At 40.4% G+C, this 72,089-nt stretch overlaps 4 protein-coding genes and 1 non-coding gene across 5 annotated transcripts; 1 reads left to right on the top strand and 4 right to left on the bottom strand.

The window, feature by feature from the left end:
• Positions 1–6,753: 6,753 nt before the first annotated feature.
• LOC104435501 lies at positions 6,754–7,221 on the bottom strand. The gene has a single exon (XM_010048236.2). The coding sequence runs from the start codon at positions 7,219–7,221 to the stop codon at positions 6,754–6,756; it is 468 nt and encodes a 155-aa protein (XP_010046538.2).
• Positions 7,222–20,926: 13,705 nt separating this feature from the next.
• Positions 20,927–21,471, bottom strand: LOC104433188. Its single transcript, XR_005548540.1, has one exon. It is a non-coding gene; the product is annotated as an uncharacterized LOC104433188 (transcript).
• Positions 21,472–37,633: 16,162 nt separating this feature from the next.
• LOC104433189 lies at positions 37,634–38,314 on the bottom strand. The gene has a single exon (XM_010045864.3). It carries the CDS (start codon positions 38,255–38,257, stop codon positions 37,790–37,792), a length of 468 nt encoding a protein of 155 aa, XP_010044166.2. The 5' UTR covers positions 38,258–38,314; the 3' UTR covers positions 37,634–37,789.
• Positions 38,315–42,767: 4,453 nt separating this feature from the next.
• LOC104433190 (ABC transporter G family member 7) lies at positions 42,768–51,050 on the bottom strand. The gene is made up of 12 exons (XM_010045865.3): positions 50,670–51,050; positions 50,009–50,199; positions 49,764–49,914; positions 49,448–49,580; positions 48,449–48,650; positions 47,422–47,698; positions 46,828–46,959; positions 45,641–45,861; positions 44,134–44,346; positions 43,961–44,045; positions 43,037–43,331; positions 42,768–42,966 (listed from the first exon to the last, which is right to left on the bottom strand). The coding sequence occupies exons 1-12, from the start codon at positions 50,970–50,972 to the stop codon at positions 42,956–42,958; spliced, it is 2,214 nt and encodes a 737-aa protein (XP_010044167.2). The 5' UTR covers positions 50,973–51,050; the 3' UTR covers positions 42,768–42,955.
• An 11,486-nt stretch (positions 51,051–62,536) lies between these two features.
• LOC104433191 (heavy metal-associated isoprenylated plant protein 21) lies at positions 62,537–64,835 on the top strand. The gene is made up of 3 exons (XM_010045867.3): positions 62,537–62,677; positions 62,815–62,890; positions 64,312–64,835. The coding sequence occupies exons 1-3, from the start codon at positions 62,606–62,608 to the stop codon at positions 64,602–64,604; spliced, it is 441 nt and encodes a 146-aa protein (XP_010044169.2). The 5' UTR covers positions 62,537–62,605; the 3' UTR covers positions 64,605–64,835.
• The last annotated feature ends 7,254 nt before the right edge of the window (positions 64,836–72,089 follow it).

The raw sequence follows: 72,089 nt of genomic DNA, 5'->3' as shown, positions 1-72,089 counted from the left end.
AAACGATCATACATTTCTTTGATATTCTCCCAAAAAATTTGTGCGTCTTCAATCGGCGAGAGCTTGGCTGTAACATTGGAGGCAAAGTAGTTGTTGATCTAGGTGCGAACTAGTTGGTTGCATTTTCGCCACTACCGTTGGAGTCGGTCTTTGGTCGAGAATGGGACAACTCCATTGAGGAAGCCATCCTTGTCCTTGGTGACAAAAGCCCACTAGAGATCCCAAGACCACGCACTATAATTCTCCGGTCTGATAAGTCGTGTCCCTATTAATTTCAATTCAAGTCTGTCGGTCGATGACACGTAGAGGGGGTTGCCGAGCTCAAGATTGTCATCATCACCGAATGGGAAAGGGAACAACATGAAACCAATTGGATAAGTTAGGTAGGGATTCATCCTTTGCCTCGACCCAGATCTGGTCATTTGACCTGGAATTGTCTAGCCCAATTTGTCATTCGAGTTGTATCCGTGCAATGGATGGGCCTGCCCAAATCTAGAGGTATTCCCATCTCTAGAAATTCCATATGAGTATTAGGCCCATGCCCTTGGCCCAGTGGCCCATTGGCCTTGGATTGGATACTATTGGACTTGAGGCCACTAACTTGAGGTAGGAATATGAGTTGGGCCTCAAGTAATACCAATTGAGCTCTGGTTATTACCATAAGGCAGAACAGGAACTTGTTCTCATTCCTACAAGGCAAATGGATTGACATGCACTGAAGAGGAGATAGGTGTTTCCTCTACTAGTGAATTCTCGGCCATGGTATCAAATTTTTTTGAATTGCTATTCAGTTTGTTGAATCATTTTGCAAGATGCAACAACGTTCAAATACGGAATTGACAAAAATTAAGAGAGAAGTGAGAAAAATTGTATTCAATAATTACTATGTATTTATGCACAACGTTCCTTTATAATGTAAAGGAAAAGAAGAGAAAAAAAGCAAAAAAAATACAAGAAATACAATTTCCAATTCTTTGGACTAATCACTGATTAACCAAATCATTTGTCTGTAATTGATATCAGAATCTTCAAATATAATCAATATGGGAATCTCCAGATATATTTCCAACACCTTCGACCTTCCGCATTTTCTTCTAAGTCGGTTTGAACAATTAATTGTTATTTATATGCATTATAGTAATTTATTAAAAGAGAATATTGCAATTGCGTTCACATGAGTACTTACATTTATCTTTTATTTAAGTTTGGAAGGTAATACGAAGTAATTAACAATTAAATTTCCTCGACCATCCATATGCACTCACTTGCATCGTTTGAAAGATAACTATTTTCACCCATTTCATCCACGAAAAAGATAACTACTTTGATTCAATGTTTATTGACTTTAGGGCTCGAGAGAGATTGATATTATATATATATGCGACCGGCACCCAATAGTGCTTGTGATGGCCAGAGGTGGCTATGTGATGCTGCGGTAGCCAGAGGGGGGGGGGGGGGAGCGGACTGTGTAGGTCTTGTTAGCTTAAATTTCGATGAAACAATGAGAACAGGAAAAAAAAAAAACAGTACAAAAATATAAATGTTTCTGATCCCTGCAAAATTAGGTAGAGGGGACAGATATATTTAGAGTTTACACTTATGACCTTTGAATCTAGAGAATTCGTGTCCCATTTTTTAAAAATGATTTTCTTACGACACTGCATTCATTTAGGTTCTGGTTTTTGTATAGATCTTGAGTTTTGTTTCTTATAATATGACAAAATGATTATTTTGAGTTGATGTTGTTAACAATTTTCTGTGACCATTCATTATGGATAGTGAGTTTTTTGGTTTATACTAGTGAAAGAGCACAAAAAAAAAAAAAAAAAAAAAACTTATATCTAAGTTTGATATGTGAGAGATTCATGAAATTGCTTGAAAATTTTCCTAGAAATCCTAGATTAAAATTCTTTTTATTATATACAAATACATTGGTATCACATATGCATGAGCTTTCATTTAGCAAGGGAGAAGTACTTGATGTGACCGTCACATTACTTGACAATGATGCGTGGAGAAACATACAAACAAGAATGAATTTGAAATTCAAATGTAAAAGTTCATTGAGATGCATATCATGCGGATAATATGACTGATCGGTTATACTACATCAATAATATTATTGATATATAAAACACTTTCATCCTAATAGATGGAGAGAGTTAATGCTTTGAAACCCAATAAAACCCTAGTTAACCATCAATGCAACTAGGGTCCTAAAATGGTCTGAATGATTGAGTAAAGAGATCATCTTGCTTAGCCTCTTTGATTGAAATAAAGTGCACCAAGTAGAAGAAGCAGTCTCATGTGTGGTTTACAAGGCGGATTCGTTCGTATGGAAATAATGAAGCGATCGATAGAAAGCATCGCCGCATGATGGAAATTGAGGAAAAATTGAGGCATTCAGCTGTATGATTCGATGTAGAAGAGAGTCGAGACTGGGCCCAACGTGCACGTACTCTTGTGCGACAGTAACATTCAAACGACATACGATTAGACAATAGATTTGCATTTGCACGTGCCTCTTGTCTTTCCCTCTTCTACTTTTATTATTATTATTTGAAGCCTCGCTCATCCACCTTCTTCCTCGGATCAAACCCTTTTACAAGCTTATCAGTTGCTACTGTTCTCTCATTCCTCCATGTGTGCTCTCATAGATGATGTTGCTAGACACGTTTCTTTTCTGTTCTTTCTTCAATTCTCTGTGGGACGGTGTTAAAACCCTACGCATGATGTTCTATCATGAAGATTTGTGGAGTGACAAAGTAGGGTTTGGTTGTTTTGACTGTTGGAAAATATGGCTTCGAATTGAATAGAATAATTAAGTCGAATTTTGAAGTTTGATATTAATTTTTTTAAGGATTTATTTGTCCCAAATATTGCTAATGGTCACCGATAAATATCCTTCAGGATAGGGAAAATTACAAAAAAAGTCATAAACCTATTGCAATTGTGACAATTCAGTCATAAACTTATTTTTTTGATTAATTGAGTCCTAAACCTTTTACTATTATGCCCGATCAGTCCATCGGCCAAAAATGGCTGGCCGACGCTAATGTGGCAGCCGGCCGGCGTCGGCGACATTTTTTTAATAATATTTTATATTTTGAAATGTTTTATTAATTTTTAATCTTTTTTCCTGTTTTTTTTTCCCTCTCCCTCCTTCCTCCTCCTCTCCACCTTCTTCCCTTGGCTCCGGCGACCGGCCAAAGGGGAGGGCTGGCCGGTCGCCGAACCGAGGCGATCGGCGGGGCAAGCCCTCGCCATCACCGGTCCGGCGAGGGCTCGCCTCGCCCGACGACCGAGAGGTGAGCCCTTGCCGATTCGGCGAGGAGGGCCTTGCCAAATGCGATCGCGACTACCGCGCCAAGATCGAGGCCGAGCTCTCCAAGATCCGTGACGGCATCCTCGACCTCCTCGACTCCCGCCTCATCCCCGCCGCCTCCATCGGCGACTCCAAGGTCTTCTTCCTCTAGATCGGTTCTGGACCGTTGGCGAGCCCCCCTCACAGGATTTGGCGAGGGCTCGCCTCGCCCGGCGACCGCGAGGCGAGCCCTCGCCGGATCAGGCGGGGCTCGCCTTGCCAAACCCGACGACGGCGAGGCCCCCTCGCCGGATCTCGGTGAGGGCTCACCCCGCCGGCCACCTCGGTCCGGCGACCAGCTAGCCCTCCCCTATGGCCGATCGCCGAGCCCAAGGAAGAAGGAGGAGAGGAGGAGGAAGGAGGGAGAGGAAAAAAAAAAGGAAAAAAGATAAAAATAATTAATAAAATATTTCAAAAAATAAAATGTTATTAAAAAATATCGCCGGTGCCGGTGATTGCCATGTCAGCGCCGGCCGGCTATTTTTGCCCGGATGGACTGATCGAGAATAATAGTAAAAAGGTTTAGGACTCAATTGGTCAAAAAAAATAAGTCTATGACTGAATTGGCACAATTGCAATAAGTTTAGGACTTTTTTTGGTAATTTTCCCATTCAGGATACAACAAAGTCTTAAATGAGAATACTAAATAATAATTTTAATATTTCTCCCGATCTCTCTAGAAAACAATTGAAATGATGCCTATAATTTTTAGAAAGAAGACTTGAAATGACTTCATTCTCATTCATGCCAAAAATTAACATATATATAAAGATCGGTCTTAAAGAACATAGGCAACTCCTCACAAAAAGTTGCAAATTGAATAAATGTATCTCTTTGGGAGAAGTTGCAAAATAAACAAAGGCAACAATTTGGGAAAGATTGTGAAATGAACAAATGCAACCCTTCGGGAAAAGTTATAAACTAGACAAGCATAATTTCAAAGGTTATCTTGAAAAGGCATATACAATTTAGAATAATAAAATAAATAATTTTTTTTTTATAAAATAAGATTCCGAATTCATAATTTCCAAAAATACTTAATGAACAACATTGTGGAGAACACTGCATTTTATTTTGTACGTGCATATATTTCAATTTCATCGTCATTGAGTATCTCACAGTTTATATGAAATAGAAATGTTTTGCAAATATGATGTATGTAGAGATTTAGCTATCTCCTAATTCAGCATTTCGCCGGAGGCACATCGGAGGTGGGCGGGGGTTTCGATTGTGTAGCCCAACATACGGTTGCGAAACGTTAGCCATCTTTGCTTAAGTTAGTACTACCTGTTAACAAGTCTATTGTAAACGAACTCCACGATGGTGTTGTCTGCTCGTTTACTCCCCTTTGGGTGCGGTCTACACCATCGTGAGAAGATTGATTTGATATTTGTTCGTTGTGAACGCATGAGATGCTTGAGGACTGTTTGTCTGTTTTCATGTTTGGTTTGGCAAGAAAGTCCAAGTCCGTTGTCCACGCTAACGTAGGAATTGGCCAATGAAGCTTCCGCCTAATTATTAGTTGGTGCGCATGATCTCGGTTTACAAGGTGAAAATGGAGAGAAATCTCATATAGGCTCGTTTTATGGGTGATGTGTAATTGACAGAATCAATCATAATAATTAAAAAAAAAATGTATTGAAACTTATGCCATTTAGTGGAATTTAATATGGATTCGACAGATTCTTGAAATTTAATTGGTTTGATCTAGTGTAATGAGTTTAAATGTTATGTTTGTTTATGAAAATGACATCATGTGTTGCATTACATGCGATACCCTACATGGAAGGGAAGAAGAAGGAAGATAAGAAATCTGAAGAGGCTAGAGCTACTTTGTGTTTACAGTAAGACATTAAATATTTGTCTAACATGCTAAATGAACGACATAAAAAACATGCCAAATCTTATCAATGGTACTTAAGCATTTTACCATGTCATATTCGAGTTACATATGTCCTGTTTGTGTCATGCTTACTTTATTTATGAGTCATATCTATCTTTATAATTATATATTAAACATGATGTAAAAGAGCCGTGATCTCATTGTTTGAAAAGTTTTCAGCTGGGATTTAAGACAATTTCACAAATACTGTTTTGCTAAGTGAAGAATTTCTTTCATTTATATACAGGTCAAAATGTCTCTAATCATTGAACCCATGTATCTTGCACGTGAAATGATCAGTTGATTAATGACCCTAGGAATATGAATAAATTAATATCCTCTGTTCATGGGTCATATCCTATCTTTATAATTTTATATTAAACGCCATATAAAAAAGTCACAACATGATCCCATTGTTTGTTTTCTTCTAATCTAAATTGGAAAATTTTCAACTGGATTTTAAGACAATCTTTCAAATACCGCTTTGCTTAGTGAAGAGTTTATTTCATTTATATATAGGTCCAAATGTCTATAAACATTGAACCCTTATATATTGCACACGTGAATCGATCAATTGACTAATGGCACTAGAAATATGAAGAAATTAATATCCTCTATTCACGGGTCATATCCTATCTTTATAAGTTTATATTAAACATAATGTAAAAGAGTTACGGCATGATCCCAGTGTCTGTTTTCTTTTACTTCAAATTGGAAAGTTTTCAGCTAGAATTTAAGACAATCTCGTAAATACTGTTTTGCTATGTAAAGAGTTTCTTTAATATACACATATATAGGTCCAAATATATCTCTAAACATTGAATCCGTGTATCTGCCACGTGTGAATTGATCAATTGACTAAATGTACTAGGCAGATGAAGAAAATTATATCCTTGGCTACAACTTTGCAAATTCAGTTGAATGAATGTTCCCTTCCATGTTTATTAATAGAGGGCCTGCGTTTGGAGCTTGCAACCGCGTGCCCTCTCTGCTACGCACGAACATCATCATCATCATCATCATCATCATCATCATCATCAATTTCTACTCTCGTCTTCCTTTGCCGTCGACGTACATAGGTCTACGGCCGACCAAAATCGTGTAAAACTCTTCTGTCATTCCATTATCCGATCATCATTCCCGGACGCTCGATTGCACATCTGATGAGGCGCGAGAGTCGGAGTTCGAATTCAATTGGCATGGCCTTTCAATGGTCTTACCAAAGCAACGCTAGCTACAAGTTAAACTCGTGCTTCTGCAACAAATCAAGGAACTACAATGCAAGCCATCTTGTCGCCCCATATACCCATTAGGCTTGGGATTTTAACACCATTAAAAACCTTTAAGAATGTAAGTTTGTGAATGTTAAGCATATCTGCTGGTGTAAACGCTTTGCATCACGAGATATTATTCATGGAAGTGAAGGATTTATTAAAAAGCACAACTATAACATTCGGTCGGAAACATCTCAAGTTGAACACTGCTTAGTGACAACTACTGACTAGGGTTACTGGCCGCCGAGATGATATCTTGCCAAGATCTCTCCGACCATCTCAGCCAGACGGAACAAGACCAACGCCGAGGACGTCGGCACACTGAGCGCCACCAAAGCCGCCACTCCAAGAACAACCCTGGGCCTAGTGGTCATCATCTGAAACTGCAGGAACCCCACGGTTTCACAGATGATGGAGTTGTAGCTTGCGTAGCAGCGCTTCTCCCAGCCCATCCACTCGGGGGGCGGCTCATGGCCCTGCTCCGCCATGCTCATCTCGTGGATCCGTTTCCGGAGCACGATCATGTCCCGGTCCACCAGATGGCCGCCCGAGTACCTGTCCTGATGGTAGTCCTCTTCTCTCCTCGACGCGAAAACCCTCACATTGGGTTTCCTGGCTGTCGCTTTCTTCATCGGATTCATGGAGCGAGAGAAGGTGGGGTGGCAAGGAAGCGTTAAGGGCAAGAAGGAAGTCGACTGCATGGCTGCTTAGGGTTTAAGGAAAAGGGAGATGTTGAGAGTATAGGATGGGTTTGGGGGTTATGGCTTTCTAAGAAGATGTGGGAATGAAGTGCCGGAATGCTGATCGTGCGTTTATATATACTTTGGATAGGCAGGAGCTTAACGTGTAATCTACGGTGAGAAAGAAAAAAAAGAAGAGTACAAGATTCGGGGCGGAGGCGGGGGGCGGCTGGAAAACGTGTTATCAGGAGCTGTATTTGAAGCGCGTTTCTTTTCCTTTTGGCTCTGTCCTGAAACCGTCCGAGGAAGGCCCACTTTTCCGGCTGGGAAACTGACACGTGCCTCCTATCTTTCCTTCCGCCGCAATCTTCTACGACTTGGGAACAAAGTCTTTATTGTGCCAGACGCATATGAATATAAGCCCTACTCTGTCTCATCTCGGTCATTGGACCATGTGAAGCTCACATAAGTCTTATAATATCGACCGATTAAGATGAAATAAACTCGGACGAATTGAACACATACAAGAGTTCTTTTTTTTTTTTTACCAGTGATTTTGTTGAGCATTTTCTTTGAGCTGACCTCTTTTAACCTTATAGGGTCCAACCGGGGAAACCCGTCCAATCTCTTTTGGTCCCTTTTAAGATTTTCTGGACAGCAATGGGGCTCTGCCGCGATCCGCTTTGTATCCGCAAAAGCATAGTTTCCAGCACAAAAAAGCACCTCATAAACTCAAAACTTCCAGCTGAAATTGAAGGTGGCCTCGTGCCCTAACCTAGCAAAAGATTATGTGTAAGCTGCAGAGATTCTTGTGCTTGAACCGATTGTACATTTGAGCCCCAGCCAAGATGATTCCACAGAATCCGTGTCGCCAAGCAGTTTTTAAGGAAAGGGATGGGTTATTTCTTCTTCGCCTTAGCAAGGAGCATAGGATAAGTACACTAGAAGTACCAAAAGTCGTGTATGACGTTTATTTTAGTGCAAAAAGTTTTTTTTTCAGATCATTTAAGTACCATTTAAAAAAAATGTCACTTAATTGCCAATTCCGATCTGGATTGCCAGAAACTTGATGTTGTTATATTTTATTAATTTCTTAATCCTACGTGTCTTATCAGTATGCTTATATATAACCCTTAAACAACGTTGTCTAAAAATTGTAAATAGTAATCATTTAAGTGCTAAATTTTATTTAAAATGATCATTTGAGTATCAAATTTTGTTTAAAGTGATCACTTTGGTATCAATCGTTATAAAGAAGCAATCACTTTAGTGCCAAGTATGTCACTTGGAAATGTCATGTGAACTGGAGTTTTTAAATAATTTGCCAAGTCATATTATAAATTTAATTATAAATAACACGTAATCAATTTGGACAATATTTCTCACTGTTGACAGTTAAGTAATCATTTTTTCTTTGAGTTAGCACTTAAATGAGTTGGCGAAAACTTTTGTCACTAAAGTGAGCATTTGTATACAACTTTGGGCACTTCTAGTATACATATCCCCAAAGAGCGCCTAGCATCTCAAGTAGATTATTTTTTCAAGTGGATGCCGCACACTGCTCTTTCTCCATTTCAAAGTCGAAGTCGCACACTGTAATGGGTGCATCGATCCAAGATACGCAATCTTTTATTCGATTTTCTAGGACCTTGGAGTCGAGACACGTTCGTCCTCATGAGCTCCTCGACATTTTTTAACAAACCAAAGTCCAAGATGTTGACGCTCTGGCCGCAGAATATACATAAATCGCGCTTGTATTCACTCATAGCCTTCATGTCCGTTTGTCTAACTCGAGTAAATATAATCATATCACCAACATAAACAAAATCACATCATCCGCATAAAGTAGATGAGTAACTGGAGGGCCATCTCTAGGTGATCCTAGTCTAGGAAATTGTTTTTACTTTTACATGGCTAACGTGATGCAATTAACTAATCGCATTATCTATGTGAAATGTATCTTATCGTCTTGGACACGTCCCTTGAATTCTAGAACAACTTCTTCTCAATCGGCTTATCAACATCATCTACTGAGATTACCACATTGTATCCATTGCGTAAATAGAATATATTGACATACGATCATAAGTTTCGCATTGAACAAAATAAGCTGCGCACACTTTATATTGATTCCCAAGAAGAATGATTAACCCATCTCCATTTTCAACAAACAACAAAACAAAAGGCATCATAAAGATTAAAATCCAGCCGAGGGTTTACTATTTGAACGACGGCCCTTAGCCAAGGTTTATGAAAGGTGCTATGAATCTTAACTGTACCAGACGGTGCATCTGGCAGAAGTGAATAATGGAGCAGACCCAGTACACGTACAATTTCATATTGCTGACGGCGAAACAGAGAAAAGAAAAACCCAAGATGATGCTTCTCTCTCTCTCTCTCTCTCTCTCCACGCTTTCAATCTGTGGAACAGTAATCTTCCGCATCTTGTCTACCAACAAGAACATAAGTAAAACCATGCACGTCAAGCTTAGAGAAAAAAAAGAAAAAAAGAGCCTACCAGGAAACAAAGCTAGCCCACTCAGAAAAATGACCATCCGTGCGCATTCTGGGAGGGAGAGAGGGAAAAACAGAGAGAGTGGATAGCACAAAGAAAGTATCCACGGACGGTCCGAAAGTTTCACCGTCCAACAGAAGCCAAAGATCTCCACATTCAAATGACATGTACCGTCCCACACGTGAAATGTCAAGAAGGTGACAAGGAAAAATTCCAATCCTTTTGATTTTGCAGCTCAGTGCGCGGGCATCAGTCAGCCAGTTATTCTAATGAGCCTTTTGTCTGTAAAGCGCCACAAGATCTAACCTAAATGCCCCAAGTTAAAAAAAATTGTGTATATTTCCATCACTTGGACAACATCAAGTGTTTCTTTGGGAATAATTACAACTGAAGATACGGAATCATGAGATTCCAAAATTCATTCCCCCCCAAAAAAAGACGGATATCAGTGAACAAGATTGAGGCCCTCCAATATTGCAATCTCATATCCCCTAATTAGAACCTGTATGAGATAAGTAAATAAATAATTGGATGTGGTATGAGATATCATGAATACCCAATTAGCTACAAACCTTCCAGGATAAAGGAATGACTTGAGCAGGTCTTTAAAAGACTTACGGAGGAAACAAGCGGGAGAACCACCCTGGGGTGAGAGACCCTACGCTGTCCTTCTATCCCCTCTCTGTCGGGAAGAAAAAGATACACAAAGAATTAGGAGGTCTCATGGTAATGAAGATAGATATCACGTCAAATTTCAATTCCAGTTTCTACCGCGTAGGCAGGTATAGTAACCTTCCGCGCCTGGAGTGAGTGAAGATGAGTTAAATTCCCACAGCTGGGTTGACACGCCTTACGGTACTATCCTCAATCATAGGTTGACCCGGTCCCCATAGTTGAGGACAGTGCCATAATTTGGTGAACAGCTGGTAATTCAAACTGCCGATATCGTTCGACTTCATTGGATAGAGATGGCTTCGGTTGCAGATTTTCCTTGGTTTTTTTCAGGCCAAAGTCTTTAGGCTGCGGAAAAGATTGGTGAAGAGGTTGGTACTCGAGCTGCTGGTACTTGGGTTTGTTCTTCTTAAGGAGTACACAAGTGGTGTAATGCCAAAACAGCAGTACTCTGCTTTGAGCTATGACTGTATCCCGAATGCAACTCCCTCCAAATGACAGCCTTTCAAGTGCCTGCAAAATATAGAAACACAGGTTCACGCAACTGAAGCATAACGGTACATGGCACTCTCCTCAACGCTTGGCTATTTAAAGCAGCTATCCAAATCCTCCAAGTAATAACACATCAAACAGATAAGTAAGGTTGTGAGCAAAGCATTTATCAGCAACTTCAAGATGTGAAACCCCTCGTCTACTCAGAATAAAGTGAAGGCTCTGCGCTGCGTGTGTGAGAAAGGAAGCAATACTCAAAAAGGAACTTATTTTGCGTTTTCTAGCCTCTTAGATTCTGCACATCTCCTTAAATATTTATACACTTGACAAATAATTGCAGAGAAATATATAAATCTACTCTTGGCTCAACATACGCTTATTCAATACATAGTCAAACTAGCAATTCCCGTAAAAAAGTTCAAATTTCTAGAGTTTCAGAAGATTGAACAAGTTTAATATCCAACATAAAGTACCTTGCCAAACGTCCTAGGACGAATGCAGATTTTCACAACACATTAGGCTCCAAAAAATTGCCACATTCTTGTGTCACGGTCCGTGAATCCTCCCGTACTCGTGACACTTGTGAGTGGCGCTTGGGGTTATCTGATGAAGGGTGTGAAGCAGAAGGGTAGAACACAACTGGTCGGCGTCGGGACGGTTGGTGCTAGGAGTTCTGGGATAGAAGGATTACAACACTTAGGAGCTCTGAAGACGGGGTAGGCCTCCCGTGCACAAATTGGTCGGGAGCTGATGCCGCTCTCCTGACGAGGCCATGGCAGGCCGAAACCAGTTGTCGTCCCTAAAGAGAACTGCTGCCTTACTCGATGGACTAGACGCCCGAGCGAAGCTGGGCGTGGTAGGATCTCGTACGAAGAATCATTCACCGTATTGTTCGTGGAACAGCTAAAGAAAAAAGGGCTGGCCTGGCGAATTCTGCTCGCTAGGCACCCACGGGTCGTTCCGAGGCCAAGGAAACTCTCGGCCCGTGACACTTGACTATAAGTCGTGAATCATAGACGAAGCCTCAACAAATGACTTTAATGACTGTTTGTAACACACAACAGATCATGAGATGTTCTAAAACAACTTCAACTGCTCTGTTTACCTGTTCTCCATTCTGTATGTCAAAGGAATGCTCATGATCAAACTTAAGGCCACTGAATTCATTGACACTAAGCCCCTGAAATGCCCTGAAAGCAGAGAGCCAAACTTGGGGTGAATCAATGCAACAAGATTATTTGTTAATGAACCATAATTTAGAAATATAACGTGCTTACCATCTGATTAGCGAAACACGAGGAATCCAGCAGAAAATTATTGGTGTATTATCCGCATTTATGTAGAATACTGTCATTAGGGATGGCCCCAGTGCCTTTGCTGCTTCAGTGGTTGGACCATTGCCCCAACTGTCAGTCCCATTGCAGACGCAGCAAAGGATTCCACTGTTACAACTCCACAAAACTTTCCAAATCTGAAAAGTCAGAATCTTCCAATATGAGAGGTGAAGCAATGACATGGTTTAACATGTACGCAGTTTTCTAGGCATATGATTTTTAGAGATCTGAAAACGCAATTAACATTTCAGCAGGAAAATCCTGCGTGACATAAAAAATGGGTTCATCTTTATTTGGTCCTCCTTCCCCTTTCCCTTTCCCTTTCCCTATCTACATGATTTATTGTCTTAACGAGTAACATTTAGTGCATCGAAAGGTACAACTTCTCCCGCTGGTTTATCTAGCGCCATAGTCGGTAACCGACACATATTTAGCAGCATCTAGATATGGATTTCAGCAGTTAGCAGTGTTACCTGTATTGGCATAATGTTTGGGCAGAATTCTGTAACAAGTGGTGACGGCACAAAAGAAGAATGATATTGGGTGTGTTAAGACTAATAAAGGAAGTAGATTTGTAAAACGATAATATCATATTATGACGGGGCTTTAATAGAATCTACTTGCAAGTAGGTCGAGTTACTTTCTATGTAATAATGTAATAATTCAGCATAAGTAATATTCATCATGAAAAAACATAATTTAACGTAGTGTTTTATGTTTATTAGTGAAGTGCTAACGCCATGTATATATGGCCTTGATATTGCAATGGAAAGCATTGACTAAATTCTTAGATAAAAGTCTATTTATGCATTTTTTCAATCAAGTTCTTACATCTGCACAATTTTTCTAATCAAATCTTCAACGGAGCACACATATTGAAGTGCTGTTTTTCTCTGAGTGCTAAGGTTGCTCTGTTTGTGAGAGACATCTAAAATTGTTGGGTGCCTGGCAACGAGTCTTTGTGACGTTGGTGCAGCACATCTTATTCATGAATTACATCCGAGAAATTTTTAGTGTTGAAGTTGATTAAATTCTTATGAAAAGAATTTGTTTATAATTCTTATGTGAGATTAAAAGATTATTTTACGAGAAATTGTGAGGTTAAGCACTTTGTGAGTTATTGGATATAATTGGGGCTTAAGAAACATTGAGAGTGTTTAAGTGACTCGAGCGTGTAATTTTCATTATATTGCTTGATTTATAGCGGAATTCGTCATTACTCTCACCGTGAATGTAGGTCACTATGACCAAACCACGTAAATCTAGTGTTTGATTTATATTCTTGTTCTATCTATTTTATTATTCGATTGCTCACTTTCCACAACACTATTTAAATTAGTCATTGCTCTAATTTTTTGCTGATATGAAAGGTGCAATGTTAGAGAAAATAATGTAAGCTTGCTAATACTGAATGGACTAAGCTCAAGAAAGGTGCGATGCCTCTAGTGATAATGACAATCGCATGGCTAAATATTGTCAGAATGTCCGATTTAGGAATGTGAAATGTAAATTTGCACACCTTGAGTGTACAAACTATTCCCGACATGAAATTAGCGAATTTGAATACAACTTGATCAACCTCCATGATTTATGTTGAGTGTAGCTTTTATATCAGTGGATTTGATTGTCACAAGAGAAAAATTTACATTCTATTTATGCCAAGTTATTCTTGTTCGAGCTATCATCCATCCTCAATTCATTTGCGACATCAATCTTGGCGTATGTTGGTTAATCGATATCTTGTGCTGTATTTATCGAGGAGAACTCAGGGCAACAATTTATTCAGAACTAGCCAATCCAAGATCAACAATTTCACCCTCAAAACTAAATCAACTGGAGTCGACTTAACACTAACAATAACCAGCCAATACAATCTCGCAATAAGTAAATATACCGTCGAAATGCTAAGAAGACGAAGCCAACAACATCACTAAGATTTTACCTGAAAATTCAATTCGGAATAAATTACGGATAGCCTAAAAAACTTCCAATAATCACAAAAGAAAATATAACACACAAAGCATTATGCTCTAATCACACACTAAAGGCTCAATGTGAACAAATACAATCATATTTCCTCATTAGCATAAATGGAGCAAGAAGAACATATTCGAATTTGCACCAACTCTATGTTCGACCCTTGAATCGGACCGCAAAGTCGTAGCTTTTTTAATCTTTTTAACTTTTTGACTTTTATGTCTTCTTTTTTATTATTTTATTTTAATGTTAGTGGGGCCCACAGGTGGCGGGACCCAGCCAACAGTACCCCATTGGAATCGTTCGTCGGTTTGTGCGCACGGCGGCCGAGGATTGTTTCCTTTCTGAGGAAATGGAACTTCACGGACTCAGCAAGAAGGCAAGTCGTGCGATCAAAGAGGGCTGTAGAGCTTGAGTTTTGCGCTGGTTGGGAACCGAAATGACAGGGCACGGTCGTGGTAGAGACGATGGCTTCTCTGCGAAACATCAAATATTCGCAGCAGGCTTCTCTGCAAAAGTTCAAAAGTATATTCCTCCGGTTGCATGTCCATATAGGACCATGGCTTCTTCCTCGAGCATGCATGATCATATCAGTTCGCTTTGATTGATCTTGGGAGGAAATAACTCCTCGTCCAGTTACCTTCTTTCCTGTCCGGGTGACTTCCAGTTTCATATCCAGACGAGGGAGGAGATGAGGAGGAACGAAATTGTTGGAAAAAGAAAATAATTCTAAATATATATATAATGGAGAATTAGTGAAGGGGGTGGCGATGAGGGTTCAAAATCGATTGTCCATCGGACTTGTCAATCAACCTCCTTTATTAAGCCGATCGGAATCCTCCAAGATTACAAGTGGCACTTTCATATTTAATTCAATATAATTGAAGAATCGGAGTTACAGTCATTTTCTCTGTACAAAATCAAAGCTCACTTCATTAGACCAAGAAATGACAAGAACGTGCATTCTCCTTTTTCTTTGTGTGGCTCCACTTGTGCGGCTCCAGCAAGCAAGCAGGAGATACAAAAGCAAAGACCCTTGACTTTTATTTCATTCTCTTACAATTAACTGTTAATCCATGACATAAACAAATATGTAACCCCTTATTTTGTCTTGTAGTGCAAAGCTTTTTCAAGTCAAACTTAGAATCATGCATGCAACAGTGCACTCTTGGACAATTACAAAGAACCACTGACCAAGAACAAGAAGACAAATCTAATTATATCAGATATTGAACAATCAAAATCTTCCGACAAATTGGATTATATAACAGGATCAAATTCAAGATATTCAATTAATTCATGGGACAGTAAGGGGATCGGATATGCAAAAGATCTTCAATGTTTGAGGATGAAAGCGCTATGGTTGCGAAAACAATTTTCCAATGAAACCAAGGCAATCGTAAACTAAACTTAGGAACTAAAAATACTTTGTTTTGGTTGTTTGCATAGCCTTCATTTAAGTGACAATAAGGGGGCTAGGAAAATCTAAAAGAAGAGATCTTTCCCTTTGTTTCGGTGAAATACAAACACATTTTAATTATTTTTTGTTACTAAAGAGATATTTCATCTTCACTTGCCAAATATTTTTCACAAGGAAATAGAAAACGAGCTAATTGACATTTATTTAGAACCAAATTTGTGATTATCATCATATGACCCTGCCAGTCATCACGTGCCCAATCATCTTACATGCAATAGAGATTTCCGAGGTGCCTTCGACCTTCCACGTTTTCTTTCTAAGTCACTTTGAACAATTAATTGTTATCTATATGCATTATAGTAATATATTTATAAAATTTACAATTGCGTTCACATGAGTAATTGTATTTATCTATTTATTTAAGTTGAAACAGAATTACGTCTCATTCTTTTTTATCCTTTCTTAAATTACCTTCCAGGAGGTGATATGAAGTAATTAACAATTAAATTTCCTTGTCCATCCATATGCACTCACTTGCATCATTTGAAAAATAACTATTTTAACCCACCGTTTCCTCCACTATAAAAATACATATTTTGATCCAATGTTTGTTAGCTTTAGCATTAGAGAGAAATCATTATATATTCTTCCACAAAGAGCTCCTTTAACAGCTTTTTCTACTCGATCGCAGAAGCTTCTATATCCACTAAGAGCGATATCCGTTCGAGTAGAGCAGGGCCTTAATAAGGGTGACTGATAGATAGGTAGAAGAGAGAAGGGGCACAGCGAGGTAGAGGATAGGGAAGTAGGGGAAAGGGAAGGCAAAGACTAGCGTAGCGTCTTTGGGAAAGATCGGACCAATGATCACACTTTCTTCTAACTGGAAGACTTTTGAAGTCCAAGATGAGAAAGTCTTCCCCTTAAACCAAGTTAGCACCCTACTAAAGAGGAGGAGTCCGTTATGGATTCGCCCCGTACCCTAGAAAAAGTCTTTCATCAAATGGCGCGATCATGACAAATGCCTTTGCCAGCTTTATTGATGGCTCTAAAACAGCCAACGATGGAAAAACTATATATGTATATGTGTGTGTGTGACCGGCACCCAATACTGCTTGTGATGGCCAGAGGTGGCTATGTTATGTTGCGGTGGCTGAAGGGGGGATTGCACGGGTCTTGGTAGCTTGGGCTGCCTTTGATAACTTTCTATTTTTCAGAATAGTTTCTTTTTAGAAACACTCTTTTTCTATTTATGTTCCTATGAACAGACCAAATGTCCTGTTTACTCACAGAGTACCAAAGTTCTGCATTTTAAAGTATTGATTTTCCTTTCCTAATAAAGGTTAGAAATTGTTATATGCAGGAATAAAAATCCCCCGGTGCAAATGATATATCAGAGATAGACCCTTCAATTTACTCTGACCAATTGATTCATCCCCTGTACATACATAAATTCCAACCACAACAAGATCCTGTTTTGGAGAAGCAAGAACATAAACACGTGCAGACGAATGTCTCAATAAAAGAAACACCCAGGATGTCACCATTGGCTAATCATGCATGAAACACTATAAACTTCAATTCGGTGAGAAACAAGAACCTGCATTGGAGGAAGCTTTGATGGCCATTTGCTTGTTTGTCCCATGACCAATCCGAATTTTATTTAATTGACCACATCAGACTCAACGATATTGGTGATATTAGCAACATTCAACAATGGTGAGCGACTCGGTCCAATTTGACTTGGCAAACGTCCAACTCTAGACCAACGAAATAAAAAGTGGAATGAAGCAAATAATCAATAATATTATCACATTCAATATGATCATTTTCTTCCCAAATTTCAAACAATGAAATCACATACCTTGCTGAGGGGGTGCGCAAGAGCGCAATCGGCAACTCTGATGTTGATATGATTACATTGGTAGCATCGAAGCCATTCTCTGGCAAGCAATCGCCATTCGCAATATCACATGGTGACGCATCATGCGCAGTGACATAATCTTCGTCCTCCCTTGGAAACTTCGTTCTCACGTCACCATTCCTCATATGCAGGAGGTAGGGAGGACGAGGCCCGCCAGAGATGCAAGGAAAGTCCCCACAATGTACTGACAGATCACCACCATCTCCATTTCCAGTTCTTTCTCCTTCTCCTTCTTCGAATGAATCGACCAGTGAGACCCAGATGAAGAAGATAGAGACAGAGATGACGGAATGGAGATCTCATGCTCTCCTCATCTCACCCTGTCTTAGGCAATGCCAAATTATACGCTTGATTTCTTGTTTGGTCGCGCCTTCTAGTAGCAATGGCGTGAGTTTGGCGAAGCGTCGTGGCTATTCACTGTGGAGATCGTCGCCGACTGTTGCATTCGTTGCTGGTGTGATCTGATGCTGAATAAGAAAGTGGCCTCCCGGAAATCCATGATTATATAATAAGCGTTTTTTTCAGCGTGTGGGCATCTTGGCACCGCGGAGAGAGGCAACTGGGCCATGGCTTTTCTCGAGAAAAAATCAAATTAGGCTTGGCACTTCAGGTTGCAATTCCTTGATTTTCATGTATTCTTGATCTCGGGTTTGGGCGCCCATTGTCGTGGAAGGGAAGCCTTTGTAACTGATGTCAAAGATGAAAGATGAAGGCATTGGGAAGAGGACTGACACCATCATTGCAAAATAAATCCTTAAAATTATTGAAAATATATGTCTTTAAATTGGGTAGAACAATTAAGTCAAATCTTTAGAGCAATCAAATCAGATTGTGAGGCAAGATATTACTTTTTTTTTTTAAGGATTTATTTGTCCTACAATGTTGCTAACGATCATTAGCAAATTTCCTTCAGGATAAAACAAAGTCTCAAATGAAAATACTAAATAACAATTCTAATATTTTTCTAGGGTCTCTCTAGAAAATAATTGAAAACAATGGCCATATATTCTTTCAAAAGAAAACGAAAAAAGGAAAAAGAATATCTTAATTAAACACACTTTCAGTAATTTATAGCAAAAACAAAAAGTTATATTTGAACAAATACAACCTTCCAAAAATTAAGAAGTTATGTCTAAATAGGTACGAACTCGAGATAACAGTCGGAAGAAATAAAAAAATTTGGAATTAAATAAATAAAAAATAAAAAATAACCATAACTCCTTATGAGAAGTTGCACTATTTTCAAGATGACGCGATGGTTAATTTTTTATAAAAATAAATCTAAATTTTCTAATAAATAAAAATAATAATCATTGGTTAGTGCCAAAGTGCCCACTCACATTTTTTCGATGTGGGACAAGGCATCTCTTAGTTTGTTTTACTAATAAACTACCAAGAGAAGGAGCTGTCTCCAGTCCATTCCAGGGCAGTTCACGAACTGAAATACCCAGCTGCTGAATCGTTGGGTCAAGAGCTTATCCGAACTTGCGAGAGCATGTGATGTGTTCCTGATCCGACGGAGCCGGGGCTGAGTTCGGTCGTTGCTGTCGCGTATTGGACTGAAGGGAGTTCCTTCTAATTTTAACACGAATGCAACTGTAAGCACGTTCGTCTTGTACCTTTTTTGTACCATGAGATGGGCGAGAGAACTTCACGCTCAAGATTAAGAGCATGACTATTTGTCGCGCGCGCGTGCGAGAGAGAGAGAGAGAGAGAGAGCCTGAGTGGAGAACACTGCGTTTTATTTTGTACGTGCATATATTTCCATTTCATCGTTATTGAATATCTCGCAGTTTATATGAAAAAGAAATGTTTCGCAAATATGACGTACGTAGAGATTCAGCTATTTCCTAATTCAGCATTTTGCCAGAGGCACACCGGAGGTGGGCGGGGGTTTCGATGGTGTAGCCCAACGTTCGGTTGGGAAACGTTCGCCTTCTTTGCTTTAGTTAGTACCACCTGTTAACAAGTCTATTGCAAACGAACTCCACGATAACATCTACTAGTTTACTTCCCTTCGGGTGCGGTTTACACCACTGTGAGAAGATCGTTTTGATAATTTGTTCGCTGTGAACGCATGAGATGCTTGAGGACTGTTTGTCTGTCTCACGTTTGGTTTGGCAAGAAAGTCTAAGTCTCTTGTCCACGCTAACGTAGGAACTGGCCAATTAAGCGTCCTCGTAATTATTAGTTGGCGTGCAAGATCATGGTTTACAAGGTGAAAAACATGCCAAATCTTATTGATGGTACTTAAGCATTGTATTATGTCACATAGAGTTACACATGTCCCATTTGTATCATGTTTACTTTGTTTACGAGTCACATCTATCTTTATAATTATATATTAAACATGATGTAAAAGAGTCAAGTCATGATCCCATTGTTTATTTTCTTTTAATCTAAACGGGAAAGTTTTCTGCTAGTATTTAACACGTTCTTGCAAATACTATTTTGCTAAGTGAAGACTTTGTTTTGTTTATATATAGGTCCAAATGTCTCCAGACATGAAATCCGTGTATACACACGTGAATTGATCAATTGACTAATGGCACCAGGAATATGAAGAAATTAATATCCTCTATTTATATTAAACATTATGTAAAAGAGTTAGGCATGATCCCATTGTTTGTTTTATTTTAATTTAAATTGGAAAGTTTCCAATTGGAATTTAAGACGGTCTTGCAAATTTTGTTTTGCTAAGCGTAGAGTTTAATATTCATATGTATAGGTCAAAATATCTCTAAATATTGAACCCGTTTATCTGCCCCTCATGAATTGATTAATCGACTAATTGCACTAGGCATACGAAGAAATTAATATCCTTGGCCACACCTTTGCAAATTCAGTTGAATGAATGTTCCCTTCCATATTTATTAATAAAGGGCCTGCGTTGCAACTTGCCACTGCGTACCCTCTCTGCTAGGCACGAACACCAACATCATCATCATCAATTTCTACTCTCTTCTTCCTTTGCCGCGTACTTAGGTATATGGCCGACCCAAATCGCGTAAAATTCTTCTGTCATTCCATTATCCGATCATCATTCCCGGACGCTCGATTGCACTTCTGATGAGGCGCGAGATTCAGAGTTTAAATTCGATCGGCATGGCCTTTCAATGGTCTTGCCAAAGCAACGCTAGCTACGAATTAAACCCGTGCTTCTGCAGCAAATCGAGGAACCACAACGCAAACCATCTCGTCGCCCCATATACCCCTGAGGCTTTAAATTTTTATCACCATTGAAGACTTCAAGCATGTGGGTTCGTGAATGTCAAGCATATTTGCTGATGTAAACGCTTTTGCATCACGATATATTATTCATGGACATGAAGGATTTATTAAAGAGCACAACTATAACGTTCGGTCGGAAACATCTCAAGTTGAACATTGTCTCATGAGTTAGTGACGACAATTGACTGGGGTTACTAGGCGCAGAGATGATATTTTGCCAAGATCTCTCTGGCCATCTCGGCCAGACGGAACAAGACCAATGCAGAAGATGTCGGCACGCTGATCGCCAGCAAAGCCCCCAATCCGAGAACAACCCCGGGCCTAGCGTTCATCATCCGAGACTGCAGGAACCCCACGGTTTCGCATATAATGGAGTCGTAGCTTGCATAGCAGCGCTTCTCCCAGCCCATCCACTCGGGGGCGGCTCATGGCCCCCGCTCTGCCATGCTCATCTCGTGGATCCGCTTCCGGAGCACGATCATGTCCAGGTCCACTAGATGACCGCCCAAGTACCTGTCCTGACGGTGGTCCTCTTCTCTCCTTGACGCCGCGAAAACTCTCACATTGGGTTTCCTGGCAGTCGCTTTCTTCGTCAGGTTTGTGGAGCGAGAGAATGTGGGGTGGCAAGGAAGCGTCGAGGGCAAGAAGGAAGTCGATTGCATGGTTGCTTAGGGTTTAAGGAGAAGGGAGAGGTTGAGAGTATAAGATGGGTTTGGGGGCTATGGTTTTCTAAGAAGATGTGGGAATGAAATTGGGGAATGTTGATGGTGAGTTTATACTTTTGGACAGGCAGAAGCTTAATGTGTAACCTAAGGAGAACAAAATAAAAGAAAATAAACGAGGAGTGGGGACGGGGTGGCTAGAAAACCGTGTTATCAGGAATTGCATTTGAAGCGCGAAGCGCGTTTCTTTCCTTTTTGGGTTTGTCTGAAACCATCCGAGAAAGGCCCAGTTGTCCGGCTGGGAAGGTGACGCGTGCCTTACCTCTTGCCTACCGTCACGATCCACCCCCCTTGGGAAGAAAGTGTGCATGTAAGCCCCAAAATATCCCGATTGTCAGATTACGTGAATCTTGCGTAAGTATTATAATGTTGACCGATTAAAATAAGGTAAACTCGTACGATTTAAGCGGATGCAATAATTTTTTCTATTGTTATTGATTTTGAGCATTTTCTTCGAGCTGACGTCTTTTAACCTTTCCGGGTCTAACTCGGGAAACGCATCCAATTTCTTGGGTCCTGGATACCAACAGGGCTCCCCTATGATCCGCTCCGTATCGACAAACCCATAGTCTCCAGCACAAATAGCACCTCACAAACTCAAAACTACCAGCTGAAATTGAAGGTGGCCTCGTGCCAGAACCTAGCAAAAGAATATGTGGAGAGGTTCTTGCACTCGAACCGATCGAACACTTGAGCCACAACCAAGATGATTTCCACAGCATCCGTGTCGCCGGGCAGTTTTTAAAGAAAGGGATGGGCAATTTCTTCTTCGCCTTAACAAGGAGCGCAGTACATTTGTAATTTTAGCACCTCATGCAGATTATTTTTCCAAGCCGACGCCGCCTACCGCGTTTTCTCCATTTCAAATTCGAAGTTGCGCATTGTAATGAGTGCGGCCGTCCAAGACACGCGATCTTTCATTCGATTTCGCTAAGACCTAGAAGTTGAGACACGTTCGCCCTCGTGAGCTCCACAACCATTTTTTCGAAAAGCATTGTCCAGGTTTCTGAATGTTGATGCCTCGGCCGCAAAATATACAGAATTCGAGCCTGCACTCTCTCATAGCCTTTATGTCCGTTTGTCTAACTCAAGTAAACAAATCATATTATCAGCATAAAGTAGATGAGTAATTGGAGGGCCATCTCTAGGTGATCTTAGTCTGAGAAATCATTTTTGGTTTTACATGACTGACGCAATGCAATCGACTACTTGCATTAATTATGTGAAATGAATCTTATCTTCTCGATTGCGGCCGTTGAATTTTGGAACAATTTGTCTTCAATCAACTTATCAATGCTATGTATCAAGATTACCACATTATATCTGTTGTGTGAATAAGGTATTTTGACATTCGATTATAAGTTTCACATTATACAAAATAAGCGGCGCCCGCTTTATATCGACTCTCGAGATAAATCATTAACCCATCTCCGTTTTCAACAAACATCAAAACAAATGGCATAAAATCCAATCGGGGGTTGAATATCTGTCCGGCGGCCCAAACGAAGGTTTATGAAAGGTGCTATGAATCTTAACTGTGCCGTACAATGCATCCGGCAAAAGGGGATGATGGGGAAGACCGAGTATTTTATTCTTATCCATCCACCGTCCACGTGGCCAAAAAAATCTCGGCCGTTTACATGTACGATTTCTTGTTGCTGACAGCGAAACAGAGAAAAGAAAAACCCGAGATGATGCCTCCCTCTCTCCCTCTCTCTCTCCCTCCCTCTCTCGCTACGCTTTCAATCTGTGGAACGGTAATCTTCTGCATCTAGTCTACCAACAAGAACATAAGTAAAACCATGCAAGTCAAGCTTAGTACCAAAAAAAAAAAAATAGCCGGATGCAGTACCAGAAAACAAAGCTAGCCCACTCAGTAAAATGACAATCCATGCGCATGCTGGGAGGGAGGGAGGGAGAGAGAGCAGATAGCACAAAGAAAGTATCCACAGACAGTTCGAAGTTTCACCGTCCAACAAAAGTTAAAGATCTCCGCATTCAAATGACATGTACCGTCCCACGCATGGGGTAAGTACATTAGAAGTACCAAAAGTTATCTACGACGCTCATTTTGATGTAAAAAGTTTATTTTGGATCATTTAAGTACCAAAAAATTTGAAAAATAATAATTTCAATATTAATACCGATTTGATTGGTCGAAAATCCAACGTAATAGTTTTTTTATTAATTTTTAAAGCCAATGTGACTCGCCGGAAAGTACAGTCAACATGCAAATAACAAATCGATGCCATTGAATCTTAAATCCCCAAATTGAAAGAGAACCGGAAGTTTAAAACCCTAAATCCCTAATTTGAGCACATATTTCGATTTTCTCTCAAATTTATCATCTTACTCTTGCAAATGGAGAACAAAATTTTCAGTACCGACTCACATTCGTGCCAAAAGGTGAATTAAATGGTGAATGTTACTGTTATTGCGGGTTCTTGAGTCCAAGAAGATCTTGGACTCGGTTGAATCCCGGGAAAAAATTCCAAATGCTTCTAAAACTATATTTTATGCAATTTAATTCTAATATTTCTATTTATGAGCTAAAAATTAATCCATAATTTTGAATGACTAAATCACCAAAATTTAGGTATCAACACATTTGGTGATGACAACAATAGCATGGCCAAATGTCGTTAGAATGTCTGATTTAGGAATGTGAAATGTAATTTTGCACACCCTAAATATACCAACTATTCCTGACATGAAATTAGCGAATTTGAATACAATTTGATCAACCTCCGTGATTTATGTTGAGTGCAGCTTTTATATCGACGGATTTTATTGTCACAAGAAAAAAATTTGCACTATTTATGCCAAGTTATTCTTGTCCAAGCCATTGTCCATCCTCAATTCATTCACGACATCAATTTTGGTGTACGTTGGTTAATCGATATCTTGTGCTGTGTTTGCTGGGGAGAACTTGGGCAACAATTTATCACGATTTAGCCCAATCCAGGATCAATAATTTCTCCCTCAAAACTAAACTAACCGAATTCAACTCAACCCTAACAATAACCAGCCAACACAATCTCACAATGAGTAAATATAATGTCGAAATACTAAGGAGACCGTCAACAACAACACTAAGATTTTACATGAAAGTCCAATATAGAAAAAATTATGAACAGCCTAAAAAACTTCTAGCAATCACAAAGAATAATATAACACACAAAGCGTTATGCTCTAATCACACACTAAAGGTCATTAGCATAAGTGGAGCAAGAAGAGCATATTTGAATTTGCACCAATTTCACATTCGGTCTTTGAATCGGGAGTGCAAAGTCGTATCTTTTTTCTTAACTTTTTGACTTTTTGGTCTTCTCTTTTTATAGTATTTTATTTTAATGTTAGTGGAGCCCACAGGAGGTGGGACCCAGCCAACAGTGACGCCCTGGAATCGTTCGTCGGTTAGTGTGCACGGCGGCCGAGGATTATTTCCTATTTAAAAAACTTGGACTTAAATGTGCGTTTAGTAACATTTTGTTTAAAAATTATTTTTGGGAAAAAATAGAAAAAAAAAATTTCTACTTCAAGAATAATTTTTGAACAAAAAACACGTTTAGTAAATCTTTTTTCAAAATATAAAAAGAATAGAAACGTGTTTAGTAAATTTATATATTTTTTTATTTCTTTTAATTTTTAATATTTTTATTTTATTTTTCTATTCTCTTTCTTATTTTTCTTATTTATTTTTCCTTTTTTATTTTTTTCATTTTTCATTTTTCTTCTTTTGGTCGGTCACCGACCTCGGCCATGGCTAGCGACCGGCGGCCTCGCCCAACCATGGCGAGGCTCGCCGCCCTCGGCGAGGCCGAGCCTCATTGTAGCCGGGCGAGGCGCCTTGGCCGGTGGCGAGCTCGGGTGGCCCGGCGAGGCTCGGCCTCGCCGGATCTAGGCGAGCTCGAGCTCGCCCAACCAAGGCGAGGCCGAGTCTCGCCGGGGGCCGGCAACGCTCTAGTGAGGTCACCGGCCCTCGACGGCCGGTCGCCAACCATGGTCAGGCCGGCGGCCGGCCAAAGAAAAAAAGAAAGAAAAAAAGAAGAAGAAAAAAGTGTTCTTAAAATGTGTTCCAAAAATAATAAACAATTTCTTTTTGTTTCTTATTTCTATTCCAGATGTGTTTCGGGAACAAAAAAATAATTTTGAAACAAAAACGCAAACAAATGCGTTTACATTTCCTTTTTGTTCTCGGGAACAAAAAATAGAAATTTTTGTTCCAGGGAACAAAAATAATTTTTAATATTAACAAACAAGCCCTAAGTCGCGCAATCAAAGAGGGTTGTAGAGCTTGAATTTTGCGTGGTTGGGAACCGAAATGACAAGGCACGATCGTGGTAGAGACGATGGCTTCTCAGCGAAACATCAAATGTTCGCAGCAGGCTTCTCTGCAAAAGTTCAAAAGTATATTCCTCCGATTGCATGTCCATATAGGACCATGGCTTCTTCCTCAAACATGCATGATCATATCAGTTCGCTTTGATCGATCTTGGGAGGAAATAACTCCTCGTCGAGTTATCTTCTTTCCTGTCCGGGTGACTTCCAGTTTCATATCCAGACGAGGGAGGAGATGAGGAGGAACGAAATTGTTGGAAAAAGAAAATAATTCTAAAAATATATATGTAAATAAAAAATGGAGAATTAATGAAGGGGGAGCGATGAGGGTTCAAAATTGATTGTCTATCGGACTTGTCAATCAACCTCCTTTATTAAGCCGATCGGAATCCTCCAAAATTACAAGTGGCACTTTTGTATTTAATTCAATATAATTGAAGAATCGGAGTTATAATTATTTTCTCTGTACAATATCAAGCTCTCTTCATTAGACCAAGAAAAGACAAGAACGTGCGTCCTCCTTTTCCTTCGTGTGGCTCCACTCGTGCGGCTTCAGCAAGCAAGCAGGAGATACAAAAGCAAAAACCCTTGACTTTTATTTCATTCTCTGACCATTAACTTTTAACCCACGACATAAACAAATATGTAACCCCTTATTTTGTCTTGTAGTGCAAAGCTTTTCCAAGTCAAACTTAGAGTCATGCATGCAACAGTGCACTCTTGGATAATTACAAAGAACCATTGACCAAGAACAAGAAGACAAATCTAATTCTATCAGATATTGAACAATCAAAATCTTCCGACGGATTGGATTCTATAACGGGATCAAATTCAAGATATTCAATTAATTCATGGGACAGTAAGGGGATCGGATATGCAAAAGATCTTCAATGTTTGAGGATGAAAGCGCTATTTGACATGGTCACGAAAACAATTTTCCAATGAAACCAAGGCAATTGTAAACTAAACTTAGGAACTAAAAATACTTTGTTTTGGTTGTTTGCATAGCCTTCATTTAAGTGACAATAAGGGAGCTAGGAAAAGAAAGTTAGTATTCTGCCCTGTTTCTTTGCCAAATTACTCATTTCCCACAGTCGGCGCATCATCCGTTTAGATCCTGTTGCATGCACACCCATTGCCGTGAACCCACTCTTCCGCGTGCCACCCATTTTGCCGCCGTCTTGTGTTATCTACTATTATGGCTGATCCTGACCCGGAGGAAGAAAATCGGATGGCTGCCCTGTGTTCTCGATTGGGTCGTCTCTGGCCGGAGCACCGCATAAACAATTGGGATGATTCACTAACTGCGGAGAAAATTGAAGAATGTCAATTGATGCCGGTAGGTCAAATCTTATCTACTCCTTCAGTTAATCTTCCGGCCTTTCAAAGTACTTTGCAGCGTGTTTGGAAAACAGAACAGGTTACAATAACTGAACGAGAAGCTGGTATCTATGTTGCTAAATTCCAATCTGCCTCTGATAAACAGAGAGTTTTGGACAATGGTCCGTGGCGTTTCTCTGGTCACTTAGTGAATTTTAAACCTTGGATTCCTAATACTCCGCTGCATTGTTACGATTTCTCTACTTGCGCTATCTGGGTGCAAGTCTTTGGTTTGCCTTTGGAAAGGTGTTCTGCAAATTTCATTGAGAAGGCAGTTAGTACTATAGGTAAAGTTCTTGAGGTCCAGACTGAGATAAGGAAGGCACCTCTCTGCGGGCTGGGCGAGCTCGGGTTGAACTTAACCTGCAGCAACCGTTGAAGACGGGTCAGCTTATTAGAATCAGTGGTAAAGTCTTCTGGCTGGACTTTCGGTATGAGCGCTTGTCACACTTTTGTTATTCATGTGGTATTCTTGGCCACTACGCATCTTACTGCAAAGACGTTCCTTTACTGACGCGAAAATGGACGGCAGAGACAAAATGGCATATGGCCAATGGTTACGAGCTGAAGTGAGGGAGCACAGCCCATATTGGAAAACTTTTTATGCATCTCAATATAAATATGATTTACCCGACGAAGTTATACCTGAGACCCCCCTGCCAGTACCTCTGTTAGAACCAGTTCAGTGTCCAACTAATGAAATAGACCGAACATTACCTCAACAGAACACTGACGTTGTTTGCACTGACAGTCCCACCTTTGTTCCGCAACAACCTCATGCGCCTCAGTCAGGACCATAGCTAACCCCTGCAGCCTCGGTCGGGACACAATCTCACCTCAACGACTACCGTCGTCAAATGCACTTGTACAACACTTTCAAGACCAAGGAGTGGGCTCTTCCAACACCAAGCGACAGAAGCAAAGCAAGCTACATATTAAAGCAGACAATTCAAAAAAATTAAAGCGGTATTGCCCCTATGAATCGCGTATCCATCAGTATGACCCCATAGACGAAACTCAATTGATGGATACTCCTATCTTTGAACCTGATGAAGGTGGAAAATGGGCCCTGGTGGCTTGCCCAAAAAAGCCACCGCTAGACAAATGAAGTTTTTGAGTTGGAACCGCTGTGGGGGGGGCAACCCCCGACAGCTCGGTCCCTTAAAGCCCTCGTGGCTAAGGAGAGGCCCGATGGTATTTTTTTTGATGGAAACCAAGAATCGGCGGTGTTTTCTTCTACGTCTTCAAAAGCAGCTTAAGTTCTCTAGCTCTCTTATTATTAATCCTACAGGTTTAGCTGGTGGCCTTGCTCTTTTTTGGAATGACCAGCTAGACATTACTTTGGCATCCTCGTCCTCTGACTATTTTGATGTTTTATGTACTGAGCTATCTACTTGGTGTGAGGATGAGACTAACCTGTCTTCATGCACCGCCCACTTTACAGCAACGCCTTCAGTTCTGGACAACATTACGTCTCATCAGTGCTTCCAACAATCTGCCATGGCTATGTATCGGGGATTTCAACGACATACTGTATCATTGGGAAAAAGTTGGTAAGCATTTGGCTAATTCACAACGGATGCAATATTTTAGGGATGTCTTGCATGATTGTTCCCTCATGGACATTGAAAGTAAGGGATGTTCTTTTACCTGGATGAATCATAGGGCGGGTGCTGATTTTGTTAAGGAAAGATTAGATAGGGCTGTCTGCACTTTGGACTGGCGTCTTGCCTATCCCGAGGCTGAAGTTTTTGCTTTACCTGCTGTGGGATCAGACCATAGTCCCTTACTCTTGATCACGGCCGAGTACAAGACATCGTCGGACACGGCCTTTTGTCTTCGAAGCCTTCGGATTCGGGACCGGAATGTAGAGACATTATCCTTCGGTCTTGGCGTTCCCATCATCAGCCAACATCCTTTCCTTCTAAACTGAAGTTGGTCTCCTCGGCACTAGCTCAATGGAGTAGACGCAAATTCTCCAAGGGTCACCAGCAACTTGCGATATTATCTCAACAGCTTCAGCAACATGTGAATCAACCACATCATCATTATGATAAGCTGCTAGTCTCTTCCCTGAAACAACAAATACAGACATTATGGCAGCAGGAAGAACAATATTGGGCTATGAGATCTCGCATAAAGTGGCTGAAATGGGGGGATCGTGAAATAGCTAGTACGAGTACCTAGAGGGGGGGTGAATAGGTATTCAAAAAATTTCTCGAAGCTTGCACAATATTTAAACAATTAGAGAATTTGCAACAGTTAAAAATTCAATCGCAAGACTGAGTAAGGGAAAGAGAGAATTGAACACTCGGTTTATAGTGGTTCGGCTTGATTCAAGCCTACGTCCACTCTTCGCACCGACAGATTGGCTGGATTCCACTATGATCAAAGAGTTGTTACGAGTTGATCTTCCTTGATTTCTAGGTGTAGATGATCTACCACACTCACTTAAGGCGTCACCAAGTATAAACACTCTCGTATACAATTTCGCTCGCCTCAACTAACAATCAAGGATCTTCGGACTCTGGAATTTTTCTATCGATCACACACTTAAGACAACTAGAACGTCTTCCTTTTATACTCCTTCATGCCATCATAGCCGTTGGCACTTACCAAAGGAATTCCTCCAATCTACCCGTTGGACGGAATCAATCAAGAAGATCATCCGAGCTATTTAAGGAATCGATGATAGCCCATCAATCTGTTCGCCCATACAATCAGGATCTCGGTTTCCAAGAATAGAATAATCCAAGATTATTTCGTCGACCATCGGATCTTCAATCGATCTTAGATAAGAATTAAAGAATCCGAAAAGATTATCCAACCAAAGAATCTATTCCAGAGGATAGGATCAAATCCTCAACCATAAACCTCGGCTTTGGATTTCCTTCAACACTGGATTAGAAAGACTGTCAGTGAGAATGTTTTTGAGTCTTGAGTCTTGAGTCTTGAGATTACAAAGTCTTGAGACTTTAACTATCGATATCCAGACTTAGACTGATAGAAATGTTTTGTCAGCTTCAAAATATTCTGGAAAGATTTCTCCAACAATCTCCCCCTTTTTGATGGTGACAAAACTTTCTTGAAGATTTGAACAACTTTGACTGCAAAAAAACATTTCTCAAGCAATATGGCTAACTCATAAAGATTAATAAACAACCAGACTCGCATCCACAAAATTGGTTAGTCTTTCATGAGTAATACCATGTAACAATACTTGATATAAATGCAACAGTCAAGCATCAAAATCCACAGCCAATTCGGTCTAACACTCAAGTTCAAGTTCTCAAGTCATACTCAAACATAAATACAAAAGTCAAATTTTTAATTATTGTTTGTTCAAATTGGTTCTCCCCTTTACTAAAAAGATATTACATCTTCACTTGCCAAATATTTTCACAAGAAAAATGAGCTAATTGACATTTAGCCGTTGTTTTATCCATAGAATTTGTGAACAAAGAGCTTCCAAGAGCTACATACTCGCTTCGTTGTTGAGAGAGCTACGTGATTGCTTCCTTGAAAACCAAGACACCGTTCGTTTCCAAGTAGTTGACAAGTTCCAGAGGTGCTTTTTCTATCGATCTGTAACCGGCCAGATTCGTATCCGAGTATCCTAGAAGATTAAAGTCTCCCCTTGGATACCAAAGGCCGATGCTTGAAGATGAAGCAACGTATTTGATAATTCGTTTCACGGCAATGAGATGATTCTCTAGGATCCATTGAAACCCTAGCACGAGATACAAACACTAAACAAAATATCGTGTCTAGAAGGGTGAAGATAAAGAAGTGAACCGATCATGCTCCCCTGTACATTTTGATCTACTTTCTTCCCTTCTTCATCCTTGTCTATCTTCGAGAACATGACATTGGTATGTCGATCTTTTGCACTTTTCCAATCCAAACCTTTGACAAGATCATTAGCATATTTTTCTTGATGGATGAAAGTTCTTCCTTCATTTGTTTCACTTGGAGTCCAAGAAAGAATGTTAACTCTCCCATCATACTCATTTCAAATTCATCCCGTATAGACTTAGAAAAATTTCTTGCAAAGACTTTCATTAGAGGATCCAAAAATAATGTCATCAACATATATTTGAACAAGTAAAAGTTTTTGTTTTCCTTTTGATAAACAAAGTAGTATCTACTTTACCTTGACAAACCATTCTCGTAATAAAACTTACTTAGTCCGTCGTACTGGCTCGCAGGTGCTTGCTTTAGACCATCTGAGCCTTTTCATCCTAAGACCGGTCCTGGGCTTCTTTGGGTCTTCAAATCCAGGCGGTTGTTCCACATAAACTTCCTCATGGATAAATCCATTTAGGAAAGCACTTTTGACGTCCATTTGGAATAACTCGCCCTGAGAATGCATGGAGTGCATAAGTCGACTTTTGGTATGGCGCTTTTTAGGTAGACCTCCGAACAAGCCGCTTTGAAGAGATTTTGGCTAATTGCTTCTTGTTGATATGGCCAAGTTTTTACTTGCCATAGGAATTGCTTCATCTTGAATTGAGATTAAGCATTGTTCTTCATTGGCTTTACATCAAGGAGGTAGATGTTTCCATGCCTTCACCCACGAAAGACCGAGTCGAATCTTTGCTAATTCGAACATATGCCTTCTTGAAAAAGATCTTGTAGCTTGAACCTGCATCACTACATGTCAAGCACGTCAGCATTGTAGCCGAGTCCTTCCACTAGAGAGACATTACGGTGAGATTTCCAATTTTCAGCCCGAATCCCACAATTTCCTTTGCTATTTCCTCGAATGAAACTTTTCCACCATTTACTTTAATAAGCTTTATGAAACATTTGAGTCTCCTGTCATGTCTTGAGCATCCGCCGTCAAGATACCACTTTCACCTTCTTTTTGACAAGAGACTCCGCATTCAAAAAGAGTCTCAAGCTTTCTTTGGTACCCAAATTTTCTTGGGTCCTTTGGTGTTAGTAGGATGAGCATTATTAGGCCATACTCTCTAACAGCTTCCAAACCATAGGACACTCTTTTTTTCAAAATGATCCGACTGTTACACTTAGAACACCTTAAAGCATTTCCGACCCTCTGCTTTACAAAAACTCTTTTGAAATGATTTTTATAGCCTCTCTCGATGGTCTTTTCTTAATTCTTTCTTTTACTTTCGGAAAATCAATCAAAGGGATTGTTTCAGCTGTCATACCAGACCCGACTTATTGAAGTAAGTCTTTGGATTGAAAAGGACTTTTCAAGTTTTTTGACCCTATTGAAAATTTCTTTGAAATATTTGATAAATCAGTTTTTAAGAAAGCATTTTCTTTTGAAAGATTGTCTTCACTCTCTTTTAAGAGTAGAAACATTCAAGTCTAAATTTTTTACCTTTTCTTCTAAAATGTTTTCCTTTTGTTTTAAAATTGAGTTTTCCTTTTGAGTTCGAAATCTTTTTAAGAGAAGTCTTAAGATCTAAACATAACTCATCAATATTTAGAGACTTTGACAGGGATTTTATAGTCACTTACCTCAAATTCACCTGGCCCAGTCGTCGGACCAGCCTACGTGTCGATCGCGCCATTAGACACGGAGTTGGCATATTCCTCATCACTCTCTTCACACTCGTATCGCTCCGGAGTTTCGCTTTAAGAGCTTTTCGAGATTTCTCAGCTTTCCTCTTTTCTTTTGAAGAGGACAGTTGGGTCCGATGTGTCCTTCTTTTTTACATTCGGGCAAACTACATCTTTGTTTGGTTCCTCATCACCGTACTTGGTCTCGTGTCTCTCAAAACTTTGTTTCTTTGGGATGAACCTTCTCGCTTTTCTATTCAGTTTTCATCTTCTATCATGAGGGCGAGCTCTCATCATCCATATCATCTTCGAGTCCGCATCATCGTAATCATCATTTCATTTTAGTGCAATAGATTTCTTACCTCTTGGATCTTAGTCTTCATTAATTCGTTCCACTTTTAGAACCTAATTTGCGATTATCATTATATGACCCTGCTAGTCATCACGTGCCTATTCACCTTACATGTAACATAGATTTCCCAGGTGCCTTTGACCTTCTGCGTTTTCTTCTAAGTCGGTTTGAACAATTAATTGTTATTTATATGCATTTTACTAATATATCTAAAAAAATTACAATTGAATTCACATGAGTAGTTATATTTACCTATTTATTTAAGTTGAAACATAATTACGCCTCATTTTTTTTATCCTTTCTTAAACTAGCTTTTAGGAGGTGATGCGAATAATTAACAATTATCACCTTCTTTGCGGCAAATGCTTCTTTTTCTCTGGAGTCATGATTATCATTATATGACCCCTTTATGGTTATTTTTGGCTAACCTCATCAATCAAGTTGTTATGCTAACAATCGAAATAAGTAATTTTATTCGTGCTTTAGTCATCACGTGCCTATTCACCTTACATGTAACATAGATTTCAATTTCCTCAACCATCCATATGCACTCACTTGCATCATTTGAAAAATAACTATTTTAACCTGTTTCCTCCACTATAAAAATACCAATTTGATCCGGTATATATTAACTTTAGCGTTCGAGAGAGAGATATACACATATATATAGACACACACACACATGAGCACCCAACAGTAATTGTGATGGCAAGAGGTGGTTATGTTATGCTACGATGGCCTGTTTTTTTTTTTTGGGGGTGTTTCACGGGTCTTGTTAGCTTAGATTGAGATGAACAGTGAAAGAGAAAGGCGAAAGAAGAAGAGGGGAAAAAAAGAGAACAGGATGTGAAGATGAATAAGATGAACGAAGACTGAAAAAATGAAACTTTCTTCTTCCTCTGTATTTACACAGTATATGCTATACATCACAGAGCATATTTTCAATGGCGTGCTCTGTTTTCACATTCTCTCACTCGTAAAACTCAGCAAGCTGCTAAGAAGAATTTTACTCAGAAGAAGAAAAAAGAAAAACAAAAAACTGAACTTAAAAACAGAAAAACAAAACTAAAACAGAAAAGCGAAACTGACAGCACACGTGTAAATTGAAGTCTTCGGTGAAGTCTTCATCACCGACTCACTTCATGACGTGGCTTTCCCAGTCAAATAGTCTCCCCTGACTTGTGTGCTTCGCTTTATGCTTTGTGCTATACTTCCTTTGATCTTTACAATAGCTGCAGCCCTTTCACTTTCATTATCTTCCTTTGTTGAAGTTGTGGCAGCAGAGTAATCCCTCTGCATTGGCTGAGTTGCTCTTATTTCCTTAACACAGGAAAGAAAGTACAAAATATAGAAATGTTTCTGATGCCTGCAAAACTAGGTAGAGGGACAAATGCATTTACAATTTACATTTATGGCCTTTGAATCTAGAAAATTCGTGGTCCATTTTTAAAAAATGATTTTCTTACGACACTGCATTCATTTAGGTTCTAGTTTTTGTATAGATCTTGAGTTTTGTTTCTTATAATATGGAAAAATGATTATTCCGACTTGATGTTGTTGACAAATTCCTGTGATCATTTAGTATGGATAGTGAATTTTTTGGTTTATACTAGTGAAAGAGCGCCCAAAAAAAAAAAAAAAAAAAAAACCTTATATCTAAGTTTGATATGTGAGAGATTCATAAAATTGCTTGAAAATTTTTGTGAAAATCTTAGATCAAAATTCTTTTATTATATACAAATGCATTGGTATCATGTATGCATGAGCTTTCATTTAGCAAGGGAGAAGGACTTGATGTGGCCATCACACTACTTGACAATGACGTGTGGAGAAACATACAAATAAGAAGGGATTTGAAATTCAAAAGTAAAAATTGATTGGGATGCATATCATGTGAATAATATAATTAGTCGATTACACTACATCAATAATATTATTGACATATAAAAAACATTTATCCTAATAGATGGAGAGAGTTAATCTCTGAAACCCAATAAAATCCAAGTTAATCATCAATGCCACTAGGATCGTAAATGGTCTGAATGAATGGGTAATGAGATCGTCCTGCTTAGCCTCTTTGATTGAAATATAGTGCACCCAGTAGAAGCAATCATATGTAGGACACATGGTGGATTCATTCGTACGGAAATAATGATGGGATCGACAGAAAGCATCGCTGCGTGATTGAAATTGAGGAATAATTGAGGCATCCCGCTGTATGATTCTATGTAGAAGGGAGTCGAGACTGGAATGGTTGTTTTGACAGCTTTCTTGACTCGCGTTCTCTCTCTCTCTCTCTCTCTCTATATATATATCCTTTTCACAGGTCGACAGAAAGAAGAGGGGGCAAGAAGAGCGAAGTCTGTACATTCGTGAGTCTGTGACAGTATATAATGTGTAATAGGAAGATGGTGGAAGAATTAGAAGGAGCTGTCTCCAGTCCATTCCAGCGCAGTTCACGAACTGAAATACCCAGCTGCTGAATCGTTGGTTCAAGAGCTTATCCGAACTTGCGGGACCAAGCAATGTGTTCCTGATCCGACGGAGCCGGGGCTGAGTTCGGTCGTTGCTGTCGCATATTGAACTGAAGGGAGCTCCTTCTAACTTTAAAATGAATGCGACTGCAAGCACGTTCGTCTTATACCTATTTTGAACCATGAGATGGGCGAGAGAACTTCACGCTCAAGATTAAGAGCATGCATATTTGTCGAGAGAGAAAGAGAAAGCCTGAGTGGAGAACACTGCGTTTTATTTTGTACGTGCATATATTTCATCGTCATTGAATATCTCGCAGTTTATATGAAAAAGAAATGTTTTGCAAAATATGACGTACGTAGAGATTCAGCTATTTCCTAATTCAGCATTTTGCCGGAGGCACATCGGAGGTGGGCGGGGTTTTCGATGGTGTAGCCCAACATGCGTTCGGGAAATGTCCGCCATCTTTGCTTAAGTTAGTACCACCTGTTAACAAGTCTATTGCAAACGAACTCCACGATAACGGCTACTAGTTTACTCCCCTTTGGGTGCGGTTTACACCACTTTGAGAAGATCGATTTGATAATTTGTTCGTTGTGAACGCATGAGATGCTTGAGAACTGTTTGTCTGTCTTCACGTTTGGTTTGGCAAGAAAGTCCAAGTCCCTTGTCCACGCTAACGTAGGAGCTGGCCAATTAAGCTTCCTCTTAATTATTAGTTGGCGTGCAAGATCTCGGTTTACAAGGTGAAAATGGAGAGAAATCTTTTATAGGCTCGTTTTATAGATTATATGATGAATATAATCAATCACAAGAAAAATACTATATTGGAAGTCGTTTAGTGAAATTTAATATGGATCCAACATATTTTTGAAATGTGTGGGAAGGGGAGGATAGACAAGAAATCTGAAGTGGTAGGACTATTTTGTGTTAATAACAAAACATTTAATTTTTGTCTAACATCCTAAATAAACGGCTTTACAAAGTGCCAAATCTTATCGATGGTACTTAAGTATTATATCATATCACATCAGAGTTACACATGTCCCGTTTGTGTCATGCTTACTTTATTTACGAGTTACATCTACCTTTATAATTATATATTAAACATGATGTAAAAGAATCAAGTCATGATTCCATTGTTTATTTTCTTTTAATCTAAATTGGAAAGTTTTTGGCTAGTATTAAGAAGATCTCGCAAATAGTGTTTTGCTAAGTGAAGAGTTTGTTTTATTTATATATAGGTCCAAATGTCTCCAAACATGTAACCCGTGTTTTTGACACACGTGAATTGATCAATTGATTAATGGCACCAAGAATATGAAGAAATTAATATCCTCTATTCACGGGTCATATCCTTTCTTTATAATTTTAGATTAAACATAATGTAAAAGAGGTAGGCATGATCCCATTGTTTGTTTTCTTTTAATTGAAATTGGAAAGTTTCCAATTGGAATTTAAGACGATCTCGCAAATTCTGTTTTGCTAAGCGAAGAGTTTCCTTAATATTCATATGTATAGGTCCAAATATCTCTAAATATTGAACCCGTGTATCTGCCCCACATGAATTGATTAATCGACTAATTGCACCAGGCATACGAAGAAATTAATATCCTTGGCCACACCATTGCAAATTCAGTTGAATGAATGTTCCCTTCCATATTTATTAACGGACGGCCCGCGTTGCGTTGCAGCTTGCCACCGCGTGCCCTCTCTGCTAGGCACGAACACCAACATGATCATCATCAATTTCTACTCTCTTCTTCCTTTGCCGTGGACGTACTTACGTATATGGCCGACCCAAATCGCGTAAAATTCTTCTGTCATTCCATTATCCGATCATCATTCCCGGACGCTCGATTGCACATCTGATGAGGAGCGAGATTCAGAGTTTAAATTCGGTCTGCATGGCCTTTCAATGGTCTTGCCAAAGCAACGCCAGCTACGAATTAAAGCCGTGCTTCTGCAACAAATCGAGGAACTACAACGCAAGCGATCTCGTCGCCCCATACCCCTGAGGCTTTAACTTTTTATCACCATTGGAAACTTCAAGCATGTGGGTTCGTGAATGTTAAGCATATTTGCTGATGTAAACGCTTTTGCATCACGAGATATTATTCATGGAGGTGGAGGATTAATTAAAAAGCACAACCCCAACATTCGGTTGGAAATATCTCAAATTGAACATTGCCTCATAAGTTAGTGACGACGACTGACTGGGGTTACTAGGCGCAGAGATGATATTTTGCCAAGATCTCTCTGGCCATCTCGGCCAGACGGAACAAGACCAACGCCGAAGATGTCGGCACACTCATCGCCAGCAAAGCCGCCACTCCGAGAACAACCCCGGGCCTAGCGTTCATCATCCGAGACTGCAGGAACCCCACGGTTTCGCATATAATGGAGTCGTAGCTTGCATAGCAGCGCTTCTCCCAGCCCATCCACTCGGGGGGCGGCTCATGGCCCCGCTCTGCCATGCTCATCTCGTGGATCCGCTTCCGGAGCACGATCATGTCCAGGTCCACTAGATGGCCGCCCAAGTACCTGTCCTGACGGTAGTCCTCTTCTCTCCTTGATGCCGCGAAAATACTCACATCGGGTTTCCTGGCAGTCGCTTTCTTCGTCAGGTTTGTGGAGCGAGAGAATGTGGGGAGGCAAGGAAGCGTCGAGGGCAAGAAGGAAGTCGATTGCATGGTTGCTTAGGGTTTAAGGAGAAGGGAGAGGTTGAGAGTATAAGATGGGTTTGGGGGTTATGGTTTTCTAAGAAGATGTGGGAATGAAATTCGGGAATGTTGATGGTGCGTTTATGTATACTTTGGACAGGCAGAAGCTTAACGTGTAATCTAAGGTGAACAAAAGAAAAGAAGATAAACGAGGAGTAGGGGCGAGGTGGCTAGAAAACCGTGTTAACAGGAATTGTAGTTGAAGCCATCCGAGAATGGCCCAGTTGTCCAACCCAAATCGCGTAAAATTCCTTTTCTTTTGGGTTTGTCTGAAGCCATCCGAGAATGGCCCAGTTGTCCGGCTGGGAAAGTGACGCGTGCCTTCCCTCTTACCTGCCGTCACGATCCACCACGACTTCAAAACTTGCGAGCCCCACTCCATCTTGATCGACAATTGATGTGAATATTTCGTTCATATCAGGGCAGCACATACTACCCAAAAAAATGCGCATGTTAGAAAACTTATTGCCTTATAAGCTAGCCTAAGTCTCCCTCCCTAGACAATGTGGGATAAGAGAGAGACTCTTTTTTGCGCATGTCTGGAAACTGAGGCGCATACACACTGCCATCCCTCCTCTCTGCGCACCATTGCTCGGGCCGTCACACTCTCCTTGCCCGCGCGTCTAGGGAGAGAGTCTGGGCTAGCTTATAAGGCAATGGGTCCTCTAACTATACACGCGCATTTTTTTGGAATAGTATGTGCTGTCCTTGAGATGAACAAAACCGTAAGGTCTTAGTATCCAAGGCGGACAATATGTGTACAATGGAGACCCAAGGTGTTCAAGTGGTATCAAAGTCGACTCTTAACCACGTGTGGGGCCACAGCCCAAGCAATGGTGCGCGGGGAGGAGGGATGGCGATGCGTTCGCACCTCGGTCCCCGATCGTGCGTAGGGAAGGGGAAGGGGTCTTCTCTAGTCCCACATCGCTTAGGAGGGAATCCTGAGCTAGTTTATAAAGCTTTTGTCCCTCTAATCTGTGTAACGACTTAGTGTCCAAAATGGATAATATTGCATAGTGGGGCCGGATCATTACAAATGGTATCAGAGCCGACTTCCAACCTCGTGTCGCTCCACAGCGAGGACGTTGTGCTCCTAACCGGAGACCCTAAGCGACTATGCGTTCCTTTCTAGTCCCACATCACTTAGGGGGGAGGGGAGTCTTGAGCCTTGGATCCCGTCATTTCTAGTCCCTTTCTAGTCCCACATCGCTTAGGGGCCGTACCTCGGTCCCCAGACGTGCGCAAGGAAGGGGAAGGAGTCTTTTTTAGTCCCACATCGCTTAGGAAGGAGTCCTGAGCCTTGGGTCCCGTCTTTTCTAGTCCCATGTGTAGGGAAGGGAAAGGGGTCATTTCTAGTCTCACATTCACTTAAGGGAGAGTTCTAAACCTTGGGTCTTGTCTTTTATAGTCCCATATCGCTTAGGAGGGAGTCCTGATCCTTGTTTCTCAGATGTGTGCAGGGAAGGTTCTTTCTAGTCCTACATTACTTAGGTAGGAGGAGTCCTAATCCTCGCTCTACTCCTAAGAGGAGGTGGTGGAGACCTTGCACACCGATGGCGGTGCGTCCGCGCCTTGGTCCCCAGACATGCGCAGGGAATACGATGGCGGTGCGTCCACGCCTTGGTCCCCAGACATGCGCAGGGAATAAGAGGTGGTGGAAACCTTGCGCACCGATGGCAGTGCGTCCGCGCCTTGGTCCCCAAACGTGCACAAGGAAAGGGAAGAGGTCCTTTCTAATCCCACATCGCTTAGGGAGAAGTCCTGAGCCTTGAGTTCTTTAATTTGTGTAACGTTTTTTAAAGCTTTCAGTGTCCAAAGCAGACAATACTACAAAGTGGGGCCAAGATCGTTACAATAACAAAGTAAACTTGTATGATTTTAATGGATACAAGAATTTTTTTTTTTTTTGGTGTTGATTTTGAGCATTTTCTTGGAGCTGAACCTCCTTTTAACCTTTCCGGGTCCAACTTGGAAACGCATCCAATCTCTTTGGTCCCCTTTCAAAGAATTTCCTGGATAGCAACAGGGCCCTGCTATGATCCGCTTTGCATAGACAAACCCATATTTTCCAGCACCTCATAAACTCAAAACTACCAGCTCAAATTGAAGGTGGCCTCGTGCCAGAACCTGGCAAAATATTATGTGCAGAGGTTCTTGGGCTCGAACCGATTGAACATTTGAGCCTTAACCAAGATGGTTGCCACAGCATCCGTGTCGCCGGGGAAATTTCTTCGTCTTAGCAAGGAGGGCAGTACATTTGTAATTTTAGCACCTCGTGCAGATTATTTTTCCAAGCCGACGCCATCCGCCGCATTTTCTACGTTTCGAAGTCGAAATCGAGCACTGTAATGATTGCGGCTGTCCAAGACACGTGATCTTTCTTTATCAAGTAGTCGAGACACGTTCGTCATGAGCTCCTCCACATTTTTTTGAAAAGCATTGTCCAGGTTTCTAGATGTTGATGCCTCAGCCGCAGAATATACAGAAATCGCGATTGCTTTCTCTCAGAGCCTTTATGTCTATTTGCCTAAGTCAAGGAAACAAAAACGCATCATCCACATAAAGTAGATGAGTAACTGGAGGGTCATCTCTAGGTGATCTTGGTCCAGGAAAATGTCTTTGGCTTTACAATCAAGTAATCACATTATCGATGTGAAATGTTCCTGCTCAAATGCGGCCCTTGAACTCTGCAACACATTTTCAATCAGCTTATTAACGCCGTGTGCCCAAAGTTGCCACATTACATCCACCACGTGAACAAAGCATTTTGACATCCGATTATAAGTTTCACATTGTACAAAATAAGCATTTCATACTTTTCAACAAACATTAAAGCAAAAGGCATCATAAAGATTAAGATTCCACTAAGGGTGGACTACTCGAACGACGGCCCTTAACGAAGGTTCATGAAAGGTGCTATGAATCTTTAACTGTACCATACATAGCATCCGGCAAAAGGCAATGATGGGGTAGACCGAGTAACTTTATTCTTATCCCTCCACCTTCCACGTCGCCAGAAAATATCAGCTGCTTACATGTACAATTTCAATTGCTGACGGCGAAACAGAGAAAAGAAAAACCCAAGATGATGCCTCTCTCTCTCTCTCTCTCTCTCTCTACGCTTTCAAATCTGTGGAACAGTAATCTTCCGCATCTAGTCTACCACCAAGAACAAAAGTAAAACATGCACGTCAAGCTTGGGAGAAAGGAGAGCCAGATGCGGTACCAGAAAAAAAAAAAAAAAAAGAAGCAGCGCACCCAGAAAAATGACCATGTACGTTACCGTGCGCATGCTGGGAGGGAGGGAGGAGAGAGAGAGCACATGAAGCACAAGGAAAGTATCCACAGATGGTCCAAAAGTTTCACCATCCAACAGAAGCCAAAGATCTCCACATTCAAATGATATTTAGAGTGTGTTTGTTTAAAATTATTTTTGTTTCTTGGAACACAAATTTGTGTTCTTTTATTCCGGAGAACAAAAAAGAACAAAATACATTTTTATTCCGGAACAAAAATCTATTTTTTTTTTTCTAAACAGATTTTGAACGAAAACAAAAAAAAAAAACTCGTTTTTGTTCTTAAACAATTCAAGAAACACTTTTTTTCTTCTCATTTTTCTTCATTCTTTTTCTCTTTCTCTTCTTCTTCTTCTTCCTCACCGGCCTTGGCCATGGCTAGTTAGATTTATTGATGGCCCTCGAGGAGCCGTATGAGGTAAAAAATCTCACGTACGGTTTTGAAATAGCGATTTCGAGTAAGTGTTTACATAATCTTCTTCTGTCCGAAGAAATGATTCATCGAAATAATGAGTCACCATTGATATCGACCCATCTAAGATCTCCTCAAAATCTCGCTAAAGAGCGTGGAGGTTCGAGTCCTCTTCAAGGCATAATATTGAGAATACTCATTGAATTGGAATAAGTTCGGCAGGAATGAATTATGAATATTCAATATAGAATATTTCAAATTAATGGACCCAAAATCTTTTTCAAAAAACCAAAAAACGTTATCACTGAACCGGCCAGACAAGGGCCGAAGCGTCACAGCCCCTAGAGAGGTCGGGCCACGGCGTGGCTCAGGCCGAACGTCGCCCAACTAATTGTTGGCCACTACAGTGGCTAGCAACCGACCAAAGAAAAAAAGAAATAAAAATATTAAAAAATTAAAAGAAATAAAAAAAAATTATGCAAGTTTACCAAAGATATTTCTATTATTTTCCTATTCCAAGAATAGAAATTTTGTGTAATTACCAAACGCGTTTTTTTGTTAAAAGATTATTCTCTGAAACAAAAATAATTTTTTCTATTTCTGTTTCTTTGAAAAAACTTTACCAAGCACGCCCTTACTCTCCCACCCATGAAATGTCAAGAAGGTGACAAGCAAAAATTCCTATCCTTTCGATTTTGCAGCTCAGTGCGCAATGGGCATCAGTCAGCCAGTTATTCTAATGAGCCTTCTGTCTGTAAAGCGCCACAAGGTCTAATCTAAATGCCCCAAGTTCGAAAATTGTGTATATTTGCATCACTTGTAGAACATCAAGTGTGTCTTTGGCAATAATTACAAACGAAGATACGGTATCATAAGATTGCAAAATTCATTCCCCCCCAAAAAAAAGACGGATATCAGTGAACAGGAATGAGGCCCTCCAATATTGCAATCTCATCTCCCCTAATTAGCACCTGTATGAGATAAGTTAATAAATAATTGCATGTGGTATGAGACATCATGAATGCCCAATTAGCTACAAACCTTCTAGGATAAAGGGACGGATTTGGTCAACAGCCGGTGATTCAAACTGCTGATTTAGTTCAACTTCATCGGACAGAGACGGCTCCTGTTGCAGATTTTCCTTAGTATTTTCAAGGCCAAAGTCTTCAAGCTGTGGTGAAGATTGGTGAAGAGGTTGGTACTCGAGCTGCTGGTACCTGGGTTTGTTCTTCTTAAGGAGTACATAAGTGGTGTAATACCAAAACAGCAGTATTCTGCTTTGAGCTATGACTGTATCCCGAATGCGACTCCCTCCAAATGACAGCCTTTCAAGTGCCTGCAAAATATAGAAACACTGGGTCACGCAACTGAAGCATAACAGTATATGACACTCTCCTCAACGCTTGGCTATTTAAGGCAGCTATCCAAATCCTCCAAGTAGTAACACACAATGATTAAGGTTGCGAGCAAAGCATTTATCAGCAACTTCAAGATGCAAAAACCCTCATCTACTCAGTATAAAGTGAAGACTCTGCTCTGCGTGTCAGAAAGGAAGCAGAGAATATACTCAAAAATAAATTTATTTTATTTTTTCTAGCCTCTTAGGTCCTGCATATCTCATTGACATATTTATACACTTGACAAATAACTGCAGAGTAATATTTAAATCTACTCTTGGCTCAACATACGCATATTCAATACATTGTCAAACTTGCACTTCCCATAAAAAATTTTAAATTTCTAGTCCTTCAGAAGATTGAACAAGTTTAATATCCAACATAAAGTACTTTGCCAAAGGTTGTAGGACAAATGCAGATTTCATGACACATTAGACTCCAAAAATGGCAACATTCTTGACTATAAGTCGTGAATCATAGAAGAAGCCTCAACAAATGACTTTAATGACCGTATGTAACACACAACAGGTCATGAGATTTTTTAAAAGAACTTCAACTGCTCTGTTACCTGTTCTCCAGTCTGTATGTCAAAGGAATGCTCATGGTCAAACTTAAGGCCACTAAATTCATTGATGCAAAGTCCCTGAAATGCCCTGAATGCACAGAGCCAAACTTGGGGTGAATCAATGCAACAAGATAATTTGTTAATGAACCTTAAATTGAAAAATATAACGTGGTTACCATCTGATAAGTGAAAAACGAGGAATCCAGCGGAAAATTATTGGTGTATTATCCGCATTTACATAATAGCCACCAAATACAATGAATACTGTCATTAGGGATGGCCCCAGTGCCATTGCTGCTTCAGTGGTTGGAACCATTGCCCCAACTGTCAGTCCCATTGCAGATGCAGCAAATGATTCCACCGTCACAACTCCACAAAACTTTCCGAATCTGAAAAGTCAGAATCTTCCAATATGAGAGGTGAAGCAATGAAAAGGTTTAACATGTACGCAGTTTTCTAGGCATATGATTTTTAGAGATCTTAAAATGCAATTAACATTTCAGCAGGAAACACTTTGGCCATAGTTAGCGATCAATGATGAGACTACCACCCTTCCCTGTACAAGATAATGTAAAAGAACCCACAAAGATAAAAGAAAAGAGAAAACCACACTGATTAAAAAATGTAAAATAAATGATCAAGCATGTGCTTTGACATACAAGAAGGCACAATAGCCTTATGCTCTCTTCTTTTCTTTTTTTGACACTCAACTTCCCTTTGCTTCAGTTAGAATTAGAAAAGTAAGACATAATGTTTCAAGTTTTAGATGATCTTGAAAACATGAAGAGACTTCATTCAGTATTAAGTTGAAAATTTAATGCTTATCACATTAAGAGTCAATAGTTAAGCTTGTCAGTAACACTTCTTAGCACACCACCTTTAAGCATCACAAATCAAAGTGTCAGTATCTTTGACTTTTACCAAATAGATCCAGAAAAGAAGCTCTCTGTGTTAATGTTAATGTATCCTTTTTGTAACCAGGCAAAACAAGTGCTATGAGCCATGGCAACCCCCAACCCAGGTGCCATTTGTTTTCTTGCTAAAGCATTCGGCATTTTGGGAAATTTTCTTAAAAGTAAAACAACTCTGTGTATCAAGGCTGCATCTCCCTAACGTGTCTCAGAAAAATTCCTTCACCATATTCAATACCTACTTTACCCCCTATCTACTTTGGACAAAGAAGTGTGAGTGTCATCATTTCAGCATTATCCTCTTTCACATGCCAACTGGGCACCTTTTCTCTCCATATAAGTCCATAAAAGACGTTAAAACATAGCTTCTTCAACAAAGTGGAAAGATGAGTCAACGATGTTAGTCAATCTGTAGCCATATCAGGGTACTGCAGTGCCCCAATAGCATGGTTGGAGAAAGGAAACATGAGATAAACATGAGTACAGAAAAGTTGCATCTACGATTGGCTAGCAGTTGAAAAGAGAAGCCTTAGTAGAACCTAATTTGATAAGTTTTTGCGTGGTCTTTATACATCTGCATAATGCCCCAAATCAAATGTTCAAGTTCAGATAATCAAATAAAAGTTCATCCAGAGAGAATAAGCCACACCCTCTTCCCCAGACGGCAGAGGTAGAAAGGGGAGAAAAAAAGGAGGGGAAGGATTGAAATGAAATATCCTTAACATTTCACCCAAATAAAAACGAAAAATGATGATGATGATGATGCACATACCTGCACAAATTTGGATGAAGACGTGCCATGGGATACAGAAGGGCACCAAACATAAGCGGGAATGCTGCTCCAATTGGAATTTCGGCTAACAGTTTGGAGAGTAAATAGGGTCCCAGTGCATATGACCCCTTTGCCCGCTCTCTATCTACAATGGTGCGTTCCTTTGGAAACACCCCTACAGTCTTTGTAAGTGCAGCCATTGCAGTATTAATTGCAGTAACCTGTCACAGAACAAGAAGACTGAGATCTAAAGGCTCTTAAAATAATCCAGGCATTGAAGAGTTGATTTTATTGGTTTATTTGCTAAGCAACTTCAGGATAATGAGATTAAAGAGCTGAATTTGCAACATTTTGCTGCATTTTTCCCTGTTAGTCCTTCAAGCAATCTGACATCACAATGTCCCCCAGTATAACCTCATTACGATAATAGTAAAATTCCCAGTCATGACAAAATCATTTAGTAACATATTTGGAGGATATTATTTGTGGAGGTTGTTCAATGTGTGGACATTTGGTCAGCAAATACACCATTTACAACTTTCGTCAGTCATTCAACTGCCTAGAGGCAGACTACACACCACATTCCCCATTCCGCTCCTCAATCGGAAGTGATTATAAAAAATGATTAGCCAATAGCCATTATGCAACAACATCAGTGAGATGATTTGATGAAGTGCCAGCTGTTTGGTAGAAGTTTCTGGCACCTGACATTTTGCATTTGTTAAGTTACAGCAGCATAAATCTCCATTACAAGAAATTGGACTAAGACATGGCTTTCCTTATTAAGTTCACACTAATCATCCTATATAAACGTGTATCACAAGGTACTCCAATTACTGCTACAGCAATGGACATGATAGTCCCCCACTGTATGCAGTGGATGAATTGTAGAACAAAAGGAACTACAATAATAAATGATTATATGCACCACAATGTTGTGAGAAATTTATGATAAAATTTAGAAAGTCAGCAAGCAGTCCTTTTTAACCATGGGAATTAAAAGTTATCACCAAGATATGTTTGTAAGTAGAATAAAATCAATAGCAACCTGTATAAGTTGCCCACATTTCACTATCAATTACGAATCAACAACAGGTCAAGGTCAAACTTTGATCATTTAATGTACTTTACTCTAACTAGGAAAAAATCCATTCAAAGCCAATACATTTAGAAAACAATAACCTGACCTGAAGCAATCCCATTCTATCTTGTATCGATGTCTGGGATCTTCCCATTCTCCAAAAGACTGAGCCAAATATTATGGCTGATGCAATTGACATATTTACCCGAACTTTATTTGTTGGTCCATCACGGGAAGCCTGGTCAAGAAATTGTTACTTTTCATATTTTGCAAAAATGCCAAATTACAATGAGCCAGTAAACATAAATTAATCTAGTACTTTGCATACTTGCTCTAGCATCGAAGGTGCTAAGAAAATCTTCTAATGTATATAACAATCTATAGATCAAGGCACCTTGTTACGAGCTGATCTGAATTCCAAATTATGAGATTGTTATTTGTACGTAAAGAGGAGGGAAAGAAACTGACATGTTGAATAAAAGCTTTTTTGCTTGGAAACAGGTGATACCCAGTGTAAGATAAATACATTTGGGTTATCTTTCCAATCAATTATCTTTGCAGCTCTTAAAATTCAAACTACAAGATCCTATAACATTGATAACCGTGCTTGCCAGGCACAATGTGAATCCTTTCCTCCTAATAAAATTATAACAGGAAAAACAAAGAAGAAAAGAGGGACAGTTAATAATTGACTAAAGACCTGCAACCAAGCACGTTTAAGGAGCAACCAGAATTGTCTCCACCAGCCCCCTTTACTTCTAACAGCAGCTCTCTTATCAAGTTTCTTCCCATTCCTAGAAATCTCCCTTCGGGTCAGGGGAGTTGCATATAGAATTTCTGATGATTGCTGAGAGAATGATTCAACAAGACCATCTATCCTTTTATGAGATGAGTAGACACTTTCTGCAGAACTGTAGTCAATGGATATGAGATCAGCCAAGAATTCTGCAGGATTCACGTGATCTGGGCAGCTATACCTGTCAAAAGAACGACTAATCAGTCAATGCTTCTAGAAGTACCAAATGCCCCTCAGAAGCTCACTTGATAAAAGGTTGCTAAAGAAGAAGAAGAAGAAGAAGAAAGCAGTACAATGGTTTAAGGGACAACACCCATAAGATATCAAAATAAAAGGAATATGAAATGGATTTAGATATGGAATTTAGACATCATAAGTTCCATTATGCGGCACAAGAGAAGTGCCAACAGGCTGATTGTCTTGTTCCTAAAAGGGGGCATGAGAATTTTCTTGTTGAGCAGAGAAAAGCCCTTGATTTTTCTTATATACCAATTACGCAATATATAAAGACTGCTAGTTAAAGAAGCACCATTCTACTAGATGGCCTGAGGTTATGAGAAAATAAAGTCATACACCCAACAATGATATTAGACTTATCAGTTACAGCCTACACAAAGGAAAGTAGCAGGTTGAAGAGATGCAAACTAAGCGGCCAAATGCAAAGCTTGTTACTTGGACCTGAATAAAAAAGCAAACCCAGCCACAACCCTTGGCTTACAACTCTCAGAGCCTCGCCCAGCCAAGGCGAGGCCAAGCTCGCCCAGCCACTAGTGAGGCTCAACCTTGCCTAGTCACCGCAAGGCCAGGTGACACCGACCTCTACAGCTTATGATGCTTTAAGAGGAGGTGCTCGTCAAGTCCTATGAGTGATGATAACTGTAAACCAAAGAAATGTACCACAACTTGAGCAAGACAAGGTTTAGCATCAAACCCAAATTTGGAAAAGTACGCCAGAGGTTCCTCGCGTGCAGGACCCGAATAGACAAGCGCACCCTCTGCTAGCAGCAGTATGTCGTCGAATTTATAATAGACTGAACCTCTGGGCTGATGTATTGAACATATTACTGTATGCCCATCCTCTGCAAGTTGTCGAAGGGTCTCCATTACTTTCTCTGCCTGAAAGGCATCAAGTCCTGAAAGAAGCACGAGGGAGATAAACGAAAGTTTTACCAATAAAATATAAGTCAAAGACTAATCAATGTTTGACAATCGTTGATGGTTCATTAGTCAGAATCAGATAGATTCACAAAAATAGCATGTCAAGCGCATATTCCCTGTAACCAGACAATGCTTGGAGCAGAAATAAATCATGGCATTAAAAATATATATATAACTATGGACTGAGCATGTTCAAGCGGTTAGGATATTTAAATAACAAACAATAAACTATCATTCATCTAATAGCTTAAGCTTTTAGAACGATTCGTAATGGTCCCACAAAATCTCACATTGTATAAGAGCTAGAGGTCCTAAGTTCGAATCTTTCCAAGCCTCATTTGCCTCTCATATTAAATTCCCACATTTAGTACTAGACAAAAGACCAAACTAAGCATGAAGAGGAGTGTTAGGATATTTAAATACTAAATAATAAATCACGTCTTCATCTAACAGCTTAAGTTTATAGAACAGTTGGCAGTGATCTCATCAAATCTCATACAAGCCATTTGTCTTACTTTGGAAAATGTGAGGAAAAGGCTACAAAATTTAAAACAATCTTGCTATTTGAATCATGCGATAAGGCTTGCATGCACAATTTGGAAAGTACAATACTTGATCGTAAGATAATGATAATCTTAACAAAATAACCTCTTACAGCTCATTCACGTCTTAACTTTGTATGCACCAGCTTGGTAATGGACTCATCACACGCATAGAGCTAAAGAGATAATGTTCACACAACACAAACAACAATTCATGGAAGCATTCATACCTGTAGTGGGCTCATCTGCAAATATTACAGACGGGCTTGCAATTAGTTCACATGCAAGGGATAAACGTTTCTTTTCGCCGCCACTTATCCCCCGAACTTTTGCATCACCAACCCTGGTTTCAGCACAACTAACCTACATGAAGAGGAGAAGGGGGAAACAGAGCAACAATCTGTCATACATTCTCTGACGTGAAAAGCTAAAAGATTTATCACCAGTGAACTAGATAGACAAGAATCATTTCAGTTATGCTAACATGTTAAATTACACATGCGCAAGTTTCATGCACAATGAAAACATCTCATGGTAAGTCCGTACCAAGCCTAGCTTAAACAAGAGGTTGTTCACATATTTTTCCCTCTCATCCACAGAATAGTCCTCTGACAACTGAAGCTCAGCAGCAAGAGACAGTGTCTCCCTCACAGTCAATTGCGAGAAGAAAAGATCGTCCTGGCGTATATAAGCAAACCTGAAACAACCGTACCAAATGGAGACTATGATGACATTCAATATAAGAACTACTATAACATCCGGTGAAAAAGTCCGTGAGACCAACTACATACTTGTAAGGTTTATTTGCTCTAGGCTGTCCATTGAACTCCAAAAGACCCGACAAGTGCAATCGGGGCGATGCCACCAGCTGACCAGCTAGAACATTGAGCAAGGTGGTCTTTCCCGACCCTGAGGGTCCCATGATGGCAAGCAACCTTCCGGGTTTCGCCTCTCCACTCAAATTGTTAAGCAAAAACCTCACCTGCGACACCATGCACTGCATCAAGTCAATCTACCAAAACATAGTCATTCAAGTGTATTCCAGCAAACAACACCTCCAACAAAGCAACACTGAAGATAGCAAGGGATCACCCCTTTGCAACCACAGCTAAATTTCTAAGGTCTCCGGTTCTCGGACAGTGCACAGACAAGCAACTAACTTCGAAGAATCATGAATATCCTAACTAAAAGTTTTTGACGAAATGCGGTCACGCATGTGGAATGATTGAAGATGCAATCGCACTCCCACGGTCACTCCAGGAGAGAGCTGACGACAATCAAAGCGCAAACCAGATTATCAACACAATCAAACGCAGGTTCGTCCGAGCCGAGTGAACCGGCGACTCAACTCAAACCTGCAGTCGCCTAAATCTCTTTCGCCATTTTCGCAACTCTCACGCTCACTCAACGCACGCGAGGGAGCTCCGAAAACGGCCGGAACATGCAACTCACCGATTTCGAGGACTTGTCGGAGACGGAGCACGTGATGCTGCGCCACCGTATGGTCACCGGGCGGACTCCGCCGGCGGCCGGAGCCTCTCCGCCCCCATCGCCGTCTCCGCCGCCGTCGCCGTCGCCGCCGCCGTCGCCGTCGGAGCGCCCGGGCTCGTCGTGCTCGGGCGGGAGGGCGGGGCCGGGGCCGGAGAAGAGGCGGATGAGGAGCGCCACCGCGGCGGCCGCCAGGACCTGGCCGGCGCCCTTCCCGCCGAAGCTCGCAATCTGGCCGACCTTCTTCGCGCCAAGCCCCACCATCATTCACCCCACGCCGTGCTCTCGCTTCCTCAGTGGTAGTAGCCGGAGCTTCCCGGGCCTTCGGCTATGGTCCACCCGTTGCTTTAGAGGATTTTTCCTCCCCATGCGGTCCGACGCCGTTTTGGACTGGATTGGGGGGCTGGGAGTTCACCGCGGTGAGACGCGTGTCCACTTTTGAGTTTTTGAGGATAAGATGGGTTTTCTTTTTCTAAGTAAAACTCAGCCTTATTTTTTTCCAGCGAGGTCACGAAAGGAAAGTGATGGAAATTGTTGAATAAATTCTAAATTTATTATGTACTGGACAATTTGATTCTAACCTTTCTAACTATATTAATTCAGCCATAATTTTTTCTAATAACTTATCAATTTATTTTTAAATTTTTTTAATGATTTATCAATGTAATCATTTGAGAATTTCCTGACAAAAATATCGAGAATGACTAAATTGGCAAATTATTAAAAAATTTAAAATGTCAAAAAAAATAGTTGTTTAATTGACATAATTGAAATGTTTATAATTAAATTGGTTGTCATACAATAGGTTAATGATTAAATTTATCCAATCGAAATGCTTAGGATTAAATTTATTGTCGTACAATAAATTTAGGTTTTTTTTTTTTTTTTTTTTTTGCAATTATCTCAAGGATCACGTGTCATACGACTTATGGGGTGTGATCGTCACCATGCCCGTCTGATATACTTGTCATCCTATTTGACATTTAAATTTAAGAAGCAATCGATTTCAAATTAGTTTGTTGCACTCCATATTGATGCCTTGTGATATAAAAGTTGCATGAAATATATCATCACTTTTCAAGTAGATTATACAGTATACTATGTGGTCACAAAGCCTAGGTTTGTTCTAAGTTTTTGTGACTGCCATAGGACATCGTTAAGGTCACAACTTAGTCGTTATGTACAAATCTAAACAATAAAAAGAATAAATAACAAAATTGTTTGCTTCTAAATCTCACCGTACTGTTTTGAGACGGTTTCCGTTACACAAGGAAACAATATAAGAAGGGAAATAATAAATGGAATGATTATTATATTATAAATATCATCAATTCCTTAATTTTAAGCATTTTAAGAATCTGCTTGTGGACTCCAGATTTTGTTTCCTTGATTGACAAATCGGTACCGTTTTCAGTACCCTTTTATAATTTATAGAAATTCTATGTTTGTTGATCACGCTAGTGTCCATTAGGTTGGTGTAAGAGGGATATAGATTAGATAAAAGAAAATATCCTGAGAATTGAATAAAGCTTTAACACAAATCTCCCATCAATAAGTCATCATGATTAAAAAAAAAAACTATAGATGAGGTTAGCAAATATTCAAAGCGTAACAAAGCTGTATGACAAGGTTAAACTTGACTTATGCTTAAATAGATGAGCTTTGTATGGATTTAGGCAAGTTCTTAAAAGGCTCATGGTAAAAGGATGTAGTGAGCTGATAGGCATTGATTCCTATTTGGGATTTCCGTCGGCATAAAATTTATGGGACAAGAGGTAGCTCCCACGCCTCGATAAATATAAAGACTAAGACTAACACATTCAATTGACCTTCCGAGGAGAACCAAGTGCAGGAATGATATTGAAGTAAGAAATTGCCGGTGTTCAACTTCTCTTAAGTGGAAAATCATTGGTATTCCTTATCGATGGGGAAGAAAAATACACACTTCCTATGAAGGGGGTGAGGCTTGCGGACACCAACAACTAAAAATAAGAAACGCAGTCCTGTTAAGTGTTCTGTTGAGGGACTAATGGGTGGAAATAGCCCTCGACTGCACCCAACGGTCTGTCAACTGACTGGCAGTCGAGGCCCCTAATGGAATTTTGTCATCTCAACTGATCAAATTATTCAAACCATCAAATCAAACCGAAATATTAAAAGTCCAACAAAGCTGTATGACAAGGTCAAACTTGACTTGTGCCTAGACAGATGAGCCACGTAGGCTATATTTATTATTTTATAGTTCGATTATGCAAAGACTCTATCAAGTGACTTGTACTCGATTAAGTTTTATATCAGATGACAAAGACTTTGTTGAGTTATCGATGAGTCACCACACGGTGCAATTACGCAAAATGCTTCTTTCAAAAATTTGACTTACATGACACTAAATAGGGTTTTACAATGTCATCATCGGTGTAACGGAGCAGTGGTCATTGCCTTGCAAAGCTATTACTATTTCTCTTTTTTTTTTTTTTTTTTTTTTTCAAATTATATCAAATAAACATGCAACACCGGTCAGAACATATGTGCCTCCATTTAGTGTTATATTTGATCATTCAGCAAACGAGTATAAGAAGTAAGTACTTTTATTATATCCTATTCTATCTCAGTTTGGTTGGAAAATTCTTATTTGGTCCATACCGTCCGAGGCTCCACAAAGCATTATGATCCAATTGGGTCCCCCAAAAATATGAGTTGGGTAACTATATGTATGCTCAAATCATAGAAAAGGACTACAAATGTCCCCGACAACTTTGAATCCTCGTTTACGGTGGATTTATGGGTGGGCAGACCTTACGAAGTGTTTGATACGGTGGACTAGATTTACTTAGACTGGTTCCCACCTAAGGTCATATTCATCCTAAACCTATATCGCTCTAAAACTCTATTTTGTGTTCTTTTTCTTCTTTCCATTTCCCTTTTTGTATTGCAGAAGTTTAGGTTACTTTGATCTCCATACTTAAAGTAAATCCATCTATATCTCTCGAATAGGACCATTACCTGCTCATCACGGAACAAATTAGTTAATACTTTTGCCGTGGTCATTACCACTTTGGCTACTTTCCATATTGTCCCGACGATGACAAGGACCTAAAGTTCCTAGGGAAGGAATTGGCCTAAATCATCAACCGTTCATGCAGCGGAACACGAACCCGTATAGGGAAAATACAAGGTCGACATTATTCCGTATAACAATTAGTTTACGTCTTCCTATTTCTCGAAATACACGATCGATATGGCCTGTCCTCAAAATTGCGTGGACCGACGACTTTGGCTTTGTACCGGCTCTACTTGTTCTCGCACAAATGGAATGAGTCGCTGGTAGGATGGGAAGCCAAACATCGTTTTAGGACATACTCATTGCATCGCACAATAATGGTAAAGTCTTATATGGGCCAATGTCATTGATTACATGCTACTCTCCCTTAAAGTCTCCGTCCCCGAAGGCTCTCGCTATCTTCATCACTTCAAAGAACGGCCACCACAAAAAATTGGGTATACATAAAGCAATATGAGGGAATTCCCAAGAATATTTAAGAGGAAGAATAGGCCTTGAATGATGATGCGATCGCAGCTATTGCAATCTTTCACATTTGATGATGGTCTTTGATAAGAGTGGCCCTCGTAAGTTACGTCTCAAATATTTCATTCCAGTCTAGATGTTATGGTCCAAAATTTGGGGATATTGTTCCTCCAACCATCAGAAATTTGGAACTTTGAGAAGGACCAAAATCAAGTGCCCAATCAAGGTGTCTTTACATCTATTAAGATTGCAAGAACATGGCATCTCATTAATTTAGTCTGCAACTAGTGTAAGAAACTAATCCCACAGAATTTTAGGGAGTTTTATGTGCCTGATAATTTCATTTAGAGTCTTGTTAACGAGTGACCCGAGATATTTGCTATCCATACTTAATAATAAATTTTTTCATATTGAATATGCCAATTACACATGTTGGGAATGACTGATCCCCGAAATACCGGATTCGACACTAAATCGAACCCCTAAATCAATGCGGAAGACGAAGCCTCGGGAAAACGAACACGCATCACCGATCCTAAAGCACACCACGGATTCGAGCGTACCTTTTAGCCACGATTAAACACCGACGCCGATTGAGGAAGAAAATCCGGTCGAATTCGATCCGATGAAGCCTTGAAGGGAAGAATTTGAAGCCGTATGCCTACTGTTCCTTTTGAGAGAGAAAACGCGCGGGAGAGAAAAGACGTGCGTAATTTCTAATTCCAACAAGCGTCTTCTCTCTCTCTCTCTCTCTTTCTCCCTTTTATACCTCCCCCTTCCACGGGCCATATTCCCGTGGGCCGGGCTCTCTTGGCCCAACTTGGGCGGACGGGCCTTAAGCCCAAATTAAATAAAGCCTTCATCTCCCACTCGCACATGGTGGGCCGAACAATATTCTCTTTACCTCTCTTCAACATTCATACCGGTGAATAATCCGTGCGACCAAAGCATACTTTGAGAGCTCGTTGCTATACATCTCATTAGGAATATATAGCAGCTCATTAATGGGCGTCACACTCCGAGTAGATTTAGTATGCGTACCCTAGATCGATCGATCACATTTATATCTCTCTTGATCTCTTTTAAACAATGATATATATTGTATTCACAATTATAATTATCACAAAGACAATCATAATTGGTCGACCCGGTGAATACAAAAACTACAATGTGATTCTCCAAAATCGATCTTCCTCTTTCCTTCAAACTCTCAATTTCAGTCCAAAATTGCTTTTCTAGAAATGCCCCATTAGATCGAATCATCTCATGACCATTGGCAACACCCTAAGATAGCAAACACTAAATAGAAATCTTGAGAATAAATAAGAGTCCTGAGGGGACTAAAAATTGAGGAACTCTTTTCCTCAAGAGTCTCACACATCATAAAAGTTGAGATCAAACTTTTTGCCACTCTTATTGGTCGTCTCATGCATACGTAGTATGAAATACGTATTACGGTATTAACTCCTTTCCCATGGAGCGTATGTCTGCACTTTTCAATACCGTACGGATGATAGTTCGGACATACCTAATGTCTAACTTGAGTTCACATATCTACTCAATCACAAAATTCATCAGAACTCACATCTTGCATCATAGACAGATAAAGTAAAATATGTGGGGTATTTTACTTTCACATATTTTACTTTCGGACATCGTAAGTATTATGTCCTCATCTTAACACTTAGTTAAGGCGACATACGTATTTTAAGCTTGAGCTCTCGATTATCACCTAGATAATAAGCTTAAAATCAGTCTCATCTCTATTTATCACACAAAAAATGAGGCGATTACCCGTGTGAGTGGGCTAATCTTTTATCTGTCCGACATACTTCTCAACTTAAAATAATACACTAAGTATTAAGATGCATAAAGATCATACAAAGATTCATAGGCATTAATAATGAAACAACACTAGTTCATAAATGTGAACAACTCGGGAAATTACAATCCAAAGACATCGGACTCTATGCAATCCTAGAGATTTTACATGACCACAAAACACATCTCTAGGTATTGGCTTTGTCATAGGATCTGCTACCATTCTATGCATAGATATGTACTGTAAGTTCACATCCTTTCGTGCAATCATATCTTTCACAAAGTTTTACTTGGTATCTATATGTTTGGTCTTGCCATGATATTTTGGATCTTTGGTGTACGCTATAGCTGCTTGGCTATCACAGTTAACCAATAATTGATTTGCAGCTTTCTCAATAACACCTAAATGATCCAAGAATCTCTTAAGCCAAACGCTTCTTGTACTGCTCTGGATAATGCCACGACTCGGCTTCCATCGTGGATAAGGCTATGCATGTTTGCTTCTTACTACTCCATGATATGGCGCCATTGCTCGGTAAGAAAGCAAATCCCGAGGTAGATTTTCTTTCATCTAAATCTCCTCCCCAATCGATCTGAATAGCCTTCAAGTCGCGAGATCCTTTCCTTGGTAATTCAACTTGTAATCAGCGGTTCCCTTCGGATACCTCGGTATTCTCTTAACGGCTTTCCAATGTGCTTGGACTGGATTGGATTGGTATCTACTCACCATTCCAACTGCAAAACATATGTTGGGTCTTGTACACATCATAGCGTACATCAAGCTCCCAATAGCACTTGCATAAGGAACATGTTTCATTTGTTCATTCTCTTGTGGAGTCCTTGGACACGCCTCTATGGCTCAATCCTTCACCTTTTGCAATAGGAGTGTCTATGGGTTTACAATCTTGCATACGAAACCGTTCTAGAACTTTATTTATATAAGTTTCTTGCGAAAGAGACAACGATCTCTTCGAACGATCTCTTGAAATCTTAACTCCAAGAATGTATGCAACCTCACCCATATCCTTTATCTCAAAGTTGGAAGACAACCAACTCTTGACGGTCTTAACAAACTCCATATTGCTTCCGGCAATTAGTATATCATCAACATATAATGATATGATCACAAATTGATCCTTGGATCTTTTGATATATACACAATGATCCTCATCAATCATCGTAAAATCATATGCCATTATGGCATTATGAAAACGTATATACCGTTGTCTTGATGATCGCTTAAGACCATATATCGACCTCAAAAGTCGACATACTTTTCTTCTTGGCCTTTCACTATGAAACCAACCGGTTGTTCCATATATATCTCTTCCTCTAATTCTCCATTGAGGAAAGCAGTCTTTACATCCATTTGATGTAATTCAAGATCCAGACTAGCCACTATTGCCGAATAATGCGAATTGAGGTAAATCTCACTACAGAGAAAACGTATCTTCATAATCAATTCCTTCCCGTTGATTATACCCCTTCGCCACAAGGCGAGCCTTATGCCTTTCAATCGAGCCATCAGCCTTTCGCTTTATTTTGAGAACCCATTTGTTCCCAATAGCTCTGCGTCCTTTTGCGATCAACCGGTTCCCGGACTTGGTTTGATTTCATTGACTCAATTTCCTCTTCCATTGCATTAATCCATTTTTCCTTACTAGGGCAATTCAGAGCCTCATTAATATTTCTTGGCTCATCCTCATCTTGTGGAGCAACCATAAAAGTTTCCCCTTCAATGTCAAAACGTCGACGGGGAATACTTTGACGACTTGTTCGCCGTATGGGAGATTGTACACTTTGCACATCATCCCCCATCATGCTCCCACTTGGATTAGGTAATGATGATGTCGTCTCATCACGTGGTTGCAATTGAGAATGAGTTGAATTTAATTCATCACTTCTCATATTACTCCCACTTGGACGAAGTCCACTAAGGTCATTATCTTGATCCAAGGTTTCAAATAGGGAACAATCTTCCCCTATTTCGCCATTCTTAGGAAACTCATCCTCTAAGAATGTGACATCTCGTTATTCAAATTCAGTTATACTCTCACTTTCCTGCTCACCAATGAACACATACCCTTTCGAGTGTTCCGAGTATCTTATGAAAATACTCTTCTTTCCTCTGGGACCCAATTTCCCAAACTTGTGAGAGGACTCATGTGTATAGGCAGCACAACCCCATGGCTTAAGAAAACTCAAGTCCGGTTTTCTACCTGTCCATAACTCATATGGAGTGGAAGTAACTGATTTGGAAGGCACCCGGTTAAGTATATACGCAGCAGTTAACAATGCATCACTCCAAAAGGTGATAGGCAAGTTAGCATGCGCCATCATGGACCTAACCATTTCTAGTAGGGTTATGTTTCTTCTCTCCGCAACACCATTTTGTTGAGGAGTATATGGAATAGACAACTGTCTATCTATTCCTTTTTCATCACATAATTTTCTGAACTCATCAGATAAATATTCTCGATCTCGATCGGATCTCAATGCTTTTATTTTCTTGTCTAATTGATTCTCTACCAGGTTCATAAACCTTTTGAAACAACTTATTGCTTCAGATTTATGAGAAATCAAATAGACATATCCAAATCGAGTGTAATCATCTATAAAAGTGATGAAATAAACAACCCCATGCCTTCCTTTCACATTCATTGGACCACAGATATCAGTATGGATTAAATGCAGAGGAAATTCAGCTCTTTTTCCTTTTCCAAATGGTTTCCTTGTCGTTTTCCCTTCTAGACAATGCTTACATATGGACAAATCGACTTTTTCAATATTGCCCAACAAGCCCTCTTTGGCTAGTCTATTCATACGTTGTTGGCCAATGTGACCAAGTCTAGCATGCCACATTCACATCATTATCATATTTATTAGGAGACGTGAGAAGGGAATAACAAACATTAGTATTAACATAATCAATATCTAATACAATAAAACCATCCAGAAAATAACCACAACCATAGTAATTTGTATCCAAAAACAAATTCACACCTCTATTACGTAGTTCATATTAAAACCTAATTTAACCAACACTAATACAGGACACTAAATTCCGACGAATCTCCGGAGCATACAGCACATCATGAAGGAACAAAGTGCGTCCACCACGCATATTCGGTTGGCATGTGCCAATTCCTTTCACTTCACTCTGGAGTTGTTTCCCACATAGATCCACTTAGTTCCGTTGGTACTCGTCGGAATTCCACGAAGGATCCTCTATCATTCGCTACATGGTCCGTCGCTCCCGAATCCACAGTCCACAAAGGATTAGACTCGATTAAGAATACGTAACTCGACACAAAAGTGAAGTTCTGAAAAGTACAAGGGTGCATACCTTCTTTGGCTCACGACAGTCGCGAGCATAGTGACCCTTCTTGTCACGGTTGTAGCATTTCACCCTTGCAAGCTTTTTCATGCGGGGCTTCCCTCTTTCATGTTGGTTAAACTTGGGTTTCTTCCCCGAAGGACCTGCTTCTTCCTTGCCTTTTCCTTATCAAACCAATTAGGGCGCTTGCGCTTGGAGCTCGAAGCTCCATTTGAGCTAGAACTAGCATGATAAAGTTCGATCCGGCTTAGCCGCCAACAAGCGGTCCTCTTCCAGCTCAAGATGACGCATTGCATCCTCAAAGGTTTTGATATTTTCATTATGAGTCGGGTGCACCTTCATATGCTCCCAACTCGAGGCAAGGAACGAATCACTTTGCTTGCACTTGCTGCTCATCGTGAGGACATGGCCAGCATCTCTCGGCTCGCTATCATGTTTGACATCTTTCTAAGATGTTGCTTCATGGTCGACCATGAGGCTTCTTATAAGAGTCAAACTGATAGTGAGCCGCCTCGCTAGTCACCGAAGTATGACCAAATCTAGCTGCCAATGCCTCCCACATTTCCTTAGCACTGTCAAAACGCCGAAACTCTCGCATGACGTCATTTTCTATGCTGCTCAAAGAACGTGATGCGAGCTAGAGAGTTCATTCTTTCCACGCATAAAAAGCTTCTTTGTCTCTTTTGTGTTTGCAGGGTTCCCTCTTCGGGTTCTACCATGGTCATGACAAGAGCCTCAAGTGCTTCTTACTCTTCCAAAGACATACTTTGGATTTTCATTTGCCAAATTTCATAGTTGTCTGCATTGAGCTTTTCACCTTTGTTCAGCTCGGCAACTATGCTCTTTGTGGCTAATGCCATTGATCTGAACAAATCAGACAAATATGCACGAATAATTAATGCCTATCATTTATGCATCCCTATTTACATAGATCCATCATATTAATGAATAATTTCAAATAAGGTTTCAGAATCAAAAGGTCACTATATTTCCAATCATCCTCCAAAATCCTAACTTAAAACTATCATCAATACAATTGTCTTATGCAAAATCAATTCTATGAAGCTACAAAAACTTTTAAAACTACCCACACTAATTACCCACAAAGAACCAGCAATAATAACGAAAAGCAATATATAATAGAACATCCAATAAAAACAATAATGCTTTCAATTAACACAATTAGGTAGTAATCATTACATAATATGTCCACAAATCACACTTAACATATATCAGCCAATACAACTAACACCAAGTCAGCACACAAACTGGGAAAGATCCTCTTTTGTTCAATTTCTTGATCTTTTCCCTTGAAACAATACAATAATATTCATTTACAAAATCCATCACAATTTTCTTATAGGAAGCAGCTTCGTTGACATCCCATATGCGATTCAACACATCTTGCCATTCGGGTGGAAGAGTGTTTATGAAAAATCGCACCATCTCTGACTGTGACATAGGACGACCATTCCATATGACCTGTTGATGATCAATTAAGTCACCTCTCTCCCATCGATGATCAGTCAGCTCAGCTATCAACTTAGACAGCCTATCCTTTTGTTTATCGGTAATTGCGCGAATAGGTGTGCGCAACCTCAAGGGAGGCATTGTTCCTGCAACAAATGCAGAACAAATAAGGGATCACATTATAATCCACATAGACTTAATTGAAAAAGAAACATATATATATATATATATATATTTTTTTTTTTTTTTTGAGTCAACGGTCAACGGAAGTCAACGGTCGTCGGACCGGTCGGGCCCGGCTCGGGCAAACCGACGGCACGTGCCGCGCGTGTGTGGGATGACGTCACGCAGACGTCATCCGGCACGTGCCGCGCGCGTGCCGGGTCTCGCGCCGGTTGGCTCGGGTCGCCGTGCTGACGTCATCGATGACGTCACCCTAGCGGTTATTGACCGTTGGGTGACGTCATGCTGATGTCAGCACGCGTCGATCCGCGGACCGGCGCGTGCCGGCTTGCCGGCCGGTGGTGCGCACGCGCCGGTTCGCCGACCGGTGCGTGTGCCGCACGCGCTGGGCGAGCCAGCGCTTCCGGGCGCGTCACGCCCACGCGCAGCGCCTTCCGGCCGCGCGTGTGGGGGCGTGCGGCGTCTCCCGGCGGCGCACAACCTGTCCCCGGACTCGTCTTGATGTTGCCTTTCTTCCTATGTTATCAGAATTTGATTGCGACTTACGCAAACTCGGAAAAAGGACGTACAATGCTCGGGTGTCGGGATTTCTCGCCCGATCCGTACGGCCGAAGAACTTTTGCGAAAAATCAATCAGAAAGCATGAAACAAGATTGGGAAAACATGAAAGCGGTCTCTGATACCAATGTTGGGAATGACTGATCCCCGAAATACCGAATTCGACACTAAATCGAACCCCTAAATCAATGCGGAAGACGAAGCCCGGGAAAACGAACACGCATCACCGATCCTAAAGCACACCACGGATTCGAGCGTACCTTTTAGCCACAGATTAAACACCGACGCCGATTGAGGAAGAAAATCCGGTCGAATTCGATCCGATGAAGCCTTGAAGGGGAGAATTTGAAGCCGTATGCCTACTGTTCCTTTTGAGAGAGAAAACGCGCGGGAGAGAAAAGACGTGCGTAATTTCTAATTCCAACAGGCGTCTTCTCTCTCTCTCTTTCTCCCTTTTATACCTCCCCCATCCACGGGCCATATTCCCGTGGGCCGGGCTATCTTGGCCCAACTTGGGCGGACGGGCCTTAAGCCCAAATTAAATAAGGCCTTCAACACATAACAAGAGAAAGATAGTGCAACGGAAATGACGTATTTTCTTCATAGAGATGTTTACCAAGTACCAAATCCTATTATTTGAAAGGGTTTTTTTCGATAAATGACCTTAAGACCCTGGATAAGTGACCGAGGAATGTTAAGTTTTTCAATGTATCAACGAGACCCCGCAAAAATTGGTAGTCCACACACTTACTGTCCACAATTACAACATGCGGAAACCAAACTTGTGATAAACATATCTTTGGCTACGTAGCATGATTTGAAGACATTAAATGTACCTGCCTATAAAAAGACACGAAGACGGCGGTTTAGCATGAACTAATAACTTCGTTTTCATGTCCTCGCGGGCTTCTTAACTTCGTTGTAACTCTTTCTCTCTCTCCCTGCGTTTATTTGTGCCTGGAGTTTGCACCGGGCATCTCCATCGACTGGGAAGGGGAGAAGAAGATGGGGGCTCTTGATTTTTTATCAGATTTTTGTACCATTTCTACCCCAAGAAAGAAGCGCAAGCCGATGCAGGTACTCATTTTCTCTCTCTGTCCGCCCTCACAACTAAAGAAGAAAACCAGAGAGATTTCAGCTTGTAGTCGTAAGAGTTCTCAGAGGTGGTTTTTAGCTTCAACAGTTCTCTTTTATTTTCTTTCTTCCCTCTTCAGACAGTTGAAATCAAGGTGAAAATGGACTGCGATGGCTGCGAGAGGAGAGTGAAAAGCGTTGTTTCGTCCATGAAAGGTACCGAATACGTTATCTCGACTAGCACTATAGAGCTCACATGTTGAGCTGGTAATTTGCAGCAAGTATTTATGTCCTTTACATTCTGGTTTTTGGCAACCGAGCAGTTAATCTTGTGACTGCAAGATGAGATATCATGGAAGATAGATGTAGTGTTTTACTGACCCATAACTCATTTGACTTAAGCTTGGTAGACTATCTATTTATGAAAAACAGGAGAGTAATGACAAATTCATGACACAGTAGTTTAGGAAGAAGAGAACTTCTGAGCATCCACAAGGGAAAGCAAAAAGCTGAAGGAGACATTAATACCACTTTTGACCCATTTCCTCCCTTCGTCCACCTCCTCCCAGAAACCCTAGCATCATAAATACTGCGCTGTAACTAGAGCCATAATTTCTTGTCCCGATGAGTCCGCTGTCTGGAAATCCTTTCTGTTTACTAAATGAGTTGATTGAGCATTTAAGTAAGGTCAACAACTTTATACATGAACGTCCTCCTTTGATCATCAATATGTGATATTATGGATCATAATGGTAACGGCAAACCGGCGACATAGATATTGCCTTCCAGTCTCTTTGTATTGTGAATTTGAACTAAAAAATAGAGGCCATACTAAAAGGTCACAGTTATGCTCCCTAGCTATTTCAATATTTCTTTTTCACTTTCTTTGATTCCATCACTTCTTGAGATTATAAATGCCATGTAAGATCTAGCAAAGTATCTTTATGTATGCAGGAATCATAAAAACCATGATAGTTTGATAACCTCATCGGAGACATCCGAACCAAATTAAAGAAAAAACCACATAATTAGTAGCACCGGTTGAATATTAGACGGGTGTGGATCTAGCCGGGCTCTCAAGTCGAATTTAATTTGTTGTTCGGCCTTGTCCATAGCAAAAAATTGTGTATAGAATTTGTGAGGTGAATCGGGCTTTACAACTAAATAGCCTTGCCCAAGCTCATCCAAAAAATACCCTTCAAAACCATTTGACCCAGATGGCCCAGTGGGCTGCCAGGCCCTATGATTAGATCTTGGAATATCATGTCACTCGCATATATTTCTTCTTTAATACCTCGCTTTATCTAAATTACATGCGACATGATGAGAAAGAGAGCGGAAAAAAGATTGAACTATACTATGATAGCTTGATTTCGTAGATTTCTTTCACGAATGTGCTAATCAGCCACAATGATAAGCTAGTTCATCACTCATGTTGTTATATGATTCCAATTTGTCATTGATATATCACCAATTATAGATCGTTTACGACATACCAGTCATTATCCTTGTAAATCCATCAAATATGCGTCAGATATAGATTATGAAATCAGTTCGAAACAGCTTGTGTTTGGCGAAACGATTAGCAAACATAACCTGATTAACGGACAGATGCTCAATCTACGGTCCACTTTCAGGAGTGAAATCGGTGGAGGTGAACAGGAAGCAGAGCCGGGTGACGGTTCGGGGGCATGTGGAGCCAAACAAGGTCTTACAGAGGGTGAAGAGCACGGGAAAGAAGGCGGAGCTATGGCCCTACATCCCTTACAACTTGGTGGCTTACCCGTACGTAGCTCAGGCTTATGACAAGAAGGCGCCTGCCGGCTATGTCAAGAACGTGGCCCAAGCCCTTCCTAGCCCGACCGCTCCTGGCGAACGGTTTGTCACGCTCTTCAGTGATGAGAACCCCAATGCTTGTTCCATCATGTGATGGCAATATATATCCATGCCCAACAGTTCTAAGATGAGAGGTTCTTGCCACATTAAAAAAGAATTGCGCGAATCGCGCACATAACACTAACAATTCGATATAGTTTGTCTTGCAAAGTTGCGGTTCATATGGCATGCATATTCAATATTGTTGTCGATGTGGATCGAATTTGGCAACCAGATGCTCTCTCTGGAAGTACCTTAGGCCTGGTTTATGGCAGACTGATTTATATGTGCAAGTTCTCACTCTTGTTTTGGCTCATTCACGATTGATTGGAGCTACACTTTTACTTGCCATGGTTGTAAGAGGTGGAATATGTGCCAACCATTTTCAACTCTACTCACCGGTAGGAACCATCAAGTAGGTTAAGACTTAACATGACGTACTCGACGTCGCCTTACTACTCAAGAAGTGCGAACACGATTTGATCGCTCCATTCAATTCCACCAAAAGCGAGTCACTTAAGCATATGACTACATGCCCTTTAGTATTGATGATTAGCTGGTTGCCATGGACTCACGGAGCAAGGGATTGGCCGCGACCATGATGCAGCTAATGGGGGCCTAACAAGAGACTCGAACATTCAACATTATAAAGAAAACAAGAAAAATCTCAGCCATTATCATATCTTACCTTGGAGAATTTTTTTATAGAGTGTCATTACAATAACTAAACATTAAGTATGTGTCGAGATTAGAAGTTTCTAAAACCTATCAAGTTAATAAGTAGAAAGAATCAACTAAGAGAGAAGAGAAGCCAATCTCCCACATATGTTCCTTTTTTTTTCAAATGATATCCCACATTTCATGTTTTATTTGTCTATATAGACTATCCAAGGACTGCATTCAGTCGATTTTCACATGGACATCGTCGAGATGCGAGTCTCTAATGTTTGGGAAAATCTAGTCGGGAAATTGGATAAACATTGAGCAGTCAATCAAAGAGATTGATCCTATGAGTCTAATGTACGTCTCACAAAATCAGACTAATGCAATTCACCATTTCTGTGAAGCCCAAATTAGGTGACATTGAATGCACTAGTTTGAACCATTTCCAATCTATGAATGCTTTTCATTTGAAGAGAAAGAAAGAGTGTACCTCCTACTCAAATGTCCATACCAAGGCAATGTTCTTTCTAAGAGTAGTTCAACTGGGAATGTACAGAGAAAGAGGAGTCGAGACCTAAAACCGAAGTGATTAAATAACGGACAACTTGAGAGGTAAATAGGCGAATTTGAACAATACTCTTAAATAAAAAAGATTGACATGTCCATTTTCTGCCCTTTTGATCCGACCCAGTTTAGTGATCACCTCTTGTATGAAATGGGCGCGAGTTACCATTTTAAATACTTCAAAAAAAAAAAAAAGGGGGGGAATATTTTAATTAAAAAATAAAACAGAAGAAGTCATCAAAGGAAGAGGAGGAAAGAACAGCGACTTGACAGGCCGAGAGTGCTGCTCATGTATCGCCTCTTGGGCTTCGCTCGCTTTGGGGAATTGAGTTTCTTATGTTATTTCCAGATTTGGGCCCAACGGACTTTTTATGTTATCGTTGTATTTGCGCATTATATATTTGCATCGTCTCAATTTTTTTATTTTTTATTTTTATTTACGAGTTTACTGACCGAAAAGGGGCGATCAGCGCTAAGAACCCCTCTCGAACGTCATTATAAGGGTCTTACACCCGTTCCAAAATATTCTATTTCACTTATAATTGCTTTGCACTGCCCGTGTTTCGAAAATCCAAGGTTGAGCTCATCACCAGCCCCACCAAGAAAACAGAAAATAATGTATTCTAGTTTTGAAAAAGGAAGAAAAATCCTAAGCTAGCATTTCGACGTAATTGCCTTGAGCTTAATTGCTAATCTAAATAAGTCCACTATTAAACAATGAAAAAGGTGCTATTTGGTCATTTAATTTTCTAAAAAAAATGGACGACGACATTATATTATGCTCTTAGCTCAAACGATCATCACCACCAATTCTGATTTCTATTTTGTCTCATGAGATATTGTCTTTAGCGGAAAATTTTCAAGTTCACATCATGTCGTCTTGCTGTGAAGTTGACGTAGTTATGCAAATGGAACAATCTATACGAGGTTTAGGTACATAGAAGATGTCGGATTTCTCTCCAATGGTTCAAGGGAAAGAAGCATCTCGAGGTCTCCAATACGGATTTCATTGCAATGACCCATCAGAAAGTATGACACGGCGACCAATGCTTCTGTCCGAACTCAATTGTCATCATCATCGCACTTTGCCATTAATTTTCACCAGATACCTTGGCTTGACTTTGCGTATAGCCCTCTGCGCTTGCAATCTCTCTCGCGCGTCTGGTTTAATCTGTCAACTCGGTGAAGATGAAAGCTTCAATCCTCTCCCAGACACTGAGTAAACAAACGTGGTCAATTGACAGTTCTAGTTTCAGGTTTAACAGTCACCTAGAGTTCTAAAACTGACCCATTGAACTCCGGACACAATGACCTTTCTCGTGCATCTCGTTTCCTTTCATAATCATAAGAACGGAAAACAGAAGTTCCGATGATGATGGATAAGGTAATTTGCTCCAAATAAAACTATCCTATGGCAACGCAATTTCGGAGCTGTTTTAGTGGATTGACAGTTTTTATGGATGGATATACATCGATCATCATTCTCTCTCACTCTCACGCCGGATCTGGCTTTATTGAGGACGACGGAGCTGGATCTAGCCCTATAAGGACGTCACCGGCGACCGATATATGTGCGCGCAGAGAGAGAGAGATTGGGGTTTTTATCCTCGGTGGCATCGACGCGATGGACATTTGGCTGCAAAGATGGACGCAGCGGCCAAATGGGCAGGTAGCCTGTCCAAATAAGTGGAGAGATTAGAGAAAGATGGATGGGGTGTACTTTTTATCCCGTTGTACTCATTTTCAAGATAAATCTACGTGTGTTTGACTTAGAAGTTATAATATCTGATTATAGTTTCGAAGATGTACGAAACACATCGAAATACACAATTAAAAAAAATTAATTTTTCTCTTTTCCCTGAAATTGCGCGCTGCGTTCTCCAAAATCAAGACGAACCTAAAGGCAACTACACCAATCATAATTTCGCTAATCGCCCAAAGGAGGAGTCTAGTGTCCTCTCCTATTTTCATCCTTGCAGAGATGCAAAGTTTAAACTTTTTGAAAGAAAACTCATTTGGGGAAAAGTACCAAGAAAGTTTGAAACCTACTGAATTTGTGCCCATTTAATTATAAACTTTTCATTGTGCTGATTTACTTTTAAATTTTTTCATATTTTGTTTATTAAATTCATCCAGCCAATTTAGGCCGAAAATTATTGATATAGATGCCAATCATCTTCTATAATACGGTTCGCATTGACATACACATTTCATATATATATATATATTGCTTTTCGTTTTTTCTTTCCCTTCTTTTTTCCCAATGGCCTGTCACCGGCCATAGGCCATGGTTGGTGAGGCTTGGCTCGAATCTAACGAGGTTGACCCTCACCTAGGTTAGGGCTGCCTTGCCAAGTGTTGCTTGGGTCAAGGCAGCCTTGCCAGGTGTTGCACTCGCGAGGCAAGTCTAAGTTGGCCTTGTCCTCATCGATGCTTGCCCTCACCTATGGCAACGAGGACAACCCTCGCCCAGGCAATGCTAGCACTCGTCGGCCATTGACAAAAAGAGAAGGAAAAAAAGAAAAATTCAAAAGAATTATTTAAAAAATGATTAAAAATACTCATGTAAGTGCTGGCCGTACTACTTGGAATCGTTCAACATTCATGTCGGTACTTTCTTGCTAAATTAGTTGTATTGACACAATTAACTCAATGTGAGAAGATTATATGGCTAAATTGACACAATTAGAATGTTTAAGATTGAGTTAGTACAAATGTAATGTGTTTAACATTTTTTTTTGGGTACTATTCCCAACTTCTTTGTCCTTGCTCATTCGATGTTTTGGTCCATCCATTATGATAAAAGTCTATGCAATTAGATTAGAACTCGTGTGGCCGAGAAACCACTCTGGTGAGATAGGCTTGGCATCTGGAAGTCAATAAACTATATAATTAGCTTCTTGATTTGGGCAACTTAGTTATTGGAGTTAATAATGCATTGTTTGACCAATGGTTCAGTCCCAATAAGAAAAGGACTATATAACCACAAAACAATGAAGAGAACAAAAAAAAAAAAAAAAAAATTGCATCAGACGACAGCTTCATCCATCGTTCTTCCGTGCAGGAGAAGCACGTGCTCATCAGGAAGTCCAAAGGTCTTTACCGGTATGTTCGTTGGCGACTTGTGCGCGCCACGACTTCGTTTTACATGCTATCTGCACAGGCGTCTCATCTTATCCATCTTCATGTGAAAATTTAAGGTTCTGTGGCTCCACACGATGAAGCGATCGCAGGGTTTGGTGGATAAGGTCTGTTACTATTATTGCATGGTGGGGTTGAGATCTAACGTGTGTATCTAACCCTAGGACATGTGTCATCACTCTGCAAAAATATTTTGACGTCGGTATATATTTTTGGCAGTGTGCTGTTCGGGTCCCATATACATTTATTTCACTGAAGAGCTTGGCTTGTAGATACGACATCCGTTGTAGATAAATTTCTAAAATGATGATAGACCAAGGCACAATCGGCGGTATGCTTTGTTTGGATTCGTTTTTTAAAACTTCAATTATATGATGTTAACCATATAGAATCGAATCTCTTGGCTCGCAGATGGTGTGAACAACTGAGGCTAATTATATGTCGTTTCTTGAAATAGCATTCAAGTCATCACTTGCCGACAGTTATTCTCATTTTCAGAGGATTTCCAAGATAAGTATAGAAGTGCACAAGTCGATGGATCTATCAAAATAGGTTGAAACATCTCCTAGTTCGTCCTTGTACGAGAGGAAAAGTCTTTGTTATGTAAATTCATTCAGTAGACGATTATAGGTGGACAAAGCCCATGATTGTAAAAACTATAAGGAGATTGATTTATTTATCTGTGGATTCACTGATTCTTAATATGTGATCGACTTATGGCGTTAGGAGTGACAGTTCAAGAGCCTAGATGACTCAATGATGCTGAAAATAAAGCACTTGGTGTTTAATTCATAGTTTTTCTAGGGAAAGATCTAGATGAATTTTGTCTGTCCCTCCCCATGAGTATATCAAATTCAAGAAATAATTCTATTTAGGGTAATCCGCAAACTGCTCGAAAGACGAATTCGCTGATGGATTTTGAAGGAGTACTTTTGGATAAGAGAGGAGGAATGAGTCATCGTAGGGAGCACTATTGAATTGCCAAGCTACACTAGAAGAGCGGAAAATATCTCCAGATCTGTCGATGAAAATCCACTCATCCTTTGACGACATTTTTCTGAGTCAAATCTTTGGTTCATGGTTGATATAGATTTGCCAATTTGGCTCTGCCCAACAAGAAAAATTTAGCATTAATGAGTCACAAAATAGACACATCAAAATAGGGAAAAGTATCAAAAAAGTCATAAAACTATTACATTGGTACCAATCAAGTCCTGAACTTTTCAATTGAACCAATTCAGTCATAAACATTTTTAATATTGGTACCAATTCAGTGCATCTGGCCAATTTTGGCTGGTCGACCTTAACGTGAACATCAATTGGTGGCTAGACATTGATGTGGCAATTTTTATTAATATTTCTTTTTTCTTTTTTCTTTTCTCCCTTCTTCCTCTTTGGACTATTCCGATGGTGGCCGACAAGCCTCCAGTGAGGCTCACTGGCCATTGGGTGAGGCCAGCATCGCCTTGGCCTTGCCGCGGGCGAAGGCGGCCTCGCCTGCGGCTAGTGAGGCCATGGTGGCCATTGCCGAGGATCGCTAGGGCGGAGGCGAGGTTGCTAAGCCCTTGCCCATGCCGGCGAGGATCGCGGCCCTCACTCGACCTCGCTCGGGGCCGCGGGCAAGGCGGCTTAGCCCGGATTTGGGAGAGGCCAGCCTTGCTCTGGCCTTGATGCGAGTGATGGCCGCCTTCGCCCATGGCAAGGCCTGGCGAGGGCCGCGTTGGCCTCACCCAAATCTAGGCTAAGCCGCCTCGCCTGTGACCCTAGGCGAGGTCGAGTGAGGGTTGCGACCTTCACCGGCAGTTGGCAAGGGCTTAGCAACCCTCGCCTCCGCCCGGCGATAGCCAACATGGCCTTGCTAGCAACGAGTGAGGCCACCTTTGCCCGTGGCAAGGCCAGGGTGAGGCCGGCCTTGCCCAGATCCAAGCAAAGCCACCTCGCGGGTGGCCTTGGGAAAGGCGAGTGAGGGTCGCGACCCTCGCTAGTGGCAAGCGAGGGCTATGAAACCCTCGCCCAGTGGCCGGAACAATCCAAGGAGGAGGAAGGGAGAAAAAAAAAAAAAAAAAAGAAAAAAATTAATAAAAAAATTCGTAAAAATAATAAAAAAATCATTAAAATTGCTACGTTAGCACCGGCTAGCCAAAATTGGCTGGATGGACTAAATTGGTACCACTATTAAAAGGTTTAAGACTAAATTTGTTCAATTGAAATGTTTATGACTAAATTGATACCAATGCAATAGGTTTAGGATATTTTTGGTATTTTTTTCCCATCAAAATATGTAAAGGAACCACATTTATTGCCAAAATTCATTAGGGATTTTACCCAAAACAAGTACAGAACCGTCATTTAAAGGAGAAACGAGAGAAGGGGGGGGGGGAGGGGAGAGAAGAGTTGATGTAGAAGCACAGCGTGGCAGCGGCATTGAATGAGCAGAGGTGCAACCGCGTGTGATGGTGGGTGACGGGTGGTGGTCGAGCCGTGCCGCTCTATCGCTCCATTGTGGAAGAAGAGAGGAAAAAAAAAATGAAAGGAATAAGGAAAGAAAGAAAGAAAAATATATCTTATTCTTCGATTCGAAGGTGCCGGGATTAATGGCCAGCACAAAACGAAGATGAAATGAATTGACCAAACAGACTAGATTTCACATGCGGTGAAATAATCAAAGGGCAATTAAATGGCGTGAGCAAAAAACTAACTCGATAAGGACAAATAGGTATCCAAACCCGAAAAGAAAAGAGGCAGAGGAAAGACCCAAGTTCCCAACAATTATAAGATTCAATTAAGGTTCAAACCGTAAAAGATTCGCCTGTACTTCCATTCACGGCTCTTACAGCTCCAGTCAAATTGGCCATGGAAAGCCACCCTACACCATTCGATTTCAGCTCATGTTAGATCATCGACGGGTGCAGAAGATTCGTCCCAGCGGCAAGTCGCTCGATTAATTGGACTTTGGGGGGAGGCATGTGCACCGTCGTCACCTAGCCCTTTACTATAATGTTCTAATCCGCAATTATATATTTCACACTTATTAAAAGACCGAAGAAGCTTATCGTTTGCTGGGGCAGTTGGACATGTCCCACGTATCTTATATGTCGTTGTTATAATCAGTCTGTCATGTCCCCTCCCCCATCTTATCCAATTCCAAACATGAACTTCGAGCTTTGGAGAA

The sequence above is a fragment of the Eucalyptus grandis genome, chromosome 2 (assembly GCF_016545825.1).
Source record: "Eucalyptus grandis isolate ANBG69807.140 chromosome 2, ASM1654582v1, whole genome shotgun sequence".
Classification (NCBI taxonomy): domain Eukaryota; kingdom Viridiplantae; phylum Streptophyta; class Magnoliopsida; order Myrtales; family Myrtaceae; genus Eucalyptus; species Eucalyptus grandis.
Note: the sequence above shows the minus strand (reverse complement) of the source record. Positions and strands in the feature narration are given on the sequence as shown.

Bases quoted from the DNA above. Each gene is read 5' to 3' on its own strand.
- LOC104435501 (XM_010048236.2), bottom strand. From the start codon at position 7,221: ATGCAGTCGACTTCCTTCTTGCCCTTAACGCTTCCTTGCCACCCCACC.
- LOC104433189 (XM_010045864.3), bottom strand. From the start codon at position 38,257: ATGCAATCGACTTCCTTCTTGCCCTCGACGCTTCCTTGCCTCCCCACA.
- LOC104433190 (XM_010045865.3), bottom strand. From the start codon at position 50,972: ATGATGGTGGGGCTTGGCGCGAAGAAGGTCGGCCAGATTGCGAGCTTC. The intron at 45,862-46,827 runs GTCAGGTTATTG...GTTCTGTGACAG, and splicing joins ATAGAATGGGATTGCTTCAG to GTTACTGCAATTAATACTGC. The intron at 44,347-45,640 runs GTATGTGCATCA...CTGACTTTTCAG, and splicing joins CTTCATCCAAATTTGTGCAG to ATTCGGAAAGTTTTGTGGAG.
- LOC104433191 (XM_010045867.3), top strand. From the start codon at position 62,606: ATGGGGGCTCTTGATTTTTTATCAGATTTTTGTACCATTTCTACCCCA. The intron at 62,678-62,814 runs GTACTCATTTTC...TTCCCTCTTCAG, and splicing joins AGAAGCGCAAGCCGATGCAG to ACAGTTGAAATCAAGGTGAA. The intron at 62,891-64,311 runs GTACCGAATACG...GTCCACTTTCAG, and splicing joins CGTTGTTTCGTCCATGAAAG to GAGTGAAATCGGTGGAGGTG.